This window comes from Muntiacus reevesi, chromosome 14, assembly GCF_963930625.1.
Source record: "Muntiacus reevesi chromosome 14, mMunRee1.1, whole genome shotgun sequence".
Lineage (NCBI taxonomy): Eukaryota > Metazoa > Chordata > Mammalia > Artiodactyla > Cervidae > Muntiacus > Muntiacus reevesi.
In genome coordinates, this window is record NC_089262.1 from 37,808,792 (window position 1) to 37,867,848 (window position 59,057).

At 41.7% G+C, this 59,057-nt stretch overlaps 2 protein-coding genes across 6 annotated transcripts in view; both read right to left on the reverse strand.

Annotated features, from left to right (window-relative positions):
• Positions 1-2,940: 2,940 nt before the first annotated feature.
• Positions 2,941-22,174, reverse strand: HMGCS1 (3-hydroxy-3-methylglutaryl-CoA synthase 1). Of its 5 annotated transcripts, XM_065905360.1 has the most exons (12): positions 22,044-22,060; positions 17,445-17,571; positions 17,008-17,068; positions 11,350-11,807; positions 10,909-11,034; positions 10,236-10,400; positions 8,692-8,857; positions 7,724-7,894; positions 7,157-7,263; positions 5,938-6,063; positions 5,663-5,826; positions 2,941-4,720 (listed from the first exon to the last, which is right to left on the reverse strand). In XM_065905360.1, exons 2-12 carry the CDS (start codon positions 17,446-17,448, stop codon positions 4,631-4,633), a joined length of 1,638 nt encoding a protein of 545 aa, XP_065761432.1. In that variant the 5' UTR covers positions 17,449-17,571; positions 22,044-22,060; the 3' UTR covers positions 2,941-4,630. The 5 variants fall into 5 exon arrangements, with proteins under 5 accessions (XP_065761432.1, XP_065761433.1, XP_065761430.1 ...); XM_065905361.1 differs by lacking the exon at positions 17,445-17,571 and having other exon boundaries at positions 22,044-22,174; XM_065905358.1 differs by lacking the exons at positions 17,445-17,571; positions 22,044-22,060 and adding an exon at positions 20,922-21,031 and having other exon boundaries at positions 17,008-17,069.
• Positions 22,175-58,407: 36,233 nt separating this feature from the next.
• Positions 58,408-59,057, reverse strand: part of CCL28 (C-C motif chemokine ligand 28) — a 16,803-nt gene continuing 16,153 nt past the window's right edge. Inside the window, exon 3 of the mRNA XM_065905364.1 lies at positions 58,408-59,033. Coding sequence (XP_065761436.1) covers positions 58,841-59,033 — 193 coding nt within the window. The 3' untranslated portion in view covers positions 58,408-58,840. The remainder of the gene's footprint in view (positions 59,034-59,057) is intronic.

A 59,057-nucleotide genomic window follows, 5' to 3' on the forward strand; every position in this document is an offset into this window, starting at 1 on the left:
TCCTTTTATAGTCACATCTCATTCTGCCTACAGCCCAGAAAGATTCTCTGCTTTTAAGGGATTCTGTGATTATGTTGGGCCTATCCGGACAATCTAGGATATCTCCCCATTGCAAGGTCCTCAACCTTGATCACTTCCGGTTTTGTCATGTTAGGTCACATATTCATAGGTTCCCAGAGGCAGAGATCTTTGGCTGCGGCAGGAACCATTCTGCCTACTACAAATAGCAGTGGGGTTTTTGCCATGACTGTCAGTAAACCAGCTCTAACCATCTATCCTGAGGGTCGGGCTGTTCTGGGTACCAACTGTATTAGCCTGGCTTCTCCAAAAGAACAGAGCCTGAGATAGAGGCTTCCATTTAAGTCATTTATTTGGGAAATGTTCCTACAATGCAGAAATGAAATATAAAAGAGGCAAGCCAATAAAAGGATGTATTGCCAAATTGGCTGAAGTGAAGTGAAGTGAAAGTCTCTCAGTTGTGTCCGACTCTTTGTGACCCCCACGGACTGTATAGTCCATGGAATTCTCTAGACCAGAATACCAGAGTGGGTAGCCTTTCCCTTCTCCAGGGGATCTTCTCAACCCAGGGATTGAACCCAGGTCTCCCATATCACGGGCGGATTCTTTACCAGCTGAGCCACAAGGGAAGTCCAAGAATACTGGAGTAGGTAGCCTATCCCTTCTCCAGGGGATCTTTCCAACCCAGGATTGAACCAGGGTCTCCTGAACTGCAGGCGGATTCTTTACCAAGTGAGCTATCAGGCGATTGGAGTTCAGCAGAGGAACTACCAGTCTGGAAGGCTTCCCTGCCCAGGCGAGGGAAAGGACGACGCATTTATCGACCAGCAAGTAAGGGTCCACTCTTGTCAAGAGAGACCAAAACGAGGGGTGTGCAGCAGGAATCCCAAGAGAGGTACCATCATATTCTCTGAGATCCTGGTCAGAGACCGCATGGACGCAGCTGTCACAAATGTGACTGTTGTAGAAGGCAGGGCAAAGGAGGCCTGAAGTGCCCACAGATGGAAGGCTCTAAGGCTGGAGTAAGTGAAGTGACACTGTTAGTCGCTCAGTCATGTCCAACTCTCTGTGACCCCATGGTCTGTAGCCTGCCAGGCTCCTCTGTCCATGGAATTCTCCAGGCAAGAATACTGAAGTGGGTAGCCCTTCCCTTCTCCAGGGGACCTTCCTGACCCAGGGATTGAACCTGGGTCTCCTGCACTGCAGTTAGATTCTTCACCCTCTGAGCCATGAGGGATGCCCATGGTGGAATAAACTTGGCATATTTGAGGAGCAGAGAAGGCGCGGCAATGAAAACATGGGAGGCCTTAGTGATACTGAATAGGCAGGGGCCAGATGCCTCAGTACTTGACAAGTTTGAATAAGGAAATCTGATATGTAGGGTGAGAAGTGCTTACTACTCAGGTAGTCCAGGCAGCCTTCAGGGAGGAAGCAGATCTTGAGCGGAGATCCCCAAAGGTCAACAAGGCTTTGCCAAGATGAAGTGGAGGTGCTAGTTTAATAGCATGCAGAAAGAGGTGGAGGCAAAAGGAAGCTTTAGTTCAAAACTTATTATTTTTTACTCTAGATGCCTGCACAGTAATGAAATAAGACAAAGAAAAGGTGAATTCTTTGTTTTGCACTTCTAAACATTTTAAATGAAAAGTACATTTTTTGTTATAAGCTAGACCCCTGATAATATATAAACTTCCTGAAGCTTGGTATTCATAATCTTCAGCACCATAGTAATGACTTTGCACTAGTTTGAGGGGGAAAAAAAAACCACGACCAACTAGGAAAAAAATAGGAACTTCTAATTTAATTAAGAGTGGTTGCTAGAAATTTTAAAGGAAGTGTTTGCTTTTATATGAAGATTACATAGCTCTAAATTATTTAAAGATCCTGTTACATTCCTTGGTCTCTCCACTTTCTACTTTAGTGTGTCAGGACATTTCAAACAGCAAACAAGAGATGAAGGGTTTCAACAAGTCCCAGGAGGATCAGAAGTAGCAGTCTGCATCTGTTTGAGTTCTGTCTAGCATTCACCTTCAATGTACCCATCACTATTCATGAAGTAAACAAAATCCAGAAGGTAAAAAAAATAGAAAATTAACTGCAAAAACTCCAAAAAGGAGAAGGGGAAGGATAGAATTCTCAAAGTCATATTAATTAGGACCTTAGACTTTGCAGAATTAGGATCTAGAATTCCTAGAACTGCAGGATTTGAGAACACAGGCCTTATCTTCTAAGTCACCCAGAGAAATTGGGAGACTGGCCCAGAAAATAAAATTATTACTAAGTATTGAATCTAGACATGACAGCATGATAAAATAACTGATCAGTACTAGAAAATATTCTGATTTAATTCCTGGTTCACATAACCCTAAAAGTTCATAGCAATTGAGATTATCTCATCCAATATTACTGCCAATGTAAAAATTCTCTCTATAAAACATCTGGGAGAACACCAGCAACCTGAGACACTCAGGGTGGAGGCTCTAGTTGGTAGCAGGCAGTTCTATATTAGATATAAAATCTGCTTTTAATGTTTAATTGCCAACCCTTAATCTTTGGTTGTTGTTAGGAAAACACAGTAACTCTCTTCACAACTATTTGTGGCAAAATTTATACATGTTAATTTGGGAGTTAATTTCTTTGTCTGGAGTATAAGAATAATAAACTATCAGTATATGTTCCTCCATACTAGACAAATTGCTCCTTGAAGGCAAAATCATATATCTTGTAAATCTTTGTTTCTGATGTAAATGATGTAAGTAGAGTACCCTGCTTATATCACGTTTACAAATTTTGGTGAAAGAGTTAGTGAATCAGTGAACTGAAATGAAATGGATGCCTGCATTTAAAAATAGCCTATTAGCTGCTTTCTTGCCTAAACTGTTAGTTCAGGAGGGGAAAAAAAAGAATACTCAAGTATCTGAAATATTTCTCTAAAACTTTATTCAAAGTTATCCACCTCACTGTTAATAAGGTGTACAATTAATGTTCTGCGCCAGTATTACAAGGCCTGCCCATTGCCGGCAATGGACTTTGAGAAAACCCATTTCCTGACACCCCAAAAGTTAAATTACTCTTTTCAAAACATACTGAACTCCCGATACTTGCAAAAAGTATTACATGCACCATTTCCCCATCAATCTTTAAATCTGAACTTACATTATTAATCTACATCAGTGTATGTTAAAATGAAGTCATTTCAACAAATCATGACTGTACAAATCAAATCACCACTAGTCAATATTAAGAGTATGTTACAAACACTACATTACGTATTACCTTGCAATCTGAAACATTACATTTCATATTTGTGTAAGTTTATTTTGGATAACTGACACTTCACAGAATTCCACAGCAAATAAAGTTTAAAAAATTTAATTCTGTACATTAGTTCCAACTATCTCTATTTTACAATCTATAAGGCTCATGTCATAGTTCAGCACCAGAAAGATCTAAGAAACTGTCGAACCAGTCTTATTCATTCCAAGTGATAGTTTGTTATTGTTATTTTTAAGGTAAAAGTCTGAGAAAACACTCTATACATCCTACTTCCAGACCTTGAGAAGTGGAATACTTTTTGGCTGGTCACACTATGTAAAAAACTTGAGTTGAATCTTTTAATTTTCACTGAACAGATACAAAAACAAAAAAGGAAAGGAATACTTACAACATGAATTTAGGCTGTCAGTCTTTAAAGTTGGATTTATAATACTGAACCATTAGAAACAACTTCACAATGCCCTGTCCCTATCCTCCTTTTTGTTTAAAATTTTTGAGAGGCAGCCAGAAAAATGTTTTATTTATTCCTCAAAATAAGGTACAAGGGAAGGATCACAGCCACAAGCTTTCTCATACACAGCTCCAATAACATCTCAAGGCTCTTCCACAAAATACACTTTGAACTGAGTCAGGAGCAGACCTAGGGAGCAGATCCATAGCCCTCAAAGGTACCATGTTATCTACACCAGAGACTGCTCAGTGCTGGCATCCCTCTGTTCAGAGGTCATGACAGTAACTCATCACTGCCGGCCTGGATTTAAAGCAACAGTTTCCAGAACCAGTGTTACCGTCCCAACTCTTCCCTCTCTCTCGAATTCACAAATTCTAGAAAAAGAGTGTGTCTGTCTTCTCATTTTCAAACCAGGTTTGTGCATATTACATTAAAACCACACATTCCCTAAACTAAAAACTTTTTTTTCAAAAACCACAGGAACCTTCAGGAATCTTGTTTGTTCAAAGTATAAAATTCTTACATGTTTAAAAAAATTAAAATCGGAGACTAGTACCACTGCTTTCCTCACCAGAAGTGCACGATTTCAGGCTACATTTGAAAACTAAGCTTCATGCATACACATGGCCAGAGAGGTATGAAGTCTTACAGAGCCCTTAACATCCATCGGGTACAGCAAGCATTGGCTAGACCACAACAGGAAGCATGTTAGCAAACTGAGCAAAGAGACTTTCTCAAGAACACAACAGTTTTCCAGGCTCCATGTCAGTCACGTAAAAATTTAAGCAACATGTAATCTTTTAAAATTGACCCCAGATGTCCCGTTCCCCCAACCGTTCCCATACGCTCCCCCAACCCCGCTGAAGTCCTCCACCTCATAGAAGTATCTTAATGCTCCCCATTACTGATGACAGCAGCTTCAGGTTCTGCTGCTGTTGCAGGGAGTCTTGGCACTTTCTTAGCAGGGCTTGGAATATGCTAAAAACAAAAGAAAAGAAAAATGTGGTTGCCTCTTAAGAGTTTTTTCCCCCCAGGAAGAATCATGTTGCTAACCAAAGTTCTAATAGGAAAAGGGCAGCTCTGGAGAGGCTTATGCTAAATATATATTCTATAGAACTTTTCATGGAGGGAGCAAAAATGTCCATTCTTTACCTTATGGTGAACGTATGATATGATTACCCCTATAGCAAGGGATAGGAGGGCCACAGAGATCTATCTACCGTACCCAGTATTTCCCTTATTATATCTTGCCTTTGATTTCAAACAATCGTGGCTTGATCTGCTGCCTCAAAAAGCAAGACTACGCATTCAGCACATTTGTGCTGAGTGGATAAAATAAATAACCTCCAAGCTTTTAAAGTCTGTAGTTTGAAGCCTGGCTTGGTCAAGTCATTTAACTTCCTTCAGCTTCATCTCTAAAATGGGTACAGTAGCATTTACCTCAAGGGGGTTTTTCTAAGGGTTTACGTAGAAAACCGAAAAAGTGACTAGCATGTAACAGGAATTCCAGTCAGAGCAATTACTATTCCTTCTCGACATCTGGAGATAGATTAGACAATGGCCTGAGAGAAGGGATGTGAGGGGCTCAACACCCAGCCCCTGCTTCATCTCTGACCAAGACACAAACTACAAGTGAGCCTTCTCAGTTTTGCTTTAAACTTTGGTATTGCTAAAAAAAAAAAACAAAACCTAGTACTTACTGTGCACTAAAAAATACTAATAACTGCAAAGCACTGCATACAACTGGAAAATGGCACAGCTGGAACCCACTCCCAAAGCCCAGGTTCTGAATCACCCTGATTTATTGACAGTCCTTTAAGTGGATAAATCTCAGTGAGGTCACCTCAGTCAGGAGGTCTGGGGATGGAGATTTTCTTATCCAATCAAAGCCCAAGACCAAACCCAATGAGCTTTACTCACCTCGGTTGTACTGCTCGAGTGCACAAGACCTACTCCCTCATCCAAAGTGTCGTCGTTCAGCGAGGGGCGCCGAGCGTAAGTTCTCCTGTGTTTTTCGTCTACTCGAACCAGGTACCATGTTCCTTCAAAGAGGGACTCTATGGAACTCTGGGGAATGTAGTTGGCTAAAGAAAGGCAGAGGATATGAAAAAGGAGTTATAACGTATAACTCATCTGGTAACAAAACAGCCCTCCAGTAGGCTCCTGGGTGTATATTTATAATTTAATGCTTTTACCCAAGTGATGAGTGTCCTCTCGGAGCTTCATGTTTTCAGCAAAAATATCTGGTGCCACACAAGTTCTTGAGTCAAGCCTTGACTTAAGATCACATATGCTTGCTACTATTTTATCAAGAGCGGACCCTAAAATAGCAAATAATTGCAACATTAAAACACTAAAAATAGTATACATATCCCAAAGCCTGAACAGAATGCTGCCAAAGGGAAAAAACAACTTTTCATTTCTTTCAGAACTACAGGCTATTGTTTAGTTAAAAGATAAGATGTTATTTATTTGACGTGGCTTCCTATGAGCCTTGACTAGACATTTGTTCAGCCTTGGCCAGTAGACAGCTGAGGAAATAGGTGGGATGTGAAACTATAAATAACTTGTCTAGAGTCAACCAACAGTTTCAGAATAATGCCAAGTCCATTTTTCTCTGTATTTTTGCTCCTTCCTGCTCAGGGAGGACACAAAAGTATCCTTAAATACAGCTACGATCACATCCCTATAGACATTAGGTAACTTAATAAACCACCAAGCCTACAAGAAATGGTCTGGTATTATTCACTCCTATGATCAGTCTCAATCATTAGTGTGAAGACTCAAAAGCTGCCAGCCTTAAATAAGGACACTTCCCTTTCTCTACCTATGCTTTAAAAATGCCATAAAAGGGACTTCCTGGGTGGTTCAGTGGTTTAGAAACTGCCTTGTGATGCAGAGCAAGTAAGTGTTTGATTCCTAGTTGGAGAACTAAGATGCTACATGCCCCAGAGGCCTCAGAGCAACTACAAAGCCCAGGCACTGGGGAGTCCGTGCACAACTATGGAGTCTGCACACCACAACTAGAGAGTCTAAGCACTGCAACTAAGATCCCACGCGGCCCAATAATAAATAAATAATTTTTTAAATGAGATAATAGATAAAAATAAAATTACTTGCCAAAGAAGGAAAAGTCAAACACTATACCATTAAAAAAAAAAAAATCTTTAAGCTCATTATACAGTTTTTTTTTTCCTGACTTGGAAAGAAGGAAAGATATTCTGACTCAGACATAATCCTGCCATTTACCCAGTTAAAGCAGAATTTTTGGGCAGAGTGCTGAAAGAAGTAATAAAGATTAAAATGTCATAAACATCTATGGAAGAGAGTTAAGCGTTCACTTGAGAAGCCTGCTAAGTCAGCCTTACCACAGTAGGTTCTCAGTACATTGTTGTTAAAAGACTCAGCGTTTACCTGGTGTGGCATCTTGTGTGACTTTGAGGGAGTAAAGAGTGGCAGCCAAACCAGAGCCGTAAGAAAACACACCAATCCTCTTCCCTGCCAGCTGCTGAGGCGAGTACCTATGTAGGAGGGAAAAAAGCTCTTAAAGTTTAACTCATCCTACTACAGTGGGCAGAAAACCACAGCTGGAATAAACTTTATCCTAAGCCTAGGGATCTGACCTAAAGTTTTACTGTTTACAGTAAGCAGATTGAAAACAAGAGTTCTTATCTCTCTAGAAATGATGGAGTTGAGAAAAGTTATGCTCTAAAATAAACTACTTTGTCAGCTGGGGATTTATGGTTCAACTGTAGGTCAAGAGAACATGAGAACAGCGGGGAAAGCTAGTGTGAAATTTAGTACTCTGGGATAAATAACTATAGCCTCATTCCATATTGCCTTCAAGTCAATAGAGAATAGGCTAGAGAACCTGGAAGTAAAAGACCATTCTGTGCCACCAACATGCCTGATAGCAGCTCTGGTCTCAGAAATGTAACATCCCCAGACAAGGGGACTGAAGCAGTGGGAATCTATACTCACTGTGCAAGAACTGAAGCCAGGGAGCCGTACACTGAAGACGTGTACATGTTTCCATTTTGATTTGACACAAGCAAAGATGCCTTTGTTTTCTGATTGAAGAGCTCTGAACTAGCTTTCATAAAGGCCTTTTCCACATCTCTGTCAAAGTAGGTATCTTCTAATTTAACATCCCTGAGAATTTTAGAAAAAAGATAATCTTACAGTGTCCAAAGACTCTATTTTTACTATATTACTTACTGGACCTAACTACTATTCTAATCGAAGTATATGAGGGTGATTTCCCATTTATTAAACACCAAGTAGCAGTATGCCAGTTGCTAGGTAAGATATAGCAGCTGTACAAATACAGCCCTTTTTCTGAAAAGTTCTTTTTCTTTAATAATCAAGAGAACATAATTCTAATGCGTTAATAATCCACTACAGCTCTGTCATCACCAAACAGAATATACTACTATTTCAGGTCCATAATATTGTCTATTTAATTAGAAGAGTCACATTTATAGGAAGCAAGTGTTAAACACTTTATCAGATGGAGAAGGGACACAGGAGAAACAGCAAGAGTTTAACAGGCATGGCAGGCCAGGAGGCCCAAAAAGTGGGGGAAACGGAAGGAGTATGAGAGCAGATATCAGGCGTGGCCAAGGGCAGAACGGCTGTGGGCAGAGGAGAGGCAGGGAGAAGAAGGAAGACGCTGCTCTATAAACGCAGGCACTTGAGGGGCTACATCATCAAGGTGACAATAGGAACAGATCTAAGAGGAGGAAATAAGAAAATCTGAGTAGGAAAGACTAAAGAATTCATATAGGTGAGCGACCACCTCTCTGGGACTCGGTTTCTTCACTGATTAAATAGGTTAGACAAGATGACTTCTTTTGACTCTAAAATTTTCATGTCTGTATAAATAGTGGTTTAACTAATATAAAAAAATACTCTCACATAGAAGGGAGAAAAATCGTAATTCCTCTTACCCAAAGGCTTCTAGGCCACTGTAGATACTATTTTTATCTCTGTTCTGGTCATTCAGGAAGTCATTCAGCAACATCCGAGCTAGAGATTTCTGAACCAGTTTACAATAGGGTGAATGGAAGATCATGAAACCAAAATCATTCAAGGTGAAATCTCTATCATTTCCCTCTGAAAGAGAAATCCAAAGAAATTATGAAATCCATTTAAGCCACTAACTTTTGAAATCTGATTTTAGAACAGGGCTGGGATGTCTTTATATCTTTAAGTAGCAATAAAAAATATACTATATAATGAAATATCTCTATGGTTTAAAATTTGTGTCAAAAAGACATCCAGAAATAGAATAATATACACTATTATTGGTTTTCAAACTAAACTATCACAATCCATTAGTGGGCTGTGTAATCAATTTAGTGGATCAAGGCCAGTATTTTTTTTAAATTTTAATAAATTAAGAGGTTGTCTTTTTGGTTGAATGAAAAAAAGTAGAAAAGAGTAAACTGTATAACTTGCAGCATGAGCAAAAAAATTTGAAGACACTAGTTTCCATTTAACTGCACATAACAATGCAAAGTATATTTCTTACTGCACATTCTAATAAATGTTAGAAAATCACTGTACTGTTAAATACTGGTAAACAGTATATATTACATACTTCAAGAATGCTTCTTATCTAAAGCCACTATGTTTTCTAATATCTGTTATTGAATCTTATTTTTAACCCTCTCTCACAAACCCTATAAAGCAAACTTGCACTATGGAAAAAGCATACTTTATATAATACTGTATGCTTTCATGGTTTTAATTCAAATAGTGTCCTTCTCAGTATCTCAAGCACTTTCTCAGGGTTAAAGATAGAGATTGACGATGACACTAAAACAGCAAGTTTTAGTTCACAGAAGTGAAGTGAAAGTTGCCCAGTCGTGTCCAACTCATTGCGACCCCATGGACTATACAGTCCATGGAATTCTCCAGGCCAGAATACTGGAGTGGGTAGCCTCTGCCTTCTCCAAGGGATCTTCCCAACCCAGGGATCAAACTCAGGTCTCCGACATTGCAGGAGGATTGTTTACCAGCTGAGCCACAAGGGAAGCCCATGAATTCACAGGTCAAGTACAAAAAGACTATGTGGGGAGGCGGGGGTCACTTTGGTAATTTATTTTCATTCATTTTCTCCAGATCACAGTTGCAAACTAAAATTTATTTGCAACTGTCTACCTCTCTCAGAATATGTACCAGATTCAAGTTACTTTCTTTTTTTTTTTTCAAGTTACTTTCTTTTATCTTACTTTTGATATTCTTACTGGGTAAAGTCATCCTAAGTATTTTTACAGAAATAAACTTCATTTGCAAAGTTTACCTGTCCTCTTAAATTACATGTTACCAGAAACTGTGGGAAAACTATGCTATTTGGTGGGTGAGGAAGCAATGGTTAAAGGAAAACACTAAAGAAGGATGCCCATGAAGCAGTTTCTCACTAAAGACAGTGAGTATGTTACACTGCCCTCAACAGATAGCAAGACCAAGGAAAATTGATAAAGCCCACCTTTCTGCCACCGGGCACGAATCTTCTTGCGATAGACAGAATAGCAGCGGTCTAATGCACTGAGGTAGCACTGTATGGACAATTTTCCATCTACTATAGGATACTCAGAAAGCATATCAGGCTTGTAAAAGTCATAGGCATGTTGCATATGTGTCCCACGAAGTCCTAGTAGAACAAAAAAGGAAGAGGTCCATGTAAGTCTGCTTCCTGATGTATGTTAGTAAGCAAATTGCATTATCTGGGAACTTTTCTTAAATCTAGTCAACTCATCACTTGCAGAATAGAAATCACAAGGTGAAACGAGTATGTAATTGAAGTGAAACATAACAATATCCATGGACAGGCCTAAGCTTCTTGATATACAACATTTTATGCAAGTTTCATACACCTAACTGGGAGATCACAATTGCTCTGAATTGAAAACAAATTACTATATGACTATGGGCAAGTTACTTCTCCCAGTTGTTAGCAACCCTACTTAAACCCATTTTACTCCTCTGTAAAATGGGGATGACATCACTTATGTCATAGGATTCCTATGAAGACTAAATATGATAATACACATAAAGCTCTTAGCAGGTAGTGCCTGCATTTATGAACACCAAGTACAAGCTTCTAATTTTTAAATTTCTCAGCATATTGTACAAATAAAAAAAAAATACTTCCCACTCACCTCGTTCAAAAATTAAAGGTGCATTAGGCCCAATTAGCATAGCAACAGCTCCAACTCCACCTGTAGGTCTGGCATTTCCTGTGGCATATACAGCAATATCCCCTGCAACTACCAGGGCATACCGTCCTGAAAAATATTATTTGTTAGTATACAAGAAGGTGATTGACACCCTATCATACATACAAACTGAAAGTATTGTATTTTCCCAGAATGTATCATATTTTCTTATCTTCGGTAAAGAAAAAAAAATATTCTGACTAAATTCTGATAGATAATTTTATCCTACATGATAAAGAGAACTAACTTGTAAGTTAAATAAGTTGAAAGTCATAGCTATCTTTCTGAACACGTTCAAACAAGCATAACTGGTAAAAGTCTGCAAATGGTATTTGGGGCTATTCATCCTCAAGGAGAGTTTCTTTGGAAAAATATGCAACATACCATCCCAAGAGCTGGATTCAATCCAGTTAACAGCATTGAAGACAGCGGCTGTGCCTCCGTAGCATGCATTAGTTGTGTCTATTCCTTCTATATCCGTATTCCCAGACTCCTCAAAGAGCTGCATCAAATTCGTCTTCACTGACTTTGATTTGTCGATGATTGTCTCCGTTCCAACTTCTAGCCTCCCAATGCAGTCATAAGAAAGGCTATTTCTCTCCATAAGATTCTGGACCACAGTCATGCACAGAGAGTTGATATCTTCTCTATCTGTGCAGAAGCCCATCTTGGCCTGGCCCAAGCCAATAGTATACTTTCCAGCATCTACACCATCGTATTTTTCCAACTCTGCTTGATCAACATATTGAGAAGGAAAATAGATCTCAAGGGCAACAATTCCCACATCTTTGGGCCAGCAGGCTTCTGCATTCAAAGGAAGTGACCCAGGCATGGTGAAAGAACTTAAGAAAAATAGAAAAAACAAAACAAAACATTGTTTTAGATTATAGGTTGTAGACTGTCAAGTTCAAACTTGAGAAATCAACATTGATATTAATTTCTAAATTTAGTATATTCTTAGGACAGTCAATTTTAATATGTGGAGGTAGCAATGATAGTATGAGCAGAGTTATTGACTCTATTATTATTTAAAGTTATCATCTTTTAGAAAGACTTACAGGTTATTCAAAACTAGGTATCTTTAGATTGATGGGGAGGGAGGGTGGGAGGGGGAATCAGGATGGGGAGCACATGTAAATCCATGGCTGATTCATGTCAATGTATGGCAAAAACCATTACAACACTGTAAAGTAATTAGCCTCCAACTAATAAAAATAAATGAAAAAAATGATTATTAGAGGTAAAGAAAACTGAAATAAGACTCATCTATGTTGTAAAGAACTATAAGATAAATGAGAATTTAGTAACATGGCCCACAGATCAGAACTCAAGTATCTGATCTATTCCTGGCCACTCAAAAAGTCATTCATTCATTTCCATATATGGATTATTCACAGCTATTGACTTTATGGGACTTTAAATACTCACAGTTTTAGTTAAACTAACATACTAAACCATAAACCTGTTACCTACTAACAGTTTTAATTAGATCAAACAGTATTGCATTCTTTATTGATCTAAACAATCCCAATATGTAGAAAAGTCACACTGTCAAGTCTGCCATGGCACTCTATTCAAGGCCCCTGCTATTAAAATCTCAGCCTTCCAAAGTAACCCCCACCCCCACTCCACCATCTAGAACCCAAATGATTACAACTTAAAGCAAAGACAACTTCCCGGACCCATAATAGGTCAAAAGTCAATATTCTGTACTTTCCACAGCTAGTGTACAGGTGATAAATGATCATGAGAGCACAAGATTATCATTTAGCTTCTACATCAGGCAAAACAACACAACAGATCCAAATCTGAAAACTGGTACCATAACCCACATATTATTTGCATGGCATCTTAGACAACCCCTCTTAAAATAATCCCTTTTAAAAAAAAGTGGCCTTTAAAAGTTGCACTGTTGCCACACCAACGTTCAGTAGTGTTTAGATTTGTTCACCAACAGTGCAAAGAAAATGTGCTAGCCACTCAAGAGTGTTGCTTGTCACATAACCTGTCACATAACCTGTCAGGGCCTCAATTTCTTTAGAGGTTAGTTCAATCAGAAAAAGAGAAATTACTCGAGATGTTTCTAACGAGGAGGATTTTAATATAGGGAAATGGTCACCACTCTGTTGGCCCGGCTACAGGAGCAAAAGGGGGGAAGACGGTTACTATTCGGACCCCATGAGCGCACACTCCTGCTGAGGCTGCACCCCGGCTGCTGAGTGAGAGCCAAAGCCCCACACTCTCGCTGCTGCTGCCACTGACAAAAGGCACATCTTGTATTTGGGTCATTTTTCTTCTGCCAGTCTGCCAACACAGGTGGAGCACTGGCGATAATGAAATCACAGGCTGCTGCCATAGTGGGCTGTTAATTATTGAAATCCTGAGAAAATGTCTCAAGCAGAGATGCTGTCCTTAAATCACAAGATCTACCCTTAGCCTGTAGGTTATCAAGATATGAGTGTATTAAAGCCTGAAAAATAAGCACCTGGAAACATAGTCACAAAATCTTAAGTTAAAGGCCTTAAGGGGCGCCAGTTGAATCTTCCTTCTAAATATAAGAATCTTATTTTTTCATCCATCCATCCAATGACAACATGTTAAATGCCAAACATTCAGGATAAGTTTAATAGGAGGTAAACCTTGCCCTTTCAAATATTCACTGTCTTGTGGGATAAGAAGCTACAAAGATAACAATAAACAAGTGAAACAACAGAGACATTCCAGTCTCATTCTGTTAGAACTACCTAACTCAACCAGGGAAGGAACGAGAAGAAAGGCTTCTTGGTTACTGGGGCCTGACCCAAGTCTTAGGAATGAGTTGGAATAATCAGTAAAGCTCTGCAGAAGCAGATGGTAGTAGTTTTCACAGAATGGACAACATAAACAAAGGCACACCACAAGGAACCATGAAAAGTTATACTAATTTACTGAAGTGAAATGTGAGCCCAATGAGTAGATCAGGCAAGTAGTGGGTCAGGAGAGCCAGCTAAGGGTTGAGTCATAAAGGTTCTGGCATGTGATGTTAGCGAGCTTCAGCATCATCATGAAGGCAGTAAGAAGCCATCAAAAGAGTTTTAAACAACATGGTTATATTAATGTTCAGATCAGTCTTTTTCCAATTCTGGGATCAATTTAGTGAGTGTCAAACATCTTTTAAAACCAAACAAAATATCAGATTGCACAGCACATGGTAAATGCCAAGAATTTTTCATGAAAATTTTGTTTTAATTATTCATGTGTATCCTGGGTTGCAATACAACGTGGATTCCTTATTGAGGGTCACAGGCAGAAAAGTGTGAGTCTCCATTTTACACAGTCACTGGTGCTACATGGAGAATGGATCTGAATTAGGAAGTTGATATGGAAGCCCAATGAGATATAGGTCATGAAACAGAGTAATTACTACATGAAGAGAAAAGGAGCAACTTCAGAAAATTTTGGAAGCAAAAAACTGGCAGAAATTGTGATTGACCAGATGGTAGGAAAAGGATGAAATGTTTAGGGTAGATAACTCCCAGATTTCTAGCCTTCACTGTTGTATTTCTTGACAGAATCACTCACTGTCAGATACACTAACGTGAGCAGAGAAGCACCTCTCCACTTTGTCCCATCTCTTCCCTCTTATAGGCAAGCCCATCGATTTACGATAATCTAAACTCAGCTACACTGAGGTTGAAATGAAGACCTAAAGAGACTAATGTGTCACAAGGCATATTCTAAGTTTATAATAAAACATGTTTAAGTCATCTTCATAGTCCACAGGAAAAAACTAGTGTTAAAAACAAAAAGCAGTCCATATACTTATAAAAAGAACCCCTCCTATATGCTACCCTTTAAATCACCAAAACAGAGGCGGTAGGATTAACCACTTTTCCAGCCTTTCCCACAAGGTTACCCTTTACATTCTTTTCAACTCTTCAAACTGCTCTAAACATGATGAGGACAGTATAATTTCCCCTGCCTGGTCCAATAGCTTGCAGTGCTATTGGAAATAAAGTGGAAAAATACATATAATCTTCTGAAGATATGAACCAGTTTACGCCATAAAGCAAAGCTCTAATTCCAGAATTAATCTATGTTTATCAAAATCAAACCAGCTCTGATTAGTTCTTATTATATGGTACTTACTAAATAAGGTATAACTCTATTATTAAGTCTCCTAGAGTTAAACAAGTGACTTGTTTCACTTCAGGGGGAAAAAAAAATGTACCTAAATTAACCCATACTCATCAAAGTGAATCATGAAGTAAATCATGCCTGACTTCGGTGTGGAAAATTTTTTATATTGTCTAATTCAGTCAACATTGCTCATTCTCTGAGGATTTTTGATAGCCAAAGTATTTTTGTTACATCCTTGGTAAAAGTTAGTGAAGTGAAAGTCGCTCAGTCGTGTCTGACTCTTTGCGACCCAATGGACTATATGGTCCATGGAATTCTCCAGGCCAGAATACTGGAGTGTGTAGCCTTTCTCTTCTCCAGGGGATCCTCCCAACCCAGGGATCAATCCCAGGTCTCCCACATTGCAGGTGGATTCTTTACCAGCTGAGCCACAAGGGAAGCCTTGGTAAAACACCATCTAATTTTAAAATATTTACCTTTTGGTTGAAATTGAGGGAGAGTGAGAAAAGTAGAAAGAGAGGAATATTAAATCAGAAAGTAAACTGGCTTCATGGCATTTAAAACAACAAAAAGATCGATATAGTTTCTGGTCTAAAATCTTTACTTTATATTCTATTAAGTGTATGCTCTTATGTCGTCCTCTCAAATAGCTTCTGATATAGGCCAGACATAAACTAGAGCAAGAAAAAAAGACCAGCTAAAGATCTGAGATTTTCAATAAAAAGACGTAAATTTTCCTTTAAAATTTCTTTACAAAGGAGGAGAAAAATACACTTTTACCACAGAACTCTGTGAACCTTCCAAAGCTATCTTCCAACAAAGACCAAAAGAAGACTCAATCTGTCCTAAAGTGAAAGCTCACCCCCTCTGGTGGACAGTAGGAGCACCAGGTCCCACCTTCCTTGTGAACAATTTGTCAATGCTTCCTGCCTAGGAGGACACAAGACAGACCAATACGATCCCTTGAGAATCTTTTAAGTTTGTGAATGACAGACAGATGGGAAAAGAAAAAGGAAAAAAAAAAAAAAAGGCAAAAAAACAGGGAAATCAGCTAAGGATGCTGATATAAGGGCAAACCTAGCTCCTCAGGGCCCATCAGGGAGGGACTTCGGCCTCAGTTCCCAGGACCATGATGCCAGCCTCCTAACTGAGCTCTCTGCCTCCATCGTTCCCCTGTCCTAGGATCACCTCTCTAAAATGCACATCTGACCTTTGATAAGATGCTATTTAAAACTATTCCAAGCCTCTTTCTTGCATTGCACAAGGAGCTTCTGGAAAGCAAGAAGTGTTACCTTGTTCGTCTTTGTGTCCCTAGTCTCCAGTACAACGCTTGGCATAGGCTAGAAGCTGGATGTTGAATAAATGAAATTCTACTAGCCTTCTAATCTAAAATTAGTAACAACCATAAGAAATCATAAAGCTGAAGCATAAAAAAGCAGAATCATAAGGGGAGCTCCATGGTTACAGAAGTAAGCAATAGCTGCAAATAATTAGATTATTGGTTCAAACACATTTATAACTACTGTCCAGTCTCACATAATTGTACACATTCATCCATAGGCCAGATGGGTATCTTTTGAGGCTGTAATTCAACATGCACTATTGGTACACGTGCATACCTGTGACTGTTTCTGATTAAGCAGTTTATAGGATTACATTTTATTCTCTACATTTTTTTCCTCTTATGAGCAAACACTAATTTTGAAAATTAGTTTCTAGATTGTAAACATTAGTTTAATAAACACAAAATTAGTCTTCTGAAGCATTATGGCACTAATATTTAAAAGATAAAATAAAATTCTATAATGGGTTTTAAGAATGTGTAGTGCACACAATGGTTATTTGTCCTAGCATAAAAATTAAAAATTCCCCCTTCCATTAGACAGGAAAACTCTCCTTGAGCAGCATGACAGGATGCCATACCTGTGTGAGGGATAAAGAACTGCAGTCTCCAGGTCTGTCACTCTGTCTCCTCCTTCAGACACTAGGAATTTCAAATAAGAACCTCTTTTAAAGTCGTATATCAAATAATGACTCCAATTCAAAGCAAGTTAAAATAAACATTTCCTGATCCAATTACATTATAGAGAACAGAATTTGACTTTGCTTAAAGAAAAAAAAAAATGGTACTTAAAGATTATAAAACTTTTCTCTCCTTATTTTATTAGCTCTTACAGTGGTAGTTTCAGTCCTGGTAATAAGTTGATACATGTAGTTCATATGACTGATTCAGGCTTTAAACCAAGTATGATGCTGGGAGAGTAGTAATCTTCTTTACTAAAGAAAAGAGTTTTCAAGAATTGAGGGAGAGGAATATAAGTTGTACTAGGCTAACAAATTTCTGGAGTAAAGAGACTTACACATTCAAGAGCTTGCTCTGCACTTAGGAGCTTGAGACTTTAATGACAGCCTGTGCCTTTCTGAGCTTCAATTTCCTCATCTGTAAAATGGAGTAATACCTGCCCTCCCAGTTCATCGTAAAGGATGCTTGAGAAGATAAAATTTGTAAAAAATATAAAGCACCAATACACTGATTATTATCTTACTTCTTAGTATTTTTCAAACAAAAACAATCTTTCTAGCAAGAGCTAATTACCTTCATTTATTTAATCTTATGCTCCTGGTTTTCAACATGGTCACTTTCACCTACCCCAACCTTTTAGAAAGTGATTTTCCTCTTAGAGCTTGGGTTAAAAAGGTAGATATTTGATATCAAGACCGAGGATCATTAAGCTTTATCATCATTTAAATTATGTGGAAACAAAATGGAAGGTGACCTTGGAGCATTTTCCTCTGTCCATTTACTTTGAAGGGTTGTTACTTGGAACAGTTCCTGTTGGACGCAAACACAATTACCTTTGGTCTCTATTTAATTGTTGGTGAATACAGCATCTGCCCTTGCCTGATTAACTGGAGAGTACTCTCAGATGCTATTCAGTAAAGCTCTACTGCTTTCACATAATTAGATCATTTAAGAGCTTATAGACTTAGTTCCTTTTACTTCATTAATTTCCCCCCACCTTAAATAGATTCTGAGTTTTATTGGAAAAGATAAGACTGCTGTATTCCAAAAACCTGATGACAGGATAATATATACAATGAGAAAAGAACTAATTTTATGTTCTTGATTACCTCAAATTATGCTTTTGTAATCTGCAAATTAAGCATTCCATGGGGACTAGTGGGGGGGGCATGATTCCCTCTTCTCTGAAAAGTGTTGAAACTATTTAAATAACACAATATTTCTTCTTGAAATCACGTATGTATATGCATTTGACACTACTTTAATCAAGGGAATTTCTCCTGAACTGCCAATATTCCTTCTTTCAATTTTGATTATTTACATCAGGGAGGGAGCTTACGTGGGAAGGCATAGAGCGAGCAGCAGGGAGAAGGGAGGGAGTGAATTCAGTGCACAAGAGAAAGCGAGGAAAGACACAGAAGATGAAAGATCTGCACGGAACTGCCAAGCTACTCAAGTTCTCAGGAGAAATAGAGGCCTGGAGTCGACAGGAAATGGAGGCCACAAATGCCGCTTTGGGAAAGAATCAATCTGAAAGGGACCTCCCCCCAACCCCGCAGCTTTCCATTCTCTTCTGCAGCTACTAGGAGGCTTCTCTACCTGGACAAAAACAGCAGTGCCAAAGGCTCAAGCAGGTCATCAGCTTATTTCTAACAGGTCTTTTCAGAGCAAGCGATAGAGGCTTAGGAGGCAGTTAATGAATCACAGGCATTTTGAGTTTGGCAGAGATCTCTAAAGATGGAGAAGGAACTGGCAAACCACTCCAGTATTCTTGCCTGGTGAATCCCATGGACAGAAGGCCTGGAGGGCTGCATCCCATGGGTTCACAAAAAGTTGGACACGACTTGAGTGACTAACACACACACACACACCCCTGAAGAATGATGAGACTGCCTAGGGCCAACCAACTTTCTCCTGGGGTTTATTCAGTGTTCTGAATTCCTCCTCTGGCCCCCTTGTTAGCACGGATTCAAAGAGGTGGTCAGAGAAGTTCACCCAGTACATATTCTGGTACACAATAAACCACACGCAGTTACCTGCTGATCCTTTTCACCATTACAGGAAAGAAATCCTGGAATCCTTTTTAACTGAGAATGAGCTGGCAACGTTTCCTCCTTAGGAGGGGCGGCAAGCAAAACTACTGTTAGGAAAGCCTTGCTCACATCTGTACAACTCTGGTCTATTTCCCTAAGAAAAAAATACAGACACCCTGCCTCCCCCCAGAGGTACTGGTCTGCTTATCAGATACTCTACTCATATTTCAAGGTCCTGTTCTAGACTCCCTCTTCCAGGAACGTTTCCTCGAGCTTTCTAATCAGGCTCTGCATTCACAATGGCACTGACAACTTCACAGTATACTGTCAGTGGAAAGCTAGTTTCTGGCAGTCTTCTTAAGCATATGGGATACTTAGACTCCTGTTGGGAGAAGGGCTATATTTTGATTCTTTTAAAATCCCTTTGAGACGCTGGAGTAAAGGGCACACAATTGCATTTTTTGAGTGGCTGAATTTGGAGTTATAATAATTAGAGGAAAAATCTTTTAGATTCAACTAGTTACAGCAGCAGCCCTCATTAGTGGATTCTTTTCACTATCCCTTTAAGATGAGCTGCAGCCCCAAATGGTGTCCAGAAGCTTAAAAAAAAAAAAAAAAAAAGGCTTTTTTTTTTTCTGCTGCTCTTCAAAGTAAGTGGTAGGTTTCAATTATTCCCTGAAAAGTGTAAGGTATTCATATGGAATCAGAAGAGAACACCTGTTGCTCTTATGTCATTCCCAAATGCACACTCCCCCAGGTCCATGCCTTCCAAAGATGAAGCCTGTAAGCTCTGAAAGACTAGCTTCTCTATTGCTCTCACTACACTTGGTTAACAAGCAGCAAGCGGGCACTACCACAAGCCCAGCATTAGGATGACTAGATTACTAAGAACTGAGTCCTATCGCCTTCCCATTAGATTGGGTAATATGTTTTTAATCTATACCACTGTCTTGAGAAACAAAGTATCACATCCTATGATGCTTGGTTTTTTTAATAAACCCAACATAAAATTATGAGTATTTTCTTTTCCAAATGAAACTGAATAGAGATTCTGATATTTAGCCCATTAAACTCCATCTACAGCCCCAATGCATCTCCCTGCATTCAGTTCTACTGAATGCTGTTTTAAATAATGCTAGCATCCCCAGGAAACACATATTACACCAGTATTAGGGTTTTGCATTTCCCGTGAGAAAAGCTATCTAAAACATCAATCCAAAAAAAAAAAAAAATCTCAAAATCAATCCCTCAGTTAAGAGAAACAAGATGTAAAAGCACTCTGGAGAAATATTTAAAAAAAGAAGAAAGAAAGAAAAAAACAAAGGCCCAGGATTAGTTCAACAAATGACGTGGACTTCTATGGCCCCAAACATAATATCCATATAACTCTCCCCATCTGAAACACCTTCTGAGAACTGGGATTATTTACTAAACTAGAATTGAACTGAACTACACTGGAACTGATTTACGTGCAAATTTACAAACTTAGGAGAGAGACCTGCAAAGTTTAGACACACAGAAAATAAAGTCTTTCTCCTTTCCCATAAGATATGCTATCCCTGCCCTCCTCATCCACACAAAAAACTAACTCAAATTTTAAAAATAAAAAACCACAGACTGCTTGGATATCTCAAGCTGCAAAGAACCATTTGGCCCAGATATAGGGTAAGGACTTTCAGTTAGCCTTCTAACAGAAATCTGTGCGAAGAAGTCCAAACTCCACCTCAGAAGGAAAGATCTGCTTACTAGCCCTTCCTTGTGTCTTAATCGTGTAATTTATTTTGCCATTGTTTTTCATAATTCATCTCTGGAACACAGCAAATGTTACTCAGCAGCGGCTAGAACATCTCAGGTGCAGCAGGTTGGCAAGAGCATCAGTCTGAGGGAAGAGCTGCTGCAGAGGTGAGCAAAGAAGCCTGTGATGCCCTAAACCAAGGCCGGCGGGCAAGTGTAACGAGCAGGGACAGCCTCACATTACCTGTTGTCCAAAACTCTCCTCCAGGGTGGGTCAGCGTAATCCCTTCTCTACCACTGGCCAAGGCAGTTTACACGTTTTTCAAAGACTCCATATATCGAGTTTTGAAAAGTCCTTGGTTCAATCCAAAGCCTACTGTGTGAAGCCCTATTGGTGCCTGCCCATTACATCATCATAACAAGCTATTAATATTAGCAGGAGGGAGATACGGACTTTCAGAACACGGAGGAGACATATATAGATGGGCTTTAAAAATATGGAGGCAGGAAGGTGGGAGGCAGGAACCTGTGATATTGGAAGCAAGCACAGACCGAAGCAGTCAAGAGTTTGAAGTAGTCAGCCAGGTTAAACCACGGTTGTGATGCTTTCTCGCACCTGAGCTAGGGACGAAGAGCAACGCTGCCCACCTCCCTTCCTCCCAGTCACTCTTTAAGTAGCAAGACGACACACCCCCTGTCAACCTACAAGCTCCAAGTGTGATCCTCTGCATCCCTCGGCGTCCACCCTGAAGCCAAGGCTCCGGAAACACCTTAGCAGGCCAGCTCCTTTCTCGTCCCCCTCATGTACCCACCCCATCCCCTCAAGGTGGTCACAGCCACTCCCCTGGCACCTCCAGCTCCTGACTATGTCATCAGAAGCCTACCTCTTAATACCCTCTCTCCTTCTCCCCTCTGCGACTCGCCTGCCCACATTAACGCCCCCGTCCTCCAGGACCCACCGCGGTCGGCCCCAGGTCCCTGGCAGGGGAAGCCCCGCACGGTCCCCGCTCCCGACGCCCTATCCTCCAGGTCCAGGTCCAAACCTTAGCCCTGACCCGGACGGAGCCGGAGCTCTTTCGGGCCTAGTCAAGGACACCAATCCGCCGTGCCCTCACCCTGCCCGCGAGGCCTCAGCAGCCAGGGTCGCCTCCTCCCCTCGGGACACTCACCCAAATATGACCGGGCGGTGGCCGTAGAAAGTGAGCGACCAACGAAGGGACAGTGCGAGACGCCTCCCCCTCAGCCACTAGCTTTATAGCCGCGGACCCACCAGACTCCGGCAAGGCCGGGAGTCCGTGAGAGGCGGGACAGTGGCCCCAGCAGCCAATCGTGGCCGGCAGAGGAGCCCCGTAGTGCCCGCCCCCTAGTCCGGCTTCAACCAATCCGAAGGAAACTAGAGGAGGCACTCGCTGAGGGTTTTCCCTCGTGGCTGGAAGGGCGGGGGAAGGGGCGGGGACAAAGCCGGAGGGCCGAGAAAATGGGGTGAGAGAGTGACGTGTGGTGGCCCGAGAGCCGGCCTACCAATGACAGAGCGGCGAGACACGGCGAGAGCCAACGGGAGCGGAGTGAGAGGTTCTCCGGCCAATTGAAGCTCAGCGAGAGGAGATGAGAACCAATGAGGCCTCCGCGTCCCACCACTGGGGAGAGATGGTCCAGTGTGGGAGGCAAGTTGGTCCCTGCTGGAGAGTCCGCCAGGTTGCCTAGCAACCAGAGCTACGATTCACCTGTAAGATTTCTAAAATACTTGATTTAAATTCAATCTTAACGTTTTCTAGTTTCCTAGAGCAGCCAGGCGTGCCCGCATTACAAGCTGGAGCAGAATACATCTCCAAGAATTTGTAAACTTATTGTAAATACCAGAGTTGTAGATAATATTGTAGCCTTTATACAAACTAAACCTAAAAGCATGTTGGTTTGGGATTAGACACCAGTGAGGAAGGTAAGGGGCCTTGCCTAAGCAGGGAGTTTGTCCTAATTCTTGGATTTTTGCTAGCCCATATCATATACTCTGAGGGAAGTGACTCCACCTGGCCCATTCTCCACTGTATCTGCTGAGCTTGATATGTGGTAGTTGCCGAATAAAAGGTTGTTGAAAGAAGGAAGGGGTCTCATAATTCTCAGTATAGCAAACCCACAGGATAAGCACCATCTAGTTCCCGCAGGAAATAGAGAGCAATTCAGGCTGCAGGAAAGCGTTGAAACACTGGGAGAATCTAAAGGAGGATAATTATGGACTTAAGTAAGACTCTGCCTCATCTCCTCAGATAGGGAAACTGTAGTACTTTGGTGGGAAACGATGAGAGTTTCTGAGTTGTTTGTTCTTCCCTTCAGTTTCATTATGACACAGGAATGCTGTTGATAAGGGGTCACTGATGATTCTATACATCACACAACTAATATTATATGAAATTTCTTATCCACTATAGATAATAACCTAGTAAGACACATTCTCAGCAGGAAAGTGGCAATGGGACCACTGTGGAGTGGTGGTGTAAGTTACTTGGCGGAGAGGACCACTCAATAATGGTTATACTCCATAATGTTGCTCATGACATTCGTTCTGTTCCAGAACCAATGTCACTGATACCTTCATAAAGTAACTAGGTGATAGAGACACCACTTGATTGTGACCAATAGCAATTTGAGGATGGGATTTAAACATTTTGGACATGCTAAAATTCACTGAAAGACAGTAAGGACAGACACGAGAAAGAAAACAGCTTTGTCCTTAGAAAAATATTTTTAGCAGTGGAGCAAATATTTCCAACTCCAGGAGTACACAATAGGAAATAATTAGCTAGATAGTCTTGAAGATTATTTTGCACAACAGGAAATTCCCACAAAGCCCAGATTGCCTTTTTGATTGAATTAATCTCCAATTAAGCAAAGTGAGCATGGTTGTTGATTATTGGGAAGTCAAGCAATAGACAATGAAACAGGTTGATAATTAAATATAGAACTTGTCAATTGAATTTTAAAAAAAGCCTCTGTGATTCTGTGACATATAATGGTACATTATACCAGGCTACATATGTATTAGCCATCCATGCAACTGAGGACAAAATATACATACATTTATTTTGGTTGCAAGTGTAAGGATTTTTGAGCTACAATTTGACATAAGCATGTCATACTTGAATGTGCATTTTTAAGCTTGTTAATATATGTTTAATGATATTGTTTCTAAATTTAATGCCAAGTAGTATCAGTAAATCACTGTAGATGATATATATCAAAGGGAAAGTATACTTTATTGTTCTGCCTTACTTTGAAAGGAACGAACTTTAAGAAGCAAGAAATGAAATATTGCCTGCCATATCAGTAAACAAAGTATGTCACAGTCATCACTGACTGTAGCCAACTGCCATACATGAGATGGTGAGCCTTGAGGGAACTCAGGAAGGAAAGAATACCTGCCAACTGTAGCCATGTAACTGCAGCCACTCCCTATGGTGAGCCCTGAGAAAACTCAGAATTTTAAAATACAGAATACTGACTCCAGATAGCTGAGCTTGCATATCAGAGGAATAATTTCAGTGAGTCCAGACTTTTGCATCTTCCCATACACAGAAAGGCCCTAACTTCCTTAACTTGGGATATCTGTTTTTCTTTAACAGTAAACTTTGGAAGTTCTAACTACATGGTCTTTGTTGCAAAATTTCTGTATAACCTGGCTCCTCCATTGATGCCTCAGGGCAGTTTTTTCAGGGTTTCTTAAGATGCTGCCTCCCAGGCTTAAAGTCCTAAAAATTCCTACCAAATAAAATATAACTCTCAACTTTTAGGGTGTTCCCAGGTAGCGCTAGTGGTAAAGAACCCACCTACCAATGCAGGAGACATAAGAAATGGGGGTTCAGTCCCTGAGTCGGGAAGATCCCCTGGAGGAGGGCATGGAAACCAACTGCCGTATTCTTGCTTGGAGAATCCCATGGACAGAGGAGCCTGGAGAGCTACTGTCCACTGGGTCGCAAAGAGTTGGACACGACTGAAGTGACTCAAACTCATGCATGCTCAAGTTTTAGGTTGTGAATTTTTCTTTTGGTCAACAATGTAATGATAACATTTAGTATCATAAATTCATCTATTGAGCAAGCATTTAACTTTTTACTCATGAATTGCGCTAGACCTATGCTGTCCAATAAGGCAAGTGCTACCTATACATAGCTTGTGAGCACTTGAAGAGTACTAGTGCAAAGTGAGCTGAGCTGTACTATAAGTATGAAATAAACACCAAGTTTTAAAAACTTAGTACAAAAAAGGAACTCTCTCACTAATAATTTTTATATTGATTACTTGTTGTAATGATACTTTAGTTATATTGTGTTAAATAAAAATTATTAAATTAACTTCACCTGTTTATTCTTACTTTTTTGCATGGCTGCTAGACAATGAAAAACTGCATATGCAGCTCCATTTATGACTCCCAATGAGCTACAGTAGAAAGATACAATTGGAAGACAGACTCTGTCATTAAACTGTTTATAGTCTAAAGAGTGAAGGAGAGAAAAACAAAGGGCTGAGTTTCCAGCCACTGTCTCACTAGATAAAGGGCAGGAGAGGACGGGATAGAAGAAATCATTAGATTTTTCAGTTGAAGTTATCTCTGTCTCTTCAGGGCTAAGCAGCTTTATTTGGCTTAAATATTACGTCAGTTCAAAAGTCAGTTCCCTATCAGGGCTCTATCTCTTCAAGCCCTTTTGCTTGGCAAGATGGCAATTGCCAGATTGTAGATTGTAGAGTGTTCTACATGAGAAGAGGGCTCAGTCCTAGCTGTGGGTTCTTGTACTGGCCTCCCTTTGATGAATAGGACTTGGCCTTGGTACTGTCTCATGCTGCAAAATCCCAGAGCTCACTTTCATTTATACCCTACCCAGTAGTATGCACTCAGCAGCCCACTACTAGGCTCATTCAGCCCCTTTTGCAACGAAACTCCTCAACAGTGCCAGCCAGAGTTTCAGCTGGCTTCTTTCCTCTGCATGGCATGGGCATCTCTGTAGAGATAATCCTTCTACATGACTTAAGAAGCTGAGGGAGGCTTAGGGCCCAGTCCCTACCTGACTGCAGACTGACAGTCTGACAACAGCAATTCTGCTGCTACAGCCAGAGATTATTCTCTCACCAGAACCACTTGACCACCCCTCATGAGAACTTGATTGAGAACCCACTGATTTAGCACTCCCACCCGCAAAAGTCATTCCTGTTTCCAACACTACTCCCCTCCAGGGTTTTACCTCTTACTCTTCTCATCTCTGAAAGGGTTACTACCATTTGAGGATCCTGAAAAATATTTTTAAAATAGCATAATTAATAATTATAATACTACAGTTCAAGTGCTACATAAAGAATCATGCCCAAGGATTTCCCTGGCAGTCTTCAGGGGACACGGGTTTGATCCCTGGTTGGGGAACTAAAATCCTGCATGCGGCGCAGCATGGCCAAAAAAATCATGCCCAAATGACAATGAAGGTCCAGAGAAGAATCTAGTCAATCCCAGTAGTTAAGGCAGGCTTTCCAGAACGGGTGATGTTCATTCATTTATCACGTTCAGGAGTCTCTACTGAGCACAACTGTGTGCCAGCTTCTGTTCTAGGCTCAGGGGATTCCCCGTGCTAAACAAGACAGACACAATATCTAAGCCAGTCAAGTTTAGTTTGTGGAGACTAAACATTGTGTGAGAAAATAATTTGCAGTATCATCAGGTAATGGTAATGCTATGAAGAAAATAAAGCAGAGTAATGAGACAGACACTAGCTGTCGGATGGGAATGCACTCAAAGTGGTTAGGAAAGATCTCTCTGAGACAGTGACACCTGGAGGATGAGAAGGAGCCAATGTATGAAGCTCTGGAGGCAGAGTGATGCACAGGGAGGAACTGGCCTCAAAGTAGGAAATTAAAGGCCTATGTGTCCCAGCTGAGTTTTGAAGAACTAAGAAGTTATCTGGGTTGTAGACCAGAGGGCAGGAAGGAGAGGAGTGAGGAGGAGAATCATTTCTGGAAAAGGGATCCATCGGCTATATATGCAGGAGCTGCAGCTTTAATCAAGAATGATAAAAATGAGTGGAAATTATGGTAACAGTGAGCTCTCTCTTGAGCTGGATTTTTCAGGTAAAAGGAGTGTTAATGGATCAGGGTTAAACATTTTTCTCTGTGTTATTGGGAAGAAAAGGAGTGAGTTCAATGGAACTTCCTTCCCACGCTGTAATCTGGAGGGCAGTCTGCAGCACCCTTGTCAACATCTGTAAAGAGAATTTATTGAGCATCTACTCTCCCTTCATTTAACCCCACTGAATAAACCCCAAATTACAAATTTGGAAATTGAGGCACTGAGTGGTTAGATAGCTTGTTTCAAGTCAAAACCTAGGTCTAGCGACTTCCCTGGTGGTCCAGTGGTTAAAGAATCCGCCCTGCAATTCAGGGGACACAGGTTCAATCCTTGGTTTGGGAACTAAGATCCCACATGCCTCAGAGTAACTAAGCATGTGCACCTCAACTAGAGAGTCTGTGCACCACAATAAAAGATCCTGAGTGCTGCAACTAAGATGTAACACAGGTCAAATAAACAAATACTAAAAAAAAAACTCAAGTCTTAGGATGCAAAACCCATACTCCTTCCACCATTCTATGTACAGAAACATATTTGTACTCAAAGTTAGAGTGAAGTGGTAAACGTCAAATAAGGAAAGGTGGGTAACTTCTCCTAGGACAGCACTTATTACCCTTGGGGAATCTTATTACCATAGAACAGGTTTGGTGCTTGGTTCAGGAGCTCAGCAGACCTCTTTTATCAGCTTGCTCTAGAAGTAAGTCCTCAGGAGTGTACCACATTAACCAAGTTGATAATGCACAAAATCAGAATACCAGCCTATTAGTTATAGTACAAAAGGGACCACAGCCTTCAAAGTCTACATGACTCACCCTCTAGATTATACACAGAAAGCCAAGTCATCCTCAGACGATTGATTGGTAAACATGGAATTGGGAAGATGTTAGAAAGAAAGCTCTTTCATGCTATTGGGTTAAGATAACATGAAGTATCCATTTCTCAATAGAATGGTCTTCCCAGTAGGAGGGGACATATGCCAAGGCCATAAACCATCAATTGCCTTCACCTAGGTCCCTTTAAGACCTGCTTTGCTGATGAGACTAGAATACTTGAAATTTACTCCTAAACTCTCTTCTTCTGTGGACTGTGCTTAATCTGACAGTTTGCCTTCGAACCTACGGCTTCCCTTTTTACAAGTCCATGGTTGATCATCTCCTTCTAGAGTTCAGTTCTCTAAACAAGTCAGTATAATCAATCAGGTTAAAGTCAAGTCTTAATTGCCTTAATTCTTTCAACTAACTTTTCTATCTCTGCTCTGGTATGTGTCAGCTTTCTAAGGCTTATTCCTTTGCAGATATTCTTAGGGGGCACTTCACAGTGGACTCACCTACCTGGCCCACACGCTGCCCTCATTCTCCCTCATGGTGGGGTATGGAAGGTACATATTAACAGCATCCAGTCTACAAACAGCCTGAATTATGCAATGCGGTTACCAGTGAGTAACCACTGCCTTCTAAACTGATGAAAGAAAACCTTTCTAAAATCAACCACCACCTGCTTTACCTTCACAACCTAAAAAAGGTGGGGTGCTGAGGGCAGGGAGAGAGGGAGGTCAGAGTCATCAGCCCTGGGAGGAGTCCAGTGTTTAGGGAAGAAGACAATTTCTTCCTGCCCTGTGGAGGAAGGGAAGGTAGATATCCACTCTGCCCCCCACCCCCAGGTTAAATCCAGGTTTGGAGTTGTTGACAAGAATCAAGCATTATGATACAATGATCATAATTAGCTTTAACCTCCCCTAAAAATTGGATTCTGTTCATCAGGAGGATGGCACAAAGGACTGAAGATAGGCAGGAAGGGTATCTGCCAATGTGGGGGAGTCTCTAGCTGGAAGCTGTTCCACTCGAGCACCCACACTTCCTACATGTGGGTGTGGGTCCCTGGGGGTACACAGAGGGCCAGCAACCACAGGATTCTGCCAGCAATGCTTGCAGCCTTATGGCAGTTCATTCCTTTTAAACCCTAATTGGTGGCTGGTTGATCTGATTTGGAGATTCCATTTGTTGGTGTATGAGTCACTGTTCTGGTTACAAAGAATAGAAACCAACAGGAACTAGCCTGATCAACTGGTTCCCATAAAAAATCCAAGAGGTTGGTTTTGTTTCAAGGATAATTTGATCCAAGAAGTCAGTTTATGTCTTTTATTATTTTGGGGGTCTCCATGTTTCAAGAATGCTTTCCTTGGAGCTGGCATTTTTCTCTGAAAGTCTCCTTCCTTGCTCGAGATTTCCATCCTCACAAGGTTAGCAGTTGGAAACAAGACAGAACAAGTCTTTGTTCCCAGAGGGCTTATTTTCTGGTGGAGTGGGCTAAAGAAAATGCATGGGCTTCCCAAGTGGCTCAGTGGTAAAGAATCCACCTTCCAGTGAGCGAGATGCAGGAGACCCCACTGTGATCCCTGGAGAAGGAAATGGACAGAGGAGCCTAGCAGGCTACAGTCCAGGAGGTCGAGAAAGAATCAGACACAGCTGAGCCACTGAGTATGTACTAAAGAAAACACAGTCTTGTGTGTTTCCTCCACTCTCAACACTCTGCTATAACACAACTTCACTTCTGAAACCAGACCTGGATTTTCTACACATTAAGCAAGTCTTCAACACCAGCTGGGTGCCCTACAGTTTAACTCAGCTCTACAGGTTAAGGACCCAGTTCCACAAGACTGCCCCCCACCCCAAAACCACTTCAGACACTAATCACATGTTTAGCTGGTTAGCTGTGTTTCTGACTTACCAGCTATGAATCAGAAATTCCCATTCTGCATCCTCAGGTTCAGTTAATTTGCTTGAGTGTCTCATGGAACTCAGGAGAACAGTTTATTTACTGAATTACTAGCTTATTACAAAGGTTAGTAAAGGATACTCACCAACAGCCAGATGAAGAGATGCACAGGGTGAGGTCCAGGAGGGTCCCATGTACAGAAGCATCTATCTCCATGGAGTTTGGAGTGGGCCAGCCTCCCAGCATGTGGCTATGTTCTTGTTCACCAATCTAGAAGTCCTCCAAACCTTGTCCTTTGGGTGCTTTCTGGAGACTTCATTTTTTAGGCGTGGTTGATTAAATCATTGGCCGTTATTAACTGGATTCATCACCCAGCCCCTCTTCCTTCCCCAGAGGTGTTGGGGGTAAGTTCTGAAAGTTCCAACCTTCTAATCACCTGGTTGGTTCCCTTGGCAACCAGTCACAGCCTTAGATGCTTTTTAAAAATTCACTGTATTAATATAAACTCAGGTATGGGTTGAAAGAGGTTTGAGATTGAATAGCAAGATACCTCTATCACTCTTATGACATAGAAAATTCCAAGGGTTTTAGGAACTCTGTGCCAGAAACAGGATGAAGATCAAAAATATATTTCTGATTATAAATCACTATCTCAAACATGCAGAGGCACCAGGTAAATATATATATAAATAAATCCATAATAGGATGGAATATTTCCACACTGCATATGATTAGGAAAATAAAACAGGATAATAAGATAAAAGCTGATTGGCTGGGAGGAGGATGGTGATACCTGAGGAAGTTAGGAAAAAAATTCATTTCTGGGACAGTTGATCCAAGAAATCAATGATGAGAAGAAGCCAGCTGTACAAAGCTCTGGATATTGCAAGAACAACAGCCAGTACAAAGGCTCTGAGATAGAAATAAACTCTGCCTGTTTGGAGAATGGACAAAAGGCAAGTCTGACTGAGGTGAGCTTTGAAAAACTAAAAAGAATTAGCCAGACTTGGAGCCACACACTTAACCAGAAGAGAAAAAGTTATCTTAAAAGTAACAGTGGAACTTCAGACTAGGGGAAAATGTGGAAATTATAGTCAGCAGCATAAAAATCCTCCTGTGTGTGGGTTTTTCCTCTTCTCTAATCGGCAGAAAAAAACGAGTTCAATAGCATATTCCTCCCTCACTGTGATTCTAGACTTTACTTGCCAATCACTTGAAAACATTTTAATACTAGCTATCATTTATTGAGCATCTACTATTTTCTAGGCATTGTAATGGGCAGCTTAGGTACATTATCTTACCCACCAACCTGTAAGCAGATATTATTCCCAATTTACAAGTGAAGAGCTGAGCTGCAGACAGTTAAAGTAGTTTGCCCACAGTAAATGACAAAGTTAGGATCCAAAACTAAGTCTTCTGTGTCAAAACTCACTCTCTTTCCACTATCCTGTGTACCACTCCCCCCCACACACAAAAAAGCACAGTTGTGGCCAAGGACAGAGCGAGGTGGTAGGCACTGGAAAAAGGGAAGGTGAGCAGCTTCTCCAGAGAGGCCACACAAGCCCAGTTTTCATTTCTTTTAGAAACGGTACATACTCAAGGACTTGGCACTTGGCCTTGCGGGCGCAGAAGCCAACTTCTGGTAAAAGGCACAGAAGTAAACTCATCAACCAAAATTCTGATGTGTATTATAGTCAGAATGCCAGTTTTAAATACGGCTGCCTAGAAAAGCACAGAAAAATAAGTATTATATGTAATCAAGAATGTGTGTGCCTGTGTGCTAAGTTGCTTTGGTTGCATTCAACTCTCTGTGGCCCCACGGACCATAGCCCGCCAGTTTCCTCTGTCCATGGGATTCTCCAGGCAAGAATACTGGAGTGGGTTGCCATGCCCTCCTCCAGGAAATCTTCCCAACCCAGGGGTCAAACCCATGTCTCTTATATCTCCGGTATTGGCAGGTGGGTTCTTTACCACTAGCACCACCTAGCGGAGAAGGCAATGGCACCCCACTCCAGTACTCTTACCTGGAAAATTCCATGGACGGAGGAGCCTGGTGGGCTGCAGTCCCTGGGGTCGCTGCGAGTTGGACACGACTGAGCGGCTTCGCTTTCACTTTTCACTTTCATGCATTGTAGAAGGAAATGGCAACCCACGCCAGTGTTCTTGCCTGGAGAATCCCAGGGATGGTGGAGCCTGGTGGGCTGTCATCTATGGGGTCGTGCAGAGTCGAACACGACTGAAGCAACTTAGCAGCAGCAGCACCTAGGAAGACCGTAAACAAGAATATGAAATGCCAATTCACAGATGTTTAAAAATAATTTTTTTTTAAGGTATCTTTGATGCACGCGGGTGTGTCCTGTCCAGGAAGGATGTGTTTCCTTTCTTTGGGAAAAGTGCATGGAGCTCTAAACTCTCCCAGCTGCCAGCCTAGCAGATGAAATGTTATTCTACAGAAGTTATTTTCAAATACTGTTTATATTCTCTTATAGTCTTACTCTGAAAATGAGTCCCAAGTTGTAGTAACTGTTAGGATAATTGGGATAATTATGGAGCAATATGCCCAGAACAGTTATCAACATGATTACCAAATCTGAGTACTTCAGAAAAAGACAGAAAGGAAAAAAAAAAATGAGAGCTTGGTGGCCATTTTTGAACACTGGCTTGAGGCTCACTTTATAAACTAGAAAAGAATGTTAAAGCACTGTCCCCACATACTGAATATGTACAGTGTAAAAACTAATAAAAATGTATGGTGTAAGAAACATGAGAACTATTAATATTTCTTGGTTTACATATTTTCTTGATTTGCAGTTGGAATGAAGGTAAACATCTATTGCTGTATTAACTTTTTATCTTATGGACTTTAATTTTTTAAAAGTCACACTTTGTGGGGCGTTCTCTGGCAGTCCAGTTGTTAGGACTTGGCACGTTCGATGCTGTGGCCCTGGGTTCAATCCCTGTTGGGGAACTAGGATCCCACAAGGCTTGAGGCCAAAAATAAGTAAATATAAAATAAAATTCACTGTGCATTTTTTAAATTTTATTTTTAATTGGAGGATAATTGCTTTACAATGTGTTGGTGAATCAGCCATAAGTACACATATATCCCCTCCTTCTCGAACCTTCCTCCCACCGCCCCCTCCATTTCACCAGCAGGCCATCACAGAGCACTGGGCCGAGTTCCCTGTGGTACACAGCAGCCTCCCACTAGGTATCTAGTTTACACACAGTATTATATATTCACTGTATATTTTTTTTTTGAAAAGTCATGCTTTGTGTTTCATCTCTCTGGTGATCATAAAGCTACTACAGAATACAAAATTGTGGGTTTCAGCATGACCTACTTTAATCCATACAAACATTTGGTTAATTGCTCCAATGCCAAAAGTAGTTGGTTATCTGCACTAACGCCAAAAAGGACAGAGCACATTTGTCATTCTTTCCTCCTGACTTCTTAGCATGCGGACTGCTTTCCTATAGTTAGGGAATTCCCTATGAATGTTTCTTTACGTCTTCCCCTGACAATCAGGTGAGAACAGCAGCTAATCACTTTTCCAGAGCACCTAAGAGTTATGGAGAAAGGCATCCGTCAGATGCATCCACCTGGGAATTGAGTCTGGAGCCAGTGCTGCAAAGAAGTGGAGATCTGATAGTGGCCGGGCCATAGATTTTCCAAAGGCGAAGTTCAAAAGTGTATTCATGATCACTTCCTGACTGGCATAACTCTGGCTGTGGTGCTGACTGGCTGACCTCCCTTTCTGGTTTGAGAGGATGGGCTAGTTCAGAAGGAATGGGAATTCGAAAGCATGCAGGAATAGCAGAGAGAAGGAGTGGCCATTACCCTCAGGGCTGAGAGAGAGCACAGAAGGGGAAGCCCTGCTCCCCCAGGCTGCGATCCCCACATTCTGTTGGAGAGAGCTTGGCTGTGGCTCACGGAAGGACAGAGAAATCGCTGTGGTGCCGGGTCCTTTAATAATTTGCTGGAAATTAACTGTCTGGAGTGGTGGGGAAGTAGTTAGGACTCGCTAGAGGCACTGGGCTACAGAACTGCTCAGGACTGGGGAGCCAGCATAGGGGAGGGGGATAGCTACTGGCCTCTGGGGGCCACCCCCATGCACCCCACCCTCCCACACCCTCCACCATCCCGCATGCACCCAACCGCCACCCTCACCACCTCCCATGCACCCTATTCCCCACGCCCCCAGCCACCCCTGATGCACCCCAGCCCCCCCATGCACCCCACCCCACACACCTCCCATCTCCCCAGGCACTGTGTCCTTGGGAGCCACACACAGAATCAGGAAGTAAAAAACCTTTTTCCTCCTCCAATGTCTTTCTAGCACTCTCTCTGCTGACAAAGCTTAACATCATGCCAGGTGGCAAAGGAAAAGTATCTAAAGGAACCAGAACAGTTTTCAAAGAGCAAACAAAAATGGTGCATTTGGAGCCAAGAAGCAGCAAATTCGTAACTGGCATACCTTGATATTAATTTGATTGTATTTTGTGGTGATATCAAGTCAATTATATTTTCTGACACTCTTAACTGCTTTAAAAATTCAGGGTAACTCTCCCTGGTGCCTGGTTTCTTAACTACAAAGAATATCAGAAAAATACTGTGATACTTCTTGCAAATTTTGTGTGAAGTATCTATCATTTGTATGTGTGTGTGCTCAATTGCATCCAACTCTCTGAGGCCCCATGGACTGCAGCCCACCAGGCTGCTCTGTCCTCAGGATTTCCCAGGCAAGAATACTGGAGTGGGTTGCCATATCCTTCTCCAGGGGATCTTCCCAGACCAGGGATTGAACCTGAGTCTTCTGCATTGGCAGGAGGATTATTTTACCACTCTCAGTGGTCCCACTGAAGCCTCACCCTACTTGAGGGAAGGAAATCAAAGCATACCTCCCTCCAAAGAAACTGTCCTCACTGTATTAAGTCCTCCTCTGTCAACTCATCAATACCCTTTGTCAGGGTTCAACCAGAGATAGAGAAATAATAGGAGATGTATACTACGAGACTAATTCCAAGGTATTGACTTCACGTGGTTGTAAAGGCCAATCCGTAGGGCAGGCCTTCTGGGAGGGCAGGCTGGAACTCCCTGGCAGGAGCTGAAGCTGTTCTGCAAGAGGATTCTTCAGGAAGCCCCACCTGTGCTTTTCAAGCCTTTAAGCTAATTGAGTCAGACCCACCCAGATAATCACCCTAAAAGTCAATTGACTTTGGATTTTAATTACATCTACAAAGTACCCTCTTGGCAACACCTAGATTAGTGTTTGATTGAATAACTGGGGACTGTGGCCTAAGTTGACACATAAAACTGGCCATCACACCCTTATTATGGCTTGAATGCTTTTGGAATTCTGAAACCAGTGCTTTAATATTTCCCTTGAAAAGCTGCATCTTATTCTAGCACTCATTTTGGAATTTTCAGTTACAACAATTTAATTTCCTCCTATAACCCCATGATGCCCAGCATGAGCAAGTGAATAGTCCAGGGACTTTGCCAGGTGTTTAAGACTCCATCTTTCAATGAAGGGAGCACAAGTTCAACCCCTGGTCAGGGAACTAGGTCCCATATGCCATGGGATGTAGCCAAAAATTTTTAAAAAAAGAATGGACAGAGGAGCCTGGTGGGCTACAGACCACGAGGCCACGTGACTTAGTGACTAAACAACAACAATAAATGAGCCTCTTAGAGTTTCCTGAACCTCCCAGTCTTACTATCATCTTATTCCATAGCTCACCGCTCAGAAAAATCTCTTGGCCTCCCTGGTTCTTAAACTGACTGTAAGTTCTGTCCATTCTTACTCTGATGCATGTCCCCTTTCTCCAGGCTCACACGTTTCCCTGGTTATGCTTGTGTTGTTCTACTTAAGCCCCATATTCTCAGAAGACACTGTGGTTCCCCAATGTGTTCCCGCCTCATTCAAGGGGCATTCTCTCCCCTAGTCCATTTTACGCTCTGCTTCCACACTGGGGGTAAGTGTGCCTCTGACCTTCTTAACACTCTGCAGTGAAAGCACCAACCCGAGCCAGATAAAGGGCCTCCTCTTCCCTACCAGCAGCACAGATCAGGCACTCCTCATCACTTACAGGGCTTCCCTGACAGCTCAGTTGGTAAAGAATTCACCTGCAATGCAGGAGACCCCGGTTCGATTCTTGGGTCAGGAAAATCCCCTGGAGAAGGGATAGGCTACCCACTCTGGTTCAACTGGTAAAGAACCCGCCTGCAATGCAGGAGACCTGGGTTTGATCCCTGGGTTGGAAAGATCCTCTGGAGAAGGAAAAGGCTACCCACTTCAGTATTCTGGCCTGGAGAATTCCATGGACTGTATAGTCAGACACGACTGAGAGAATTTCACGGTCACTTTCATCACTTACAGAATTAAACACCAAAGTCACAGGCATTCAAAGGCCTAAGTCACAAGGCATTCAAAGCCCTCTGTGATATTATCCTGGCCGATTGCAGAATTTTCTCCCCAAACCAGTGGATTTGCTCTTGCTTCCCTCATAGCTAAGTTAGTAAAGAATCTGCCTGCAATGCAGGAGACCCGTGTTCGATCCTTGATTGAGATTGAAGGATCTAGAGAAGGAAATGGCGACCCACTCCAGTATTCTTGCCTGGGAAACTCCATGGACAGAGGAGCATGGCATGCTACAGTCCATGGGGTCACAGGAGTCGGACAGAACTTAGCCTCTAAACCACCAACGCAGTCTGTACTATCCCATGTTCCTGACTTGGCTTGTACTCCTCTCCTGCTTAGAATGTCTCCCCAACCACCATGTGTACCCATCAGAATCTCACCAAACCTTCAAAGTCCACCACGGATGATATCGCCTCCATGAATCCTTTCTTGATATACTTAACTGGATGTCATACCTCCCTCCTTACTACTTTATACCTCTTACTTCACATGTAACTCTTGCTTACATTACAGTTACCCCCATGTTACTGCTCTTTCCCACCCATCCCTATATTGGAAGCTCCTTGAGGTTACCTACTGCTCTAGCTCTGCCTCATGTTTCTATTACCTCTTTGTCCAAAGTAGATCCTTGATAACTATATTCTGATATAAATATAATTGACCTGGGCCATTAGTTCTCTATGAATTTTGTGTCATGAACTGTACATAAAAAAAATCTGGAAACCCAGCTTTTTCAACCTTATTTTTTTCTGGCCCTCATTCTCTTTAAAATGAGAGTTTTGGGCCAGATGATATTCAGAGTTCCCACCATGTTCTCAATTTCTAAGATTTTTTTAAATGCCTAAAATTAGAATGCTTTCTTGTTTTCACAGCTCCTTAAAGAAATTTCCAAAAAAAAAAAAAAAAAAAAAAATTCCCTTTGCTCTGAGAAGAAAGGTGACAAAGTCTGAGTTGTTGATATGACAGTAAGTTGGCAGTCTTGACCTGCCATGTCTTATCCAGCCTGGGGCATCATGCCACTCACACCCACAAATCTGGGAGCTAGAAACCGGGTCAGATGTGCTAGGATGACAGCAGTGACATGGGAACAAATGCAGGGAGAGAAGAGAAATTAAAGGCACCGTTTCAAAGACAGGCAGGCGAACTAGAATTTCCAGGACTTGAGGAACGAGAAGGAAGAGATATGAATAAGTGAAACCAAAGCTAAAGAGCCTTTTGGAGAGAGTGATAATTTGGTTCAGACTATCTACTTTTCTAATTTTTAAAATACATTTTTTAGATTAATTTTACATTTTTTGAAAAGTTGCAAACGTTACACAAAAAAGCTCCCCTGTACTCCACATTCAGATTTCCCTCTTGTTAATGTCCTACACATGATACATTTATCACAACTAATGAACCAATATCAATACATTATCATTAATTAATTTATATTCTTTAGCCTTTATTTAATGATCCTTTTCTGTTTTTGACCCTAACCAGGATACCACATTATATTAAGTGGCTGTGACAGTTTGGGCTGTGACCGTTTCTCAGACTTTCCCTGTTATAGCTTTTTTGTTGTTGCTTTGCTTTCAAGAATTTTTAAAAATTTTGTTTACTTATGTCTGTGTTGGGTCTTGTCTGCTGCTCAGGCTTTTCTCTAGTTTCGACAAGCAGGGGATACTGTCTATTTCTCGTGCTCTAGCTTCTCTTGCTGCAGACCACAGGGCTCTAGGGCGACCTGACTTCAGTAGTTGCGGCTCCTGGGTTCCAGAACATGGGCTCAGCGGCTGTGGTTCATGGGCCTAGCTGCTCCTCAGCATGTGTGATCTTCCCAGGTCAGGAATCAAACCCATGTCTCCTGCATTCACAGGCCGATTCTTTGCCACCGAGTCACTGGGGAAGCCCTTGGGTATGTTTTTTTTCTTTTACTTTTATTGAGATATAATTGAGATGTAGCACTGGATAGTTTAAGGTGTACAGTATAATGACTTGACTTACATATACATATGTATACTTATTATGAAATGATTATCACAGTAAGTTAGTTAACATCCATCATCTCGTACAGACACCAAAAAAGAAGATAAGTGGTTTTTCTCCTCATCATGAGAATTTTTTGGATTTACTCTCCTTGCAGATTTCTAATATATAAAAGAGCAGCCCTAACTAGAGTCAATATGTTGTGCATTTCATCCTCAGAACTTATAACTTATAACTAGGTGTTTGTACCTTTTGACCACCTTCATTCAGTTCTCTTACTCCTCAGACTTTCCCTGTTTTTGATAGGTTTGAGAATGCTGGTCAATTATATTGCAGAATGTTCCTCAACTGGGATTTGTCTGATGTTTTTTCCCAAGGTTAGACTAGGGTTATGGGATATTTTGGAAGAAGACCAGAGATCAAGGTGCTATTCTCATCAGATCATATCAAGGTTACTTACTATCAACATGACTCACCACTGTTTTTTGTTTTTATTTTGGCATGTCATGTGGGACCTTAGTCCCCTGACCAGAAATTAAATCTGTGCCCCTTACAGTGGAAGCACAGAGACCTGGCCAGCAGAGAATTCTCCATGACTTCTCACTGTTGACGTTGACCTTGATCACCTGGCTCATGTTTGTCAAGTTTCTCCACCTTAGAGTTGCTGCTGCTGCTGCTAAGTCGCTCAGTCATGTCCGACTCTGTGCAACCCCATAGACGGCAGCCCACCAGGCTCCGCCGTCCCTGGGGTTCTCCAGGCAAGAACACTGGAGTGGGTTGCTATTGCCTTCTCCAACCATGAAGTTGAGGCATGAGATAGATGAGCCCCAGGGCAAATAGTTGGAGTTCATTCTCTGTGGACTGATACTCAAAGATGAAAATAGCAAGATGATCAAGGGAAGAGGCTGTGTCTAACCCAGATAGAAGATTGTTGTGTTGTTGTTCGTTCAATCACTAAGTCACGTCCGACTCCTTGCGACCCTATGGACTATAGTATGCTGGCCTCCTCTGTCCTCCACTATCTCCCAGAGTTTACTCAAATTCATGTCCATTGAGTCAGTGATACTATCTAATCATCTCATCTGCTGTCAACCTCTTCTCCTCCTGCTCCTTCTCCTCCTCCTCAATCTTTTCCAGCATCAGGGTCTTTTCCAATGAGTTGGCTCTTCTTATCAAGTGGCCAAAGTATTGGAGCTTCAGCTTCAGCAACAGTCCTTTCAATGAATACTTCAGGGTTGATTTCCTTTAGGATCAACTGACTTGATCTCCTTGTAGTCCAAGGGTCTCTCAAGAGTTTTCTCCACCACCACAATTTGAAAGCATCATTAGATATTTCTCATTTTTTAAATATCTCAACATATTTCTCATTCTTGAAGTCAGGATATCAATCCAACTACACACGTGCAGAAAAGCTCCTTGTAGGTCAAAAGGGGAATGATGCTAAGTGATGATAACCACCCTTAGGCCTCCTCAGTAGAATTCATCTTGGCTAAGACAAGTGTGGCCATACATGGAAGGATCCTCTGATATACCGACTATGTACTCTGAACCAGACAAATAAGAATGATTGACCAGAGAAAACCCAGAAGAAATGCCCCATGTAAGTGTTTAAAAGTGCCACCAGAGTGCAGACTCTCTGAGTCCACCCATGTGTCTTTCCACACGGACCATACTCTTTTCCCTCCTAATAAGCACTTTATTTGTTTCATTCCTCTCAGTCTTTGTGGGAATTCTTTTCTGCAAAGCCGGAGAGCCAGGGCCTTGTCACTCACCACTGGTATAGAGGCTAGGATCTGGTGCGCTAACTACCACAACCCAACCTCAATCTTGCTACATGCCAAGGCCACATGAGATCCATTCTACTGTTCTGCTGGTGAACAGATCCAGGTTTGGTTTCGTAATAATACTCCTCTGGTTTTATTTTCTCTTATCCACCAGATTAATCTTGTTATTCTCATAGCCTCTTTATCACTCTAACCCCATCTCAAAGTTTCTTCTACTTCATTCCTTGATGTAGCATCCTTTTCCCTGTGATATATTCCTATGAATTCCCATGAAAACAGTACCCTTTGCTCTCTACCTCCTTTCCACGGAACTATGAGATCAAATCAGTCAGTCCTAAAGGAAATCAACCCTGAATATTCATTGGAGGGACTGATGCTGAAGCTGAAATTCCAATCTTTTGGCCATTTTGATATAAAGGGCTGACTCACTGGAAAAGACCCTGATGCTGGGAAAGATTGAAGGCAGGAGGAGAAAGGTGGTGACAGAGGATGAGATGGTTGGATGGCATCACCAAACGTGAATCTGAGAAAACTCTGGGAGATGGTGAAGGACAGGGAAGCCTGGTGTGCTGCAGTCCATGGGGTCACAAAGAGTCGGACATGACCGAGGGACTGAACGATAACAATGCTGCATAGATCAACTAGCACTGATATGAAATCATCCCAAACAGCGATCATCTATTTGCTCAAATGTCTGAGTGTTAGTCAAGGATTAACTGATTCAAGCTGGGTTCAGCAGAACAGCACTGCTCAACTCTGGGTCTGGCCAGCTCATATCTCTTCTGTATGTGTTTTTAGCCTGGGACCTAGAATTGAGGGAAACGTTACCCAGAGTGGAGGATTCTTCTTCAGTGACAGAGGGCTAGCCCCACCCTCAAAGCACTTTTTAAGCTTCTATTGTATCACATTTGCTAACCTGCCAAGGTAAATCATGGAATCATGTCCATGGTCAAGGGGAAGGGAACACACTCTGCTTTTGCGAGATGAGTGGCAGCATCACCAGGCAAAGGTCATGTCTGCAGGGAAGAGTAAGAATTGGGGCCAGCAATTCAGCATTCCATGGATGATTCAAGTGGACTCCAGTTCTGGCACCGTTTCTCCCACACCACACCTTCTGTGGATACAGGAAAGGGATTAAGAGTCACAGTCACTGATCTCCATCTATGGCCTTGAGGAAGTAATCTCTGTGGCAAATGGAAGCAGATGGAAACCAAAAACAAAGACAAGAACACTGTGAACATCCCCAAATCTTGTCCTTATTTCAAAGAGCTCCAGCTAGAGTTGGCCGTTTGTCTCCATAGTTTCTGTACCTGAAGATTCAACCAATATTTTGAGGATCAGAAATATTTGGAAAAATAATTCCAGAAAGTTTAAAGAGCACAGCTTGAATTTGCCATACACTGGCAACTATTTAATAGCATTTACATTGTAGTATAAATAATCTATGTATTATTTAATGTCTATGGGAGGATGTGCGTAGGTCATATGCAAATCCTACAGCATTTTATATAAAGGACTTGAGAATTCATGAATTTTGGTACTCATAGGAGTCTTGGACCCAATCCACCCTCCCCCTACCAGTCCCACTCCCAGTCAAAAGGATACCAGGAGACAACTATACTTTATCCTTTCCTGGATATCCTTTCCTGGACTGGGATTTCTCCCCAGTCCAATTGAAATAAATGAAACAGAAGTTATTTCCTTGGTGTAAAACAAATAATGCATGTGACTAAAAGACCGGGACACATTATTTTGACGCCCAATTAGAATATTATGTAATCCCACCAACAAGATAGTCGTATTTGACCTGTCTTCAGCGTGACCCTCAGAGCCCAAAGGTCTTGCTCACCTGTGCTCAGGGGCAGGCGATTTGTGCACTTTCGCTCTGACCTTCCTTCTGCTGCCTTGTTGCTGCCTCAGTCACAACGTCGCATGTGAGGTTGCTGCCCTAAGGGGCACAGACACTCTCTGTTCTATTAGTAACAGCTCCCACCTCACCACTCAGGCCTTGTGAAGGCACTGTTCTCCCTTTAGTTATTTTTTCTAAGGCACAAAACTGTTTAGTTGCTAAGTCGTATCTGACTCTTTGCGACCCTATGGACTGCAACCCGCCAAGCTCCTCTGTCCATGGGATTCTCCAGGCAAGAATACTGGAGTGGGTTACCATGCCCTCCTCCAGGGGATCTTCCCCACCCAGGGATCGAACCCAAGTCTCCTGCTTGGCAGGTGGATTGTTTACCACTGAGCCACCAGGGAAACCTGCACCTGACAGATCTTCCCGCAATTCTTCACGTACATAATTGAAGTCAGGTTATAATGCTCAAGTGCTAGGAGTCAGAAAGTGAAAGTCAAGTTGGAGAGAATGCCTTAACCCTCAAAGATTTTTCTCACTTAAACCAGAATGCTGTCTTCTCAAAAAACAACAAATAGGGGCTTCCCTGGTGGTTCAGTGGTTAAGAATCTGGCTTGTAATGCAGGGAACATGGGTTCAACACCCTGCTGAGGGAACTAAGATCTCGCAAGCCTCAAGTCAACTAAGCCCATGAGCTGCAAGTGGGGAACACGCATACCATAACAAAAGATCCCAGAAATGTCCCGCATGCTGCAACTAAGACCAGATGCAGCCAAATTCTTTAATTAATTAATTTTAAAAAAGAAACGAACAAATAGTTCCTGAGTACCTCTTATGTAGTCAGCACAGTGCTTTACATTAAATCCTCACACCAATTTTTTAAATGACTTCTATTAATATAAATTTATTATCAAACCAAAGTCTGAAGTCAGTCTCACTAGGCAAAATTCCAGGTGTCTGCAGGTCCGAATTCCTTCTGGAAACTCCAGAGAAACATTCATTTCCTTTCTTGCCTTTCCAGCTTCTAGAGGCTGCTCACTTTCATGGATGGTGGACCTCTCCATCTTCTAAGGCAGCCGTGGTGGCTTAGAATTTCTCACAACACGCAATCCTTCTCAGAGATAGATTATTCTTCTGTTATCACATCGCCTTCTGTGACTCCACAACAGCAATCTTTAGAGGCTAGTTTTACTATCTCCATTTGTAGATAAACAAACCAACATTTTGTGTTGTTGTTGTTCAGTCACTAAGTCATGTCGGATTATTTGCAACCCCATTTACTGCAACAAGCCAGACTTCCCTGTCCTTCGCTATCTCCTGGACTTTGCTCAAACTCGTGTCCATTGAGTCAGGGATGCCATCCAACCATCTCACCCACTGTCATCCCCTTCTCCTCTTGCTTTCAACCTTCCCCATCATCAGGGTCTTTGCCAATGAGTCATCTCTTCACATCAGGTGGCCGACGTATTGGAGCTTCAGCTTCAGCATCAGTCCTTCCAGTGACTATTCAGGCATGTCTGACCAAAACAACCCAGTGCTTTTTCTACTATATAATTCTACACAAACAAACAAGCAAAAACAAATGTCAGCATTAGTTTTTTAAAAAATTATATTCATTTTGTCCAAGTTTTTCTGTAGATGTTTCTTTAGGTAAAAAACTCTTCTGGGGACTTCCCTGGTGATCCTGTGGCTAGGACATGGCACTCCCAATGCAAAGGACCCAGGTCTGACCCCTGGTCAGGAAACTAGATCCCATATACTGCAACTAAGAGCTTGCATGCTGCAACAAGTATATCCTGCATGACACAACAAAGACAGAAGATCCCACATGCTGCAACTAAGACACGGCACAGCCAAACAAATAAATTAAAAAAAAACAAAACTGTCCTACTTCCTTTAAAGTACAATTCAATTTATAAAAATAAATTGAATAATGACATTTGGGGGAATATTTGATTTATAAAAAAACAGATTCACATATAGTTTCCAAGTTTTGTATGTTTTTAAAATAGCAATTACTAACACCACAAAACTCATGTATGATTATTAAAACTAGTATCTATTTGAATTATTTACATAGCTCTCATCATGAGTATACTAGCTCCAAAAAACATATAATATCTGCTCTACCTTCAATATCTCTGATTTCTCAGTCTGAAAGATGGGGAAATTGGCCTGATTTTGAGATTTGGTTTGGGGAACTAGAAATGTCAAGTTTCCACTTTAACCTCTGGAAAGTAACTTGAGCCCACTTTGGATCATGGAGCTGTTTCTAACAATAACAACAACAAAAATTGATGTGTTTATGTTGCAGGAAAGAGAGTGTGGCTACACAGGATGGTTATGTCCCAGGTCTCAGGTGAGTCCCTGGGACTGCCGCCAAGTGTGGGTTCTTGGCTTCATGCAGGAAAGAATTCAAGACTGAGCTATAGTAAAGAGAAAGAAGGCTTATTCTGGGAGATATGCACTCCATAGACAGAGTGTGCACCATCTCAGAAGGTGAGACCCCAGGGTAGGGGGTTGTCAGTTTTTATAGCTCTAGGTAATTTCATAGGCTTATAAGTGGGACAATTATTCCAGCAAGAGGATTATTCTGGCTAAGGTGGCTCAGATGATAAAGAATCTGCCTGCAACGTGGGAGACCCAGGTTCAGTCCTTGGGTCGGAAAGATCCCCTGGAGAAGGGAATGGCTACCCACTCCAGTATTCTTGCCTGGAGAATCCTATGGAAGAGGAGACTGGTGGGCTACAGTTCATGGAGTCACAAAGAGTCAGACACCACTGAGCGACTAACACTTTTCACTTTTCACTTTGGAGAAGGGATGGGACTTTCTGGGAATTGGGCCCCACCCACGTTTTGGCATTTTACGGTGGCCTCAGAACTGTCATGGCATGTTGAGGTGTTACAGTGAGGATATATGAGGTTCAAGATCTACTGGAAGTCGACTTGTCCACCATCCTGGATCTAGTTCATTCTAACGAGTTGATGTTATGTCCTTGGGCTAAGTCATTCTTTTATTTTTTTTTAAGTCATTCTTTTAAAGGTTATGTCCTCCTCCCTACTTGTCTCATTTATTTAATATGACAGGTTGCACCCTGTTGAAATAAACCTTGTTCAGACCTGTCCTTTGGGGAATCAGAGCCTTGCAATTGGTCACCTGTGATCTACAAGATTTAGATATCTGAAATAATATCTTATGCAGCCAGCAAAACTTGCTCCACTGGATTGGAATATAAATATAGTCACATTTCTTTTATGCTTCCAATCAACTGATTGCAAATCAATTTACCTTTATTCCTTCTCAAGGCCACTCTATCTCTTCTATTTGAATAATCTAAGAATTCAATTCAAACAAGGCACGCCTGCTTTCCAAACACCAGATAGAGAGACTAGCATCTATAGTTGGTGTGGCTGCTAGGGTGTTGTCAATGGATTCCGGGTCCTTTATTAGTACATTTTATGCTCAACTACTCACCAAGCATCTGCTATAGACCAGTCGCTGCACCGGACACCAAGGACATAACTGGGAACACACTAGACCTGGCTTCCATTCTCATGAGACTTTCTCAGTACTATGGTCCAGAGGATGATGGCCTTACTGAACCAAACCACAGACCAGAGTAGGGAGATGCTGTATGCTTTACTCCATAGTTGTGACTCTTCTGGGTCACACATGGGCTCAGATACTATGCCAAAGTGGCCAGGCCCTGAGAGCTTTGATTGTCAGCTACACACTGAGGTAAAAAGGATATACTTTGCACCCAAACATGGAGCCCTTGGTATCAAGCCTGAGTCATCAGATAAGAAGAATCCTGTGGCTCAGATGAGGTTCCCTAGTGGCAACTGGTGATACGTCTGCCAGCAGACCTTGAGAAATTACCTTGACATTAACTCTCATTCCAGCATTTATTAGAGTGTAGGTTTCCTCTGGTCTCCTTCTGCAAATTGTATACTCATTCCCCAGAATTTTACATAGATTAGTGGAAGAAACTGTTGCTAAGCCATAAAGGGAAGTGCGTGCCTGCTAAGTCCCTTCAGTCATGTCCAATTCTGTGCGACCCCATGTACTATAACCCACCAGACTCCTCTGTCCATGGGTTTCTCCATGGACAAGAATACTGGAGTCGGTTGCAGGGCCCTCCTCCAGGGAATCTTCCCCACCCTGGAATTGAACCTGTGTCTTTTATGTCTCCTGCACTGGCAGGCAGGTTCTTTACCACTAGCACCATCTGGGAAGCCCAATAAAGGGGAGAGAGAGCCCTTATTGTGATCTTTGCCTACGCCCACTGATCTTACATTCACGCAGCAAATGAAAGCCACTCAGAAAACCCTCTGCAGAACCATTGAGACTAGCATATCATCATCCCAAGGTGACTTTCTGTCTGCCTAAAAAGAAATGGGCTGAGATCACTGAAACCATAACAGCACTGTTTTATCTGTCTTCATCTTTGGGGAGAGGGGGAGAGAGGAAAGTTTCTTTGCTCAACTCCAGAGAATTCTTACTTATAGGCTTCATTTTTTAATAAGCATTGTGGGTTTTTTTTTTTTAACTAAGATATAATCAGCAAAAAACATTATATTAGTTTTAGGTGTACAAAGATGACAGTTTGACCCACATATATACTGTAAATGATTAACAGGCATCATCACACATAGTTACAATCTCTTTTTTCTTGTGAGGAGAACTTTCAGAATATACTTTCTCAGCAAATTTCAAATAGACAATAAAGTATTGTTCGCTATAGTCACCGTGCTACATATTACATCCTCAGGACTTATTTATCTTATAATTGGAAGCTTGTAGCTAGCTTTTGATCACCTTCACCCATTTTGCCCACTGCCCCGCTTCTGCCTCTGCTACTGCTAAATCGCTTCAGTCGTGTCCGACTCTGTGCAACCCCATAGACGACAGCCCACCAGGCTCCCCTGTCCCTGGGATTCTCCAGGCAAGAACACTGGAGTGGGTAGCCCTTTCCTTCTTGAAAAGTGAAAGTGAAGTCGCTCAGTCATGTCCGACTCATAGCAACCCCATGGATTGCAGCCTACCAGGCTCCTCCGTCCATGGGATTTTCTGGAGTGGGGTGCCATTGCCTTCTCCGCTTCTGACTCTGGCAACCAGCAATTTGCTCTCTGTTTCTACAAAGTTTGGAGATTTTTTAGGTTCCATATCTAAGAGATCATATTTGATTGTTTTTTAACTTGAGCAACAACTGAGCAAAGTGATGCCCTGTGGGCAGAAGTGAGGAGTCAAGAAAGAAAGGATGGTGTTGCAAAAAAGAAAGTGGGCACAAGAGGAGGCTTACGTCCCACCTCTCAGGTGAGTCACTGGGACGGCCGCCAAGTGTGGGTTCTGGATTTCATGCAGGAAAGAACTCAAGATTGAGCCATGGTAAAGAGAAAGAAGGTCTATTCAGGGAGATACACACTCCACAGACAGGGTGTGGGCCATCTCAGAAGGCGAGAGACTCCAGGTACAGGGTTGTCAGTTTTAATAGGGCTGGATAATTTCATAGGCTAATGAATTGGAGGAGTATTCAAGCTATTTTGGGGAAGGGGGTGGGAATTTCTGAGAACTGGGCCCAGCCCACTTTTTGGCCTCTTATGGTCAACCTTGGAGCTGTCACGGCACCTTGTGGGTATGCTCTTTAGCTGTTACGATGGGCTTATACTGAGGCTCAAAGTCTAGTGAAAGTCAATTCATCACTATCTTGGACCTGGTTGGTTTAACCAGTTCATGTCCTATCCTCAACAACTGTCTTTTTTCTAAAGGTTGTGCCCTGCCCGCTTCCTCTCTCAGTAGCAGTTTTCCACAAAAGCAAAGTGTGTGTGTATGTGTGTGTGTGTGTGTGTGTGTGTGTGCGCGTGTGTGCCATGTATTGTGTAGGGTGTTTTATATATATATATACACACACACACACAATATATATATATATATATGTATTTATGGCATTGTGTTCTCTATATGAAATTTTGGTTGCCCATCACTTTGCTAACCTATAAAGTTTAGAAGTGGGCATTTCTGGTGTCTTCCATACAAATCTTCAAGTCCCCATTCAGAACTGAGGCTGAAATGAGCTGAAGTTGAACAGTTATCAGTGAGGCTGGCATGCTGAGGTCTGCTGGCCAGGGTTCGGGATATGGTGGGTGTGGTGAAATACATCAGGCTTCAGCACTAGACAGAATCCTCAGCTAGATTCCCGGCTTCAGCATTTAATAGGTTCAGCTTTGGGCAAGTTGCTTGATCTCTCTGAACTTGGATCTCCTCTTTTGAAATACATAGGGGAAAAATATCAAATTTTCAGAGTTATTGTGAGAACTAAATATAACAACATTTCTGGTACAATAGGTAGTATTGAAAATAAAGACTAATTACCAGTGCAGTTTGGAGGCATAAGTCAGCTCTCTGCTGCCTAAGATTTTTGCAAACCATAATGTGTCTAAAGCTACTGGTCACCCTAACATCCATCTTCCCATTCTTCCCCTAATAATAGTTTTAGTGGGGCATGTGACCACCAGTGAGGAATGTATGTCCTTTTTCTTTTTAAAAAGATAATTGTATTTATTTTTGGCTGTGCTGGGTCTTTGTTGCGAATGCAGGCTTTTCTCTAGCTGAGGTGAGCGGGGGCTACTCTCTAATTGTGGAACACAGGCTTCTCATTGCGGTGGCTTCTCCTGTTGCGGAGCGCAGGCCGCACAGGGGCTCAAGGTTGTGGCTCCCAGGTTCTAGAGCATAGGCTCAGCGGTTGTGGGGTACAGGCTTTGTTGCTCCACAGCATGGGGCTTCTTCCCAGATCAGGGATCAAACCTGTGTCTCTTGCATTGGCAAGTGGAGTCTTCACTGAGCCACCAGGGAAGCCCTTCCTTTTTTTTTTGAAGTTGGGTGTTTGTGTGGTGAACTCCCAGCAATGGATTCCAGGGAGTATGGTATTTAACCTCTAGGTCATGCCCTTAAAAGAAAAGAGCATCTCCTCCCTCACTCCCACCTCACTCATCCTCACTCTTCTGGGTTGATTGTTCTCCCCACTGCCACATTCTTGTGTTAAAGTCCTAGCCCCTCCTCAGTACTCAAGAATGTGAACTTATTTATAAATAGGGTTGTTGTAGATGTAATTAATTAAGGTCACTGGGGTGGGCCCTCATGCAATATAACTGGTGTACTTACAAACGGGAAATTTGGGTACAGAAACAGGCACATGCAGAGAAAAGATGATGGGAAAAGACACGGGGAGACAAGGACCATCTGCAAGCCAAGGAGGTTGCCGGGAGCTGCTCCCTGCCCTCACGGACCTCAGAAAGACCCAAGAATACCGACACCTTGATTTAGGACTTCTAACCTCCAGAACAGTGAGAAAATAAATTTCTGTTATTTAGGTCATCCCGTTTATACTACTTTCTTATGACAGACCTAGCAAAATTACTGCAGCCTGGGGGTGGCCCCAACTCATGGTGGTGAACCATGGGATAGGTTTCCCTGTGGACAAGAGGACCATAGAGAAGCAAGGCAAATGACACCATGGAGCCACCACTTCAACCTCGGACTGAAGGCTGTTTTTACAGCTGGAGTACTACGCAAGGAGAGAGAAACAAACTTCTGTCTAGTTTGGACTACTTTTGTTCCAGCATCTGAACCAGAATGCCAGCTAACAATGATTCCTAAACAGCCTGTTTACTGTAACTCTTAGCTAAGGGGAATGTTCTATTTTGGATGGAAGATATTTATAATTTGGGGTTGGAGGAGGGGAGAAAATGGGCACACTCACTCCTGTGAACTAAATACAGCCATTCAAGAACTTCCCGGTCATCCAGTGGTTAAGACTCTGTGCTTACAATGCAGGGGATGTGGGTTCAATCCCTGGTAGAGAAGTTAAGATCCCACATGCTGTGCAGTGCGGCCAAAACCAAACAACAAACAACAATGAAACAACTGTTTAAAGGATCGAAGTAAAAATTCTGTGAACTGGTCTCATTGGCATTTCGTGGTTGATCAAAATGGTCTTGTCTAGAAGCTTTCTTCAAATAACTGGTTCTCACGCCACTCAAATGAATTCCTATACTAATTACTATTATTATTGTGTTTACTAACTATTATCCTCCTCCCCATTAGACCTTTCTTTCTTGTAAGTGTATTTTTTTAAAAAACATTTTACTCTCTGGTTTGTATTCCTCAGTGTCTTTCCTGACATTTCAAGATAACAGCAGTTTTTCAAATCTAAATATTGCATTACTCTTCACTCCATTTGGCTTCAGATGTCTTGTCACTTAGGTTTCTGCCAGGCTTGGAATACCTGTGTTTGAAGTTAAGCAATTCCCTTTTCATGTTTCTCTCGGCCTTTTATATCAGTAGCTCTCACGGTAGCTCTTGACCATATTTTCTACTAAAGCGTTTAAAAGAAGCTGCCTCACCTGATTCCCAATCCTCAGTGTGTTTTCTTTAATTGTAGAATTTGTTGGACTTCCCCGGCAGTCCAGGTTTGATCCCTGGTTGAGGAACTAAAGTGCCACATGCAGCGGGGTACGGCCAAAAATTAAAGAAAAAACAAAAAAGAAGAAGAATGAGACTTCCCTGGTGGTCCAGTGGCTAAGATCCCATGCTCCCAATGCAGGGGGCCTGGGTTTGATCCCTGGTCAGAGAACTAGATCCCACATGCTGCATCTGAGAATCCAAAAGTTGCAATTAAAGATCCTGCATGCTGCAAATAAGACCCAGGATGCAACCAAATAAGTAAAAGAATAAATAAACATTTGCAAAATACTTTAGGATTTGTTACCACTTTCTCTGATTACATTATCTCTTTTATATTCATTATCTACTGCTGCATAACCAATTGCCTCAGAATTTACGGCTTGACACAACACACCTCTATTATCTTATAGTATCTGTGGATCAGTAATCCAGATACAGCTGAGCTTGGTCTTGTGCTTCAGACTCTCTCAACAGGCTCAAACAAGGGTGTTCCGAGATGGCCTACACGCTGTCTGGGAAGTGTGTCTCTCTATCCACGGAATCTTCCAGGGAAGGATACTGGAGTGGGTTGCCAGGTCTTCCTCCAAGGGAGCTTCCCACCCCAGAGATCGAACCGGCATCTCCTGCATCTCCACCATTGGCAGGCAGATTCTTTACTGCTACCTTGGAAGCCCATTGCTAGATCGTATGGTAACTCTTGGGATTTTTAATTTTTATTTTAATTTCTAAAGGACCCTTCACTGTTGTTTAATCGCTGAGTCATGTCCAGCTCTTGCAAACCCATGGACTGTGGCTGCTCAGACTCCTCTATCTATGGAATTTTCCAGGCAAGAATACTGGAGTGGGTTGCCATTTCCTTCTCTCTTTCAATTTTTTAAGGACCTCCATTCTGTTTTCCACAATGGCTGCACCAATTTACATTTTCAACAACAGTGTAGGGGGTTCCTTTTTCTCCACATCTTCTCCATTAATGAATGTAACATTTTAAATCTACTCATTCTACTGTGGTGAGCACTTAGTTCTCATTTGTTGCTATGAATATTCTTATGTATGTGTTTTGGTGAACATATTTATTTAACTGGATATTGCTTAAGCATAGAATTTCTGGGTCATAGGGTAGGTATCTAGCTTTAGTAGATATTACTAGACAGTTTTCCAAAGTGATGTTATTAATTTACATCCCCACCAGCACACATGAGTCCCAACATTTAGCATCTTCTTTTTAATTTTAGCCATTTTGGTGAGTCCAGGGTAACTCTGAAAGCTGAGACTCAAATAGGAAGTCACCTCTTTTCTTCACCTTTTATAATTCCCAAGACCCCCACTTCCTCCTAAACCTAGCTTTTCTTGATGATTATACAATTTGCCTTCAGTGTGGTCTGGGTTCAGCAAAGTCAACCTGTCAGAAGCCGTTTCTTCTGCCCTATTTCCTTCTGCAGAGAAGGTTCTGTAATTCACTGATACAGAAAATTATGACCTGGGAGAAAGGTAAACAGAAATGGAGATAAAGTTCATTTTATGGGCAGGCTGATGTCAGAGCTAGATAAGAGGTAAAAGACAAACATTCTTAGATGTAGAAAATCTTGAAAACAATGGAGCCCAGTAACACTGGGTTTAGTTATTGTCAGGACCCAGGCCAGGACCCAGCAGCATTTAACCCTTAGTATCCCTCTCACTCTTCAGTAGAGGCTGGTCATTACAGGAATGCAGGTCTCTCGTGGTGTCTTATTTTCATAGTAATTGGCCAAACAAGAGGTCAGTTGCCTACATATTTTTTTTAGTACATATATATTGAGTGCCTACTATGTGCTAAGCTCTGGATGAACGAAGGGGATGTTTATTTTTTCGGTAATTTTTGCAGCAGTAGCATAGCAACAAGATGGATAGACTACAATATGTTAATTGATCCAATTATCTTTCGGTGAATTAAAAGATAGAGCATAGTCATAGTACTCGGGAGAGAATAGGATGAACTTGGAATTCTCTTACATTTACTACAGGGAACACCTGATTTTACAAAAATAAAAAAAGAAGAAAATTGCTACAATTGTTAAAAGAGCATCAGATCGGTTATATAAATTATGAAATGTGTCAGAGTTCTATTTGTCTGTGGATAGTGTAAAAATCCAGGGCTCACAGGGAGGCCTGGCCAAACCTGAGAAAGAAGTCAAATATCTAAAGCACACAAATAATGGAGAAAGTAGTTGTGTTTTATCAGGCTTAAGTTGCCTGAATAGGGAATTATGCAGGGTTCATTTTTTGAGAAGGATATTAAACTCTAGCACACAACTTGACCTGGCAAGCGAACAATACTTATGTAGTCAGGAGGGTAAAAGAACCACTCATTGGTTGTGCTAGCTTCTTATTGTTGCATTAAAAAAGTTCTATGAACTTAACCACTTAAAAGAAATGAAGTGAAAGTAGCTCAGTCGTGTCAGATTCTTTGCGACACTACAGACTGTAGCCTGCCGGGCTCCTCTGTTCATGGGATTCTCCAAGCAAGAATACTGGAGAGGGTAGACTATCCCTTCTCCAGGGGGTCTTCCAACCCAGGAATTGAACCGGGGTCTCCTGCATTGCAGGCGGATTCTTTACCAGCTGTATTACCAGGGAAGCCCACTTAAACCACACCCATTTAGTAACTCAGAATCTGTAAGCCAGAAGTCCAAACGGGTGGTGTGACTGGGTTCTCTGCTTAGGGTAGCAGAAGGCTGAAATCAAGATACTGGATTGCATTCCCTCTGGAGGCTCTGTGGGAGAATCTGCTGCAAGCTCATTCTTATTCCTGGTTGAATAAGGCTGCTTGTAGGCGGTGGTGGTGATGGGTTAGTCACCAAGTCATGTCTGACTCTTGTAACCCCATGGACTGTCACATGGGATCAGCAAGGCTCCTCTTCATGGGATTTCCCAGGCAAGGATTCTGGAATGGGTTGCCATTCTCTTCTCCAGGGGATCTTCTCGACCCTGGGATTGAACCCGGATCTCCTGCATTGCAGGAGGATTCTTTACCATCTGAGTCACCAGGGAAGTTTCTGTAGTTATAGGACTGAGGCCCCTATTTCTTTGCTATCTGTCAGCTGGGGCCCTCTTTTAGTAACTGCAGGCCACCCACATTCCTTGGGACTTGGCCTTTCTCCTGTCTTTCAAGCCAATCGTGGCATATTGAATCCTTCTCATGTTTTGAAACTGACCACTCTGTCTCTGACCTGTAGACTCAGTCTTACAGGGCTCCTGTGATTAAGTCAGTCCCACCAGACAATCTCCCTATTTTACAATCAACTGATTTGTTACCTTAAAAAGTGCAACACCTAGATTAGTGTTTGGAAGGTATACGTATACCAGGGCAGGGAATTATGGGGGTCATTTTAGAAAATTTCCAGCTACAGAGTTTTCAATTTTAGAACCTATCTTAGACTCTAGGCTAGTGATTCCCAACTAGGGTTGACAGTAAATTTACTCCCCTCTCCTAGACCATGTTTGGCAATATCTGGAGATAGCTTTGAATGTCGTGTAGTGGATAGAGGTCAGAGATACTGCTAATTCACCTATAAAGTATGGGAGAGTCACCATAGTAAAGAATTAGCAGCCAAAGATGTCAGTAGTGCTAGAGTTGAGACTCTTTCTTAAAGCATGAAAAATGATTATTATTTTAGTACAGAATTATAGTTACATTAAATGTAAAAATATAGGTGATATGACACAAAATGGAAGGATAGAAGGAAAAAAAAGGAGAATGGGGTATTTACATTTTACATAAAGAGGAGACTGAAATTCTAGAATTAATGGACTAATGAAGGAAGGTGGGTATACTATTCAAATTATAAAGATAAGGAAAAATAACAGTGATAAACCTATCAAGATGAGGAAGGAGAAAAAAGGGAAATAGGATGCAATGAGGAGACAACAGAAATTGCCTAAAATTGATAAATAAGTAATATTTTAAGTTTTCATTTGAAATTATGGAGGTAACCACTGTTGCGGTTCAGAACACACTACCCCAAAACACGGCACCTTAAATATTAAATATTTTAAGCTGAAGGAGTTCAAGAAAACAGCAGAGGCATGAAGATCTTTCTGACCTTCCCCCATCTTTCCTCTGTGAAACAGGTCATAAAACCCTCAGGTGACAGGTATTCTTCCTATATGTCCAGGAGATGAGCAGCCTTATCTCTGAAGATAAAGGGACATAAAGAAGAATCCTAACAAACAGGTCTTCCTGGTGGCTCAGACAGTAAAGCGTCTGCCTGGAATGTGGGAAACCCTGGTTCGACCCCTGGGTTGGGAAGATTCCCTGGAGAAGGAAATGACAACTCACTCCAGTACCCTTGTCTGGAAAGTCCCATGGACAGAGGAGCCTGGTAGGCTACAGTCCATGGGGTCACAAAGAGTCGGATGCAACTGAGCGACTTCACTTACTCTCAACAAAGAGGTCTTGCTAACTTTCCCCAAGCTGGCTACACTGCCTTCATGTTCTTTGATCTATCACATTTATTTCAATGAATGACTACCCATTCGCCATCAAACTCAGCATAAAACTACTCAGGTTTGCTTTTTTGGGTTTTTATTTCCTTTTGAAGGTTCCCATGTCACACAAAATGTATATTAAATAAAGGTATAGGCTTTTTCCCCATTAATCTGTGTTTGTCAGTTGAATTTTCAGACACAGTCAGGAAAAATAAGAAGGTGGAAGAAAAGGTTTTCTTCCCACACACCACCAGAAGAACAAAACTTAAAAAGTTTAAAAGAAGTCGCATCAAAGAAGCAGGTCTGGGAAGAGGGAGGACAGAGAAAGAGGATGTTATTGTTCATGATAAATTCTGCTGCACTTTTTTTATTTTTTACTACACACTTGCATTGCTTTAATAAAAAGGTAATCTAAAAAAACCTTAGAGGGTTAACCTAGGTGATCTACTCATAGTGCAGTATTGGTGACACAGTAATGTTTAAATAAGCACATATGATACCCTGTCAAATGGAATTTAAGAAGCTGTTCTCCCTTATAGAAAGTTTCATTTATTTGCATTGCAGTAAAATAAAAATTCTAAAATATAGCATAAAACTTACTGTCCTAATAGCTACAAAAAAGTATGTAGAATTCTGAATCTGGACTGGAAGGAAAACAAAACTGAAAATAGTTCAAGTTTGTTGAGAGGATTAGACACCAATGTTTTCATTTTAGCTTTTCATTAATGTTGTTCATTATTTATTAATAGTATTATTCCCTGTTATGATTAATTAATTGACTTTTAAGTTACTCTCATTATTTTATTATTTTAAATTTAATGTAACCTAGACAGCATATTAAAAAGCAGAGACATTACTTTGCCAACAAAGGTCCATCTAGTCAAAGCTGTGGTTTTTCCAGTAGTCATGTATGGATGTGAGAGTTGGACTATAAAGAAAGCTGAGTGCCAAAGAATTGATGCTTTTGAACTATGGTGTTGGAGAAGACTCTTGAGAGTCCCTTGGACTGCAAAGAGATCAAACCTGTCAATCCAAAAGGAAAGCAATTCTGAATATTCATTGGAAGGACTGATGCTGAAGCTGAAACTCCAGTACTTTGGCCACCTGATGTGGAAAACTGACTCATTTGAAAAGACCCTGATGTTGGGAAAGATTGAGGGCAGGAGGAAAAGGGGACAACAGAGGATGAGTTGGTTGGATGGCCTCACCAACTCAATGGACATGAGTTTGAGTAAACTCTGGGAGTTGGTGATGGACAGGGAAGCGTGTCATGCTGTAGTCCATGGGGTCACAACAAGTCAGACACGACTGAGCGACTGAACTGAACTGAGATTTAACGTAATTACATTACATTATTTAATTTTTAATTTACAATACATTGATTAATATTATATTTACATTACAAATTTAATGTAAGTTTTTGAAGTTTTTAGAGCCTGAAACTTGAAGACACTTGGATGATAGGACTATGAGATCAAAAAAGAGTATTTAGTGTTACAGTCTGAATCTTTGTGTCCCCTGACTTGGGTTCAATCCTTGGGTTGGGAAGATCCCCTGGAGAAGGGAATGGCAACCCACTCCAGTATTCCTCCCTGGAGAATCCCATGGACCGAGGATCCTGGCGGGCTACAGTCCATGGGGTCACAAAGAGTCGGACACGACTGAGCGACTTTAAAAAAATCTTGTATGTTGAAATCTTAACCCCCAAAGTGGATGGCATTAGTGGGTGGTGTCTTTGGGATTCCTGCCCTGTGACAGAGGGTCCAGAGAGCTCCCGGTGTTCTCCACCACGTGAGGACACAGAGAGGGAGGAGTCAGCAGTCTTCAGCTCCGAAGACAGCCCCCCCCCAGCCCCCAGACACTGAATCTGCCTCACCGCCATCCTGGACTTCCCCACCCCCAGAACTGTGAGAAGTAAATGTTTGCTGACTATAAGTCCCTCAGTCTGTGGTATTTTATTAAAGCAAGTGGAACAGGCTAAGCTATTTAGGAATCATTTTCCTCAGGATTACCCATTTTATCGTATTATCATATTAAAAAGCATGATGGAATTGAGTGGCGGAAAAGCCTGTATTTTTGGACAAAATCTGTCTTTAGGTTGGAAAGAAGACACTAGTGAGGGAGATTTTGCAAAACAAAGGCCATGAACAGTGTGCAATTTCCTTCACTGCCTTAACTCGATAAAATTTCCTTCATTGTGCTTCACTCAATAAAATCGGGTTGGGGCACTTCCTAATTTATGAAGACGGTTTTTGCCAGGATCAGGGCCACCAAGGCCAGGAGCAACGTGGCTTCATTCTAGACCCAGGTAAAACTGTCCGCAGGCATCCCTGGCCCTTTTGGAGCACCAGATGCACAGATCTTTACCTGCACTCCTCCTCCTCTGCATTTCCAGGCAGGTGCACGCCTTCTAGGGCCCGCTGCTGGGGCTGGTGGGAGAACCGGAGACCTGGAGACGAGGGGCAAGGCTTGTCCCTGCCACTTACCATGTGCCCTTGGGGGGGTCATTTTACCCCACAAGCCTCTGGTTTCCTCATTCAAAAATTAGAAATACCGGGATCGGGTAGAGAGGGAGGTGGGAGGGGGGATCGGGATGGGGAATACATGTAAATCCATGGCTGATTCATGCCAATGTATGACAGAAAACACTACAATATTGTAAAGTAATTAGCCTCCAACTAATAAAAATAAATGAAAAAAAAAAAATAAAAAAAATAAAAAGTCAAAAAAAATTAGAAATACCAATACAAAGCTCACTGATGCTAAATTAGTGTTCATGAGGAATATTAGACGGACTGTCGTTTGGTGATAACTTTAGCCTATATCAGGTTCAGCACCTCTGGGTCGTCTGGCAACGCCACTGCCTGGGGGTGGCCCGCAGGAGAGCCGGACTCCGGACACGTGGCTGAGTGCACGCTCTGCTCCTGCCATCTGCTGGCTGTTGACGAAAACTACCTCTTGTTCTACAGCCTCTGTTGAGCAAGGAAGCCAAAAGATTAGCAGAACCTTGGGGATCGACCCACAAGGCGTGGTAAAGGTGTGTTAGGAATGAAAGGATGTAGGCTCCTTGTTTAGGAAACTGTGAAATCATCTCACACAGGACCCATCTCTGGACCCCTGACAAGTCTGCTCCAACAATTGACTGTAGGAGGCAAGTGGCTCCCAGGGCAAACCAGGCTTTTTTTTTAGCGTCAGAATTTGTCAATCCAAAGTCTTCTGTGTAAAAAATGAACTTCACTGTTCACAAACTCTAAATAGTGCACTAGGAAATATGCAAATTCACACAGGAAGAATTCGTACCAAAAATGCTAAATCTGAATGTGATCCTGAAAAGTAAAGTTGTTAGTTACTCAGTAGTGTCTTTGCGACCCCATGGACTGTAACCCGCCAGGCTTCTCTGTCCATGGGATTCTCCAGGCAAGAATACTGGAGTGGGTTGCCATGGCCTCCTCCAGGGGATCTTCCCAAGATGGTAAAGAATCTGTCTGCAATGCAGGAGACCTGGGTTCAATCCCCGGGTCGAATATATATGTTCATATTTCATATATATATTCATATATTAGAATATGAACATATACATAATTATGGAATATGAACATATATATTATATATCATATTAGGTTAAACTGCTGCCTTTTTAGGTATAAAACTGATGGCATGATTCTATAGAAAATATCTTTGCTCTTGACGGATGTCAAGTTGAAACACTAAAAAAAATTTAGGAGTAAAGTGTCATGATGTTTGTAACTTGTTTTCAAAATGGTTCAGGAAAAAATTTGTAACTTTGTATATATAATGTTTTATATATACATGTACAAGGAGAAAAGAGAGAGAAAAAACAAATATGGCAGAATATTAACAATGACTAATCTAAGTAAAGGCATGCAGATGTTTGCAGTACCACTCTTTCAACTTCGTGGCAGATTTGGAAAACGTCCTAGTAAAAAAGTTGGAGAAATTAGATCTGTATGCTGCTCCTCAAATATTATGTGAAGGTAAGCATTCTCTTTTCACTTCATTTTTTCAGTTGAGTATATTATTGGCAATGTTTGCATCTGTGTAATTATTCCCTTGAAAAATATATTTTGTTTTGTCCTGTTTGCTCCCAATAAGGAACATTCGCATGATACGTTTATAACCAGCCACGGCCAAGTTCACCCAGGACTCATCTGCGTAGCTTCATCTGCTCCTTCTCTAATAAGGCGTCTTATGGCCATGGGTTTCCTGCCTTTCCTGACGCGCCCCTTTACTGTTCCTCCTCCCGTGGTGTCTCTTCTTATCACAAATGTTGCCTTTAGTCTCTCTCTTGGCTGCTTGTTCTTTCATCCACTGCTTAATAACGTGGTTGTGCGGGCTGACACAGACTCTTCTGCGCTTGACATGAAGGCTGGCAAGAAGGGAGGAAAAAAAA

Bases quoted from the DNA above. Each gene is read 5' to 3' on its own strand.
- HMGCS1 (XM_065905358.1), bottom strand. From the start codon at position 20,945: ATGAATTATGAAAAACAATGGCAA. The intron at 5,827-5,937 runs GTAAAAGCATTA...GCCTTTCTTTAG, and splicing joins AGAGGACACTCATCACTTGG to CCAACTACATTCCCCAGAGT. The intron at 4,721-5,662 runs GTGAGTAAAGCT...TTTTGTTTTTAG, and splicing joins ACTCGAGCAGTACAACCGAG to CATATTCCAAGCCCTGCTAA.